This window comes from Lampetra planeri, chromosome 35, assembly GCF_965212315.1.
Source record: "Lampetra planeri chromosome 35, kcLamPlan1.2.h2, whole genome shotgun sequence".
Taxonomy (NCBI): domain Eukaryota; kingdom Metazoa; phylum Chordata; class Hyperoartia; order Petromyzontiformes; family Petromyzontidae; genus Lampetra; species Lampetra planeri.
In genome coordinates, this window is record NC_136141.1 from 4,433,280 (window position 1) to 4,504,761 (window position 71,482).

Consider the following 71,482-nt stretch of genomic DNA (forward strand, 5'->3'; position numbering starts at 1 on the left):
TCGCCACAAAGTTTTGGTTGACGTCACCACGGCACCTGTGCCAGGCCAGGTGCACGGGCACACTCGTCTATGAAGGCCGGAACAGCGCACGAGGGGGTGGTGTGGCCAGCACCACACCCAGCCACCTTTGTCTCCCCATTCCCTGATGTTTACAAACGGACACCAGGTAACCGCATAGGGTATATCATAGTTCAGTCATGTCACGGCACCCTGCTACAAATCCGGTACAAAACCTGGAGACCCACCTGTGGGCCTTGCTGTGTGAGGTTGAGGGCGAGGTTGTGGGAACGAGACCCGGGACTCAGATCCAACTGCACCTCCAGACTCTGCAGGGAGCCAATGGTTGCCTCGCTCAACCCGTTCTCTGTGTCGGAGGAGGGTCAAGGTCAGGAAGTCAAGAGGTCATCGAGGTTGGTGTCTGAATTTCGGCCGCCCGTGATTAAACTGGGTTCTCTATTTTCGAGTCGAGAGTCTCAGCTCGGTCACCAGTGACTCGCACAGAGACCCATAGACTCGCATAGAACCTCATAGACTCGCATAGAGACCCATAGAGTTGGATAAAAGACAGCGATCGGAGTAACAGTCAACCCCTCCATTTATCTGGGGTAATTGGGAGGATGGGGTGGCTCACATAAAGAACACACACACGCATAATGCTAAACATTGTGAATTGGGCTCTGTCAGCGTATTTATTGTTCACCTACGTAGAACGGGGTGAACGCGTCGAATGCGTCTGTGTCTTTATTGGTTCGTAATCGGTACGCTTGCCGATGAGCTAGCGGTCACCTGGGCACTAACTCGCATAGACCGAGTTTGCGGTAAAAACGGGTTCTCAAGTGCGAATCGATGGTCTCAGCCCGGTCACCAATGAGTTTTTAAAGAGACCCATCGACGGCGAAGTTGGGGAAAACTGGACAGGGCCCTCCCAGCTCCCATCTCATCCCCTGACCCGGCGCTCGAGCCAACCGCATGACGCCATCGGTGGCGGCGGAGCGACGCGGGTAAACAGCGGCAGACGGAAAACCAACCTGCGGAAGTTAGCACGAGGAGATGCGTGCGGGCGGCCGTCTCCACGCCACCCTTCGTGCCCAGGAGGTAGAGGCCGGGCCACAGCCTCAACGCCGCCGGCTGGTGGGCATCCATGCGGTCGCCCAACCAGGCCAACCAGATCGCAAAGCCGATGAAGATGGCGGGCGTAACCACCCTGCGCGAAAAGACAGCGAACCGATGGTCAACCGGTGACCCTGATCCTAGTCCCAACATTAGTAAGTAGCCAGCTAGATACTTGTCCTAACCAGAACCAAAACCCTATCCAACCAGACGCTCATCCTAACGTGAACGATAACAATTTGGCCAACCTACCCAGACCCCAACCGTAAGTATCCGACAAGCTCTTAATCGTACCTACTCCTAACGGTAGCCCAAATACTAGCAAATTAGCCAAGCCACTCCCAGCCATACCCTTACCCCATTCTGAACCAGCCAGCCATGTCTAACTTTAACCATGGCACTCACAAACTATCAACACAGCTTACAGCCCCAACCCCCGACGCTACTAAACAGGCCAGCCAGACACTGGCACCATCCCTGACCATGCTCCTAACGGTGACTCCATCTCAGCGGTCGGCAACCAAAATAATAAGAGCAACGTTTTGTTTGAATTCTGTAATAACTCTATATTTTTGCACGTTAATAACGTCACGAAGCAGCCCTCAGAGAGCCGCGTGCGGCTTCGGAGCCGCAGGCTGACGACCCCTGATCCTATCCCCACACGTCACGCTGAGCTCCGCGTCCCTCTACCAGAGCCCCGCGTCGCGTTCCTCTCTCTCGGCTCCCCCGAGGGTAGCGGACGGCGCTCACAGGTAGACGAGCGAGGAGTACTCGCGCAGGTAGCTGATGACGCGCAGCCACGCCACGGCACGCAGCTGCTGGCACCACAGCGGCCAGCCGGTCAGAGGGCCGGGTCGCGGTGCCTCGCCGTTGCCGGGATCGTAGGTCAGGAGGTGCAGGCTGCCCAGGTCGGACGTCGAATCGTCTTCCGAGGTCGACGCGATGCCGTCGCCGTTGGCGATGTCCCCCCTCGCCCCCTGGCCGTCGCCGGCGGTCTCCGCGTCCGCAAACACGCTGTAATCTGAGAGGGATGCGCGGAGTGAACAAAACTTCCCGCACAACGACAAAGATCCCACCCCCCCCCCCCCCCCCGTATACCCTGAACAGAATGTTGGGGCAAGTGCTGTTAGCGAGCACCTATGAAGCCCGGCACGGCACAAGCTGGGGTGGGTGGGCCAGCACCAGTTCTTATCGAGGTAAAATAAAAAAAAATATGTAACATAAACTGAAAAACACAAAAAAAACAGCTGCCATTTCCCACCAAGTGATGGCGATGTCACCGCAGCGCTTCAGCCACGTGAAGTGCCAAAGGCTCGCTGGCTGGAGGTCACGGGACAGACCCAGGTGCTACGGGTTAACTGAGATGCACCACCTGCACGCCCCACTCAGACCCCTTGCTGCGTCTCCAAAGGCAAATACTGTACCCCAAAACCCATTGCACTGTCTCACTTGCGAAGGTCGGCGAGACAGTGCAAGTGAGACCGTGTATTTACCTTTGGATTGTGTGCCTCTGTGCATCGGCCCTTGTAGCTGTCGACATTGTTGGGGCATGTTTAGTGGCTGCACGTGGTGCCGTCCACACCGCACGCTCGCGCGCCGTGCCAGCCGCCTGAATAGGCGCTCGCTAACAGCACTTTCCCCAACAGCCTGCGTAGGCCATAGGGGCCCACACGGCATCTCCCCCACACCCCCCCCCCCCCCCCCCCGTCCTTGCAGGCACCTGCCAGTACTGGCTGCTCCATCTCGGACTCCTCCCAGAGTCGGAGGAACACCTCCTCCAGGGTCGTCATGGAGACGCCGTAGCTGTGCACGCACAGATCGGTACGCGTGTCCAGCACGGAGAATAGACCTTCACGTGCACACACACACACACGTCTACAAATGAACACGTTCGTGTACACGTGCAAAGATCCGTAGTATAGCTATTAACAGACCGTTGGGGCATGTGCTGTTTACGAGTAGCACCTAGGAAAGCTGGTCGAGCACCATGCCTGTCCATGCCTGTCCGCCTTTGTCTCACCAGGGCTGATATTTACACACTGAGCACCATGCAGCAGGCATTTATTTGAGTCGACTTAGGGGAGGCACAGGATCAGTTTAAATAATCATCACTGGTGTTGGCCGTGAGCGGGAATCGAACTCTTGAAGTCGGGTTCGTAGCGCAGCGTGCAAACTGCGACACGACCGTTCCCCACTTATAAACATGCACATACACCGTATGCGCGAGTACAAAGTTGTCTAAATGAAGTGGTACATGACAAATTATTCGGTGATGTTGTTGCTGCTGCGATGGCAGTGGTGGTGCACAAGCACAATTGACAACAAACTCACATTCCGTCAATAACACTGCCTTACACCGGAGAACATTTTTAATCGGGCAAAGTGTCTAGGAATGGCCCATCTGCTTCACAGCACATGAATCAACGAATAATTTACGTGGCCATGGAGGGCCACTTTCACAAACGTCACCTTCTCTACGCATTTTTTTGGCCTTGTAAGGCGCGGTTTGATGTTCTCCATGGGACGGACTTCCTCTTGCCTGTTATGATGTTGGACACTCACGTAGGGACAATCGTCCGCGTAAAAAAACAAAAACGTTACCAGGTAAGGGCCCACACTGAGCTGTATAATCCGTGCTAAGTTCGGCAATAATGATCGGTGTGAAGCCGAGTTTGTTTAGTGTTAAAACTACAAATGGTCAGTCATAAAACTAAGAGTGGCACTCTCATATGCAGAGCGTGGGTAGGAAATCGCTGCCCCCCACTGTGTGGACCGGCAGTCACTTGACAGGATTTCAGTGGTAGCTCTGCGGAATCCGCTTCTGCGGGCCGTTCTCTTACATGAAGGGTCGCACTGCAACTGGGAGAAATCCAAGTGCATCTTGAGACAACGTGGGAAAATATAACTGTTGCTCTGTGCCGTGTAATGCTGTGCCGTTTGCCCTACGTGTGGTATAAATGCACATTTTTGAAAGCGAGTTTGGTAAGATACCAAAAAATATTTCGATTTCAAGGCCCATTGAGCTATATAGTACTTTTTCAGAAGCGACCTGGCCACAAATGATAGCTCAACGAAGTGGCTTATCATCACGTGGAAATTTTAAAATAATCTAAACGTTTGAGGGAAAAACCAGAGGACCCGGTGAAAATCCACGCTACCTGGGGTAGCGGGCATGTAACAAAAACGCTGGTCACCCCACCCTTGACCGAGTGGCTCATGCCTGAGCACGATCATTTCTGAGTCTTCGGATGCTTTCAGATGAGGTAATGTATCACATATACGTCCACCACACTGCTCAAGTGTGCCTGGGGTCAAGGGCCAGCAACCTTTGACCCCTACTCTCAATTGATACATGAAACAAAGCCAAGCACCACTGCAGTGAACCAATGATACGGCTATTGTTCACAATTGCACCCAATAAAAAACATGCAAACTCCAAGTATATAGGCATCAGGGTTTGGATCAAAACCCACGACTTATCACCTACCAGGTGAGCTAGCTAACATCTCGAGTCAACTAAGGAATGGAACGCATCCAAGAGTGCATCTACGGACGGAGATAGAGCGATCATAGCTTCTTTACGTGGAGAAAAAACACACAGAGATCGACGCCACCGCCCCCCCCCCCTACAATTAAAACTTAGCAGCACCCTCCTGCAAATAGTCGGTGGAGGGGGTGGGGGGGTGGGGGTGAGGAGTACCAGTGAAGCTGCGCACGTCGTTGAAGGGCAGCGTGTAGGCGAGTTCTGCGCCGAATCTCCGTGCGAGGCGCGCGGACGGCACGTGGGACAACACCAGCGCCGTGACCTCCTCGGGGTTGCACTCCTCGCCCACGCATATCCTACATGCAGCAGCAGTAACAACAAAAGTAAAAAAGCCCCCCCCGCAACACCCACCCCGCCCCCAATGTATAGCCTTTAATAGGATGTTGGGGCAAGTGGTGTTCGCGAGTAGCAGTGCCTGTGAAGGACGGCACAGTGCCACAGGCAACTGGGTGGTCAGCAGCTTTATTGCATCCCAATGCGGCCTTGAGGAGGCCCAGGACCGGTTCAACTATTTGTCGCTGATATTAGCCGCGAGCGGGAATCGAACTCGGATCATCGGGTTTGTGCTGCAGTGCCCCAACCGTTGCGCTACCACTCCCCAATTACCGGGGCTCCTTGAAATATGCATACGAACACAAGAGCACATACTCATACGTGCGTACACAATAACAACAACCGCCATTCGCCAATAAGCGATGCCGTTAGCGAGCACATTTTAAGGCCGGCACGCCACTTGAGGGGAAAATGGTTCGGCAAGTGTCACGCCTTACGAAAAAAAAATAAACAAAATTACAATTACACATTCTGCTTCTCACTCATCGAGGGTCAGCGACTCGGTGCCCAGGTGACCGCTCAAGTCGTTGGCAAGCGAATCGATTACTCTACGAACCAATCTTCACACACAATAAACACGCTGCCAGGGGCCACAATTCACTACGTCTGGTGTGTGTGTGTGTTTTGTGTGGGCTACCCCATCCTCCCAATTACCCCAGATAAATCTCCGATAGCAGTCCTGACCCAGCGGCGAAAATTCCACCGCAACTTTAAGGGGCGGGAAGCTTAGCGCCCCATTTAGTCAACAGCTGGCTGACGATGGCGATGACGTCACCGAGCACCCAGCCCATCCAGCGGCACCAAAGTGAACAGAGGTTTGTTTTGATTTAAAGCTTTCGTGACTGCAGGGATTCATATTCTTGGTTCTTTCGGTAAAGTCACGTAGAAGGGAAATAATAAAATAATACAAATATAAAAAATAAAAATTCTCACGACGTTTCGACTGCAACACAAGCAATCGTCATCAGGTGTGAAATCCACACCTACGTGACTTAACCGAAAGAACCAAGAATATAGAGGTTTGTTTGTTTCCAACTTTGCTTTCGTTTCGTCTGATCGGTTGAGTGACCGAATCGATAATTATCGGTAATCAATTACTGTAGTGGTCGTCCAATAGATGGACAGACTCGCGTCATAGGAACGTGGAGTACCCACGAACCACCTGAATCGGGGTGCTGTAAAGCAGGAGACGAGCACGGACTCAAGCGTTCGTTTGAACGGGAAATCGATTCGAAAACCATTACTAAAACCGCGGGAGAGCCTGGCCCGGGTGACTCGCAATCTGGCTGTGATCGGAGGAGCTTGGCACCAGCTTGGGAGCGAGGGAACCGCCACCAACGGGTCTCATCTCCGAGTCTGTGGGATGCGTCCGCAGTGCGTACGTGAGACGGTAACCGACTCCGAACTTGGTTTTGAGGAAGAGCGAGGAGCCCGCGCACTTGAGACGGCCTTGAGACAGAACGGCTTTCCAGTCTGCGGTGCGACACGGAACACGCGGAGGGGCGAGGGGGGTGCACACGCATGGAGAACGTGCGCACACGCACACGCACGCACGGACGCACACGAAGCTGCTTATAGACTTTTAAAATAAAAAAAGGGAACTAAAGTCGGAATGGGGAACGTCTCAAATTATTTTAAAGTGTTATCGGCGCTTTTGCGATGAATTTCACTTTTACAGAGCCCGACTTGGCAGCAAGCCCGGCCACCAGCATTGCGCACACGCACAAAGACCCACCGTAAAGCTTTAGCAGACTGTAGGAGCACGTGCTGTTAGCGAGTAACACCTAAGAAGGCCGGCACAGCACAAGAACCATCACGACTATACCCCCCCCTGCCCTGGCCGCCTTTGTCTCCCCAGTGGCGATGTTTACACATCGCACCAGGTACATATTTGAAGCTGAGTCAACCAACGGCAGGCCAAGGACCGGTTAAGATTTTTGCCATCAATGTTGGCCGCGTGCCGGAATTGAACTTGCGTCGCTGAGTTCGTAGCGCCGAGCGCTCCGACCACTGTGCCACCAAAGACAAAGATCCCCCGTGTAGCCTAAACAGACCGTTGGGGCAAGCGCTTTTAGCAGGTGGCACCTATAAAGGCTGGAACAGTACACGAGGGGGTGGATGGCCAGCACCACGCCCGACCGCCTGTCTCCCCAATGGCGTTGTGCGCTAACCGCTACACTACTGCTCCGCCACCGCACATACACAAACACACAAACAGTCTAATGCATGCACACACACGCGCGCACGCACCGGCAAGTGCGTCGGCCTCTTCCATGGAGTGCGTGCTGAGCAGCGTGACGCATTCTCGCTTCCCTCCCAGCAGCAGACTCCACACGCGGCGACGCGACACGGGGTCCATGCCGGACGTCGGCTCGTCCAGGATCAACAACTGAAGCATAAGAGCAAGCACAGGTGAACGCGCTCGCACAGGTGAATACGCACGCAACAGGTCAACGCGCACGCAAAGATGAACACGCACGCGGCGCGTGCACACGTACACACGCACATGACCACAGCAATTCGCTATTCGTCACTAAGTGACGGTGATGTCACCATAGCGCTTGAGGCCCAATAAGTGTTGAATGCTCGCTGGCAGGTCACGGGCCAGACCCAGGTGTTGACTAAGATGACCTGTGCTCCCCGCTGTGCCAACATGCTGTATATTAGCCTTCAGATGCTCCGCTCGTTGTTGTGAGCGCCGCTCCTCCGTCCTCTGCTGCTGATTGGGCGACTGCCTCCAACTGCCCGGTAGCGTCCTTCACGAGCCTCCAAAGATCATCCCGTAAGCGCACAGAGCGCACGGGAACACGCAGAGCACGCGGGGCACGCATGATGCGTGGGACACACATGACGCGTGGGTCACACACCCTGGGGTTGCCCAGCAGGGCGGCCGCCAGGGAGAGCTTCCTCTTTTGGCCCCCGCTCAGATCCTGCACCTGTTTGTCAGCCGCTTTCTCCAGGCCGGTGGACGAGAGAACGCGAGACACCTGCGTGGGGCCAAGACAACCAAATAAAACACACGCATGCACAATTAGACACACACGCATGCACAATTAGACACACACGTATGCACAATTAGACACACGCGCACGCACAATTAGACTTTTACAGACTGTTGGGGCAAGTGCTGTTTAGCGAGCACCTATTAAAGCCAGCATGGAGCAAGAGGGAGTGGCGAGGCCAGCACCTGGCCCAGAGACCGGTTCACACATTGCTTGACACGGATATTTGTCGTGGTCGGGAATCGAACTCCGGTCGCTGTGTTTGTTGTGGAATATGCCAGCATTCCTCCCACTACCATATCGACTCACACAGAGTGATGGAGAGGGGAGATGATGTCATGATGATAGTGCTGGTCATTACAATAGTGATGGAAATCATAATTAGGATGGCAGTGGTGGTGATGATGATTGGTAGAAAGGATAGTAAGATAACGATAATGATGATACAAATTGTAGGTGAGCGAGTGGGTTGGTGAGTGAGCGAGTGAGTGATTGGCTGGGTAGCTGAGTATGAGATTCGGTGAGGAAGTGAGCCGAGTGGGTGGATGGATGAGTGGGTGGGTGTGTGGCTGAGTGAGCGAATCAGTCAGTGACTAGGTGGATGGGTGTGCAAGCGGGTGTAGGTATGTATGTTGAACCTCTTTCGCACCGTACTTAGCCAACCGTGCTAATCGGAGGGGCGGGGTGAATGAGCGCGAGTGAGCGAGAGATCGGCTGGGTGGCTGAGTACGTGAGTCAGTGAGCGAGTGAGCCGAGTGCGTGGGTGGATGAGTGGGTGGGTGATGTGGCCGAGTGGGCAAATGAGTCGGTGACTAGGCGGACGGGTAAATGAGCGCGAGCGAGCGAACGTGCGCGCGGTCATCACGAGCCTCCGCCTCTGTCTCCGCGGCCGCCACGGACGGCTTGAGGAGCGCGAACACGCGCAGCTGCTCCCGCGCCGTCAGCCCCGAGAAGAGGATGTCGCTCTGCGGGCAGAACCCGCAGCTGGTGCGCAACGCGGACAGCTCGTCCCGATCGTCCACCCGCAGCCCGAAGATGGTCACAGAGCCTGCGAGAGGGTGGGGGGGGGGGGTAGGGGGGGTAGACGACGGCACCATCGCCAGCACGACGTCACCGTCACCGCCATGGCAGCCCGAGTCCCCGTCTGCGAGATGCGGTGGGGTTGTCGTTTATAGCTCGGAAAGCGCTTCCGAGACAACCCCACCCCCCCTGTCCACCCCGCTCCCGGCCTGGCATAAAGGGATCTCCGTCAAAACACAAATATTTGATTTATTATGATAACGGGGGAGCATGATAGTGCTCGTAAATATTATACAGTCATGGCGTGCGACGCCATCGCTTCGGCCGGTGAGGTGTAGTGGTTCGCACACTGCGCTACGAACCCGGTGACCTGAGTTAAATTCCCTCTCCCGGCCAAAATCGATTATGTTTATCTTAAAATTTCCCCTCAAACGAGTACCCTGTGCGGTGTGTAACCATCTGCATTCAGGAGACAAAGGTGGCCGGGCGTGGTGCTGGCCACCCACCCCTTCGTGTGCCGTGTCGGCCTTCATAGGTGTATGTATGTTGAACTTATTTGCACCGTACGTAGCCAACCGTGCTCATCAGAGGTGCTGGTTCGCCAACAGTCTGTTAAGGGCTATTCGGGGGCTCTCCGTATCTGGTGTTGTGTGTGTGCGCGCGCGTGTGCGTGGCACCGGCGGAGGGGGTGATGAGCCCGGTGAGGATGTTGATGAGCGTTGTTTTGCCGGCTCCATTGTGGCCCAGCAGGGCCGTGATCTGGCCCTCGTAAATGTTCAGGGAGAGGCCTGCGGGAGGAACCGACGTCCCAACATCAACGTTACCCCTCCGGGTTTCCGGATCGACTGACGCTGCTGCGGCAGACCCGTTATCACACTGCACTGGCAATTCACCGGCGATCCATTATTAGAAAAATCACTGAGGATGTGTCTTCGCGCAGCCATTCTTGGAACACACGCGCCGGTGCCGCTCTGCGAAATTTCGGAGTGGATTCATCGTCAAATCTCCTTCTTCTATCGTATGGCCGATGTAGATTCAAATCCACAACTACAATTTAAAATTTAGGTGGTCAAGCATCAAAAGCAGCGGAGTTTATCGCCGTGATGTCTCATTCGTGTTTGTGGATTGGGCATTGCGTCGTTATACGTTGTACGGCATGTTCTGGATGATCACAGTCGCACACTACTGGGTGAGTTATACATTTTCCATTTGTGCATCAGGTTTCAGCATCTATCATGGTTTGTACGGATCCGATTTAAGAATTATAAATTGTGTTCTTGGTTCTTTCGGTAAAGTCACGTAGATTTACACCAACTCATCCGTACCACCGCTAAACATCGCCCACAGTGAATGTGCTCCCGCGAACGATCCAACAGCGCAGCGGTCGCCCAGCGCACACCGGTGAGGTGGGAAAAACGCACCTCTCAAGGCCATGACGTCCGTTCCTTTCAGCCGGTACGTCTTCCTGACATTACGAATCCTAAAAATGGCACAGAAAAAGGCAAGCTTTATTCAAGCGCACCGAAACGTACATTTATTGAGGAAATTCTATGAAAAACTGATTTTAATATTCAACTGAAAAGTAAAAAAATTGGGCTTGGACAAAAAAATTACATTTTGGACAATCCGAAAAAACGTCACAGGAAACGATGTCACCTTTTGTGAAGTCACATTCGCAATCCCCGCCCCCCCCCCCCAAAAAATGGCGTCACACACTTGACATTAACACGAAGTTCGCAGTTACCATGGGAGTCCGGTTTACAATTGGAGTTCAGTTTACCATGGGAGTCCAGTTCATATTGTTCATGAACCAAATGAGACTTGGATAAGTCTCATTTGCACGAGTGCCTGTAGTCATCGCAATGAGAAAAGTCCTTGCAGAACGCGTGGCGGTGTTCACACAATAACGCGTTTTCGCTGTAAACGCTGTTCCTCCATTTGGGAACACTGTTCACACAATGCAGAACACGCACCGTTACAACGTGGATCGCGCGCCGTTATCACGCGGAATGCACTCGTTACAATGTGGTTTCCGAGTGGCCGATTCCGATCTACTTTCTTGAGCTGCGCAAATTAGTGGTGCGATATATACTCTGAAGTTTTTCGGTAAAGTTACGTAGGTAAAAATAATAATAAAATAATAAATAACTAAATTAAATCACGACGTTTCGGAGGCAACACAAGTCTCCGTCTTCAGGTGGGACCGTCACAGCCAAATTTACTGTATCAAGTGAAGGGAAATCCAAGAGACAAGATTTATCTTGTGTTGCCTCCGAAACGTCGTGATTTAATTTAGTTATTTTTTATTTTATTATTATTATTTTTACCTACGTGACTTGACCGAAAAAACCTAAGAGTATGAATCCTTGCAGTCACGAAAGCTTCAAATCTAGAATTGGTGCGATATAGTTCGTGTAATGCTACAGTCGCTTCAGTTATCTGTCCCGTCATCTCACTGCATGTGCGGAGTACATCGTATCCCGTTCAACTCTATCGTTACATTATTTACGGCGAAACCGCCTCCGCTCGGCGTGTTTTCCGCTGGACGCGGAACTTTTCACGAACGCATCGACTCGTGCGTTCAACGAGGAGGGACCTCCTGTACACCTGTTAAGAATCACTGGACGTCAGTGATCGGAAAAATCCAAAGGAAGACGTGAAATTGTCTTTTTAAAAACTTGCGTGCCCCCGCTGCGCCATGGCACCGGCACCCCCCCCCCCACCCCGTGGTCACCTAATGGCTTCGCTCCCCAGCATCTCGCTGGGCACCGCCTCGCAGATCCCGTCTCCCTCGAGGCCTTCACCGCCGCCGTGCCCCGGGCCCCCCAACGCCACGTCGTCCAAAACGTCCAGAGGCGGGTGCCCCCCCCCGCCGTTTGCCGCGCTACGACGCCAGCGCGGCAGCCGGAAGAAGGACGGGCGGCACGATGCGGGTGCCTCTGTCGGGCGGGGTGGGGGGGGCGGGGGTGGGGGGTGATGAGAGATTCTGATTCAACATACATACATCAGGAAGACTTCTTCACAATTCTGGCAAATCGCCTGATGAAGCGAAACGTCGTATTGAAAATTGTAAATGCTGTGGGTTTACTCTCCAACAAACTTGTGTGCTGAAGTAGTGACTAATGGGCACGTTTTGTGTCGGGTGGTGGCAGGTTTAACGACGCATTTATATTTACGCGAATCGCCCAACTTTATCATTGAGATTCTGATGGCTGAGATGGGGATTGGTTTATTACGTGGCATGTTGACGGAAGAGTTTACCAGCTCATCGGTAATCTGATTGATATTCATATTTATAGTTCATATATTTGTCAAATTGTAACTTTTTATACCGATACAGATTATAGATTCCACAAAGTGACACCAGTGTAGACTCACTCTGGTGAAAATTCCACGCATTCTGCACACAACTGCAGCGACGTAAAAAAATAAAAACAATTCCTGAATCAAATCATGACCTCCCCCCCCCCCCCAATTGTGACGATCCAAGTAATCGCGTAAGAACACGAATCGCCCGACTCGTAACCCCAAGGTCACGAGTTCAAATCCCCGTGCAGGGTCTCAGCGGGCCCCTCCCGGCCTCGCTCACCTGGCAGCAGGCGATGCAGCGCGGCAGCGAGGCCTACGTAGAGGGCGATGTCGAGCAGCAGCATCGTGAGGGGTACGGCGAGCGGGTTGGGGCCCTCCAGCAGGTTGGAGAAGTGGGCGCCACTCCCTCCAGCCTCTAGCGCCACCACCTGGTGACAGGAAGCCCCGTGCCTTGGATCAAACCGCCTGGCATCTCCATACTCTTATTCTTAGTACTTTCGGTAAAGTCACGTAGGTAAAAAATGAAATTAATAAAAATAAAACAATAAAAATCACGACGTTTCGGAGGCAACACAAGTCTCCGTCATCAGGTGGGACCGTCACAGCCAGATTTGCTGCATCAAGTGAGGCAAGGATTCAAGATGTAATCTCTTAAATGCAAGTTGAGGGGGGAGGAGAGGGGGGGGGAGCTCATCAGATTGTGGTAGCCAATGAATGGAACGTATCGGGAGGGAGGGGGGCGGGGCTAAAAGAAGGCACGAAGTGCTACGTAGAACGTATCGGGAGGGGGGCGGGGCCAAAAGAATGCACGAAGTGGTACACTGGCATCTCCAGTTCAATCGAATCGTAATAATAATTCGTGCTAAGTTCGGCAATAATGATCGGTGTGAAGCCGAGTTTGTTTAGTGTTAAAGCTACAGAAGGTCAGTCATAAAACTAAGAGTGGCACTCTCATATGCAGAGCATGAGTAGGAAATCGTTGCCCCCCACTGTGTGGACCGGCAGTCACTTGACAGGATTTCAGTGGTAGCTCTGCGGTATCCGCTTCTGCGGGCCGTTGTCTAACATGAAGGGTCGCACTGCAACTGGGAGAAATCCGAGTGCATCTTGAGACAACGTGGGAAAATGTTACGGAAGTAAAAAAAATTAACCCGTAAAAACAAAGTTTTTCACTATAAATCCTTTATATGCGTGGCATCGGTGCGGCTAGAGTCCTCTCGTCCTCTGGCTTGAGATGGCTGCCACCTATGGGTCAGATGATTGTCTGCCACCATTAAGCAATTGGTAATTATATATTTTAATTTTTTTCCATAAACAGTGTAAAATTTGGGAAATTTTTTTTCACGAAAATTAATTGTCACGCACAACGAGTCTGTGTGCAAAATGTCAGCTCGATTGGATCACGGGAAGTGGGTTAAAAAACGACCGAAAAATGTGCACGGTCGTAAGCAAGCAAGCAAGCATGCAAGCATGCAAAAGCAAGCAAGCAAGTTAACTTAATATAAAGGGTTTAAAAATTAATGGTAACTAGCTCTGCCTCCAACTGTATAACTGTTGCTCTGTGCCGTGTAATGCTGTGCCGTTTGCCCTAAGTGCGGTGTAATTGCACATTTTTGAAAGTGAGTTTGGTTAAATGAAAAAAATATATATTTAGATTTCAAGGCCCATTGAGCTATACAGCTCTTTTTCAGAAGCGACCTAGCCACAAATGATCGCTCAACGAAGTGGCTTATCGTGTGGAAATGTATAGCAGCAGCCAAATACTCTAAACGCATGTGTATAAATGTGGAGAGAAAAACCAGAGGACCCGGAGAAAAATCAACGTGACCACGGGGAGAGCGAGACAGACACGCAAACTCCAAATATACAACAGGCGTCAGGATCAAACCCACGACCTCCTGTATACCAGGCAAGGTAGTTAACATCTTGCCACCGTGGCGCCCCTTATTAGCAACGCCCCCCTGAAACTTGCCCCCACATGACCCCGCGACCCCCGGACCTGTGCAACGGCGAGGGCAAAGGCCGCGGGAGAGAAGAGGCTGAGGAGCCAGTGCAGCACGGCGTTCGAGTTCCACAGCAGCAGGACGGGAATGTTGAGCAGGCAGAAGATCAGCGCAAGCAGAGAGCCCACGGAGCTCGCCGTCTTGGCCTTGCGGAAGAACGCCATGAGTACCAGCGCCATCGCCACCTGCACAGCAGCAACGACAGCAACAACAACAAGGCACACGACACAGGACATGAACGACGGCTACGATGTCGATGACAAAAATGATGACAAGAATGACAATAACAATCACTGCAACAATTACAACATTGACAATAACAATCACTACAACAACATTGACAATAATAATCACTATAACAGGGACCCAATGTTGAGGGCTGCAGAGAAATATAAAAATGTTAACCCCCAGAGAACTATAACCCCATTATTTTCCTAAACCTGTAGTTATGTCGTGAGTTGGTCCTAACCATAACCCCATTGTGATCCAAGAGGTGGTGGGGATATTGTTCTAGGGGGTAGTCATATCGCTATAACAGTGTTTGTACCCGGGGGTTCAACTAACACGCAGTATTCTGACCCCATGATCAAAATTCTACGAGGGGGGGGGGGGGGGGGAACGGTTGGGGTGGTCAAAGCGCGACACCACGCTGGGACTCACCAGCGAGAGGCCGTAGAGCAGGAACAGGAGGAACATGAGGACCGTGTTGCTCGTGTCGAAGATGTGCGTGACGCGCGTCACCACGGCGAGCACCATTGACACGAGGCAAATCATGGCGCCGTACACCAACGCCCACGACAGCCTGCGCCGACAAGAAGGGGCGGCTTGGCAAGATCCCAAACACGAGATTTGTTGAACACGCATGCATCAGTAACGCCGTGGCATTAAAAGGAAATATATATAAAGTCATGTTTTGGCCAATTTCCCTTTATCATGCACGTCAGTGAGCACATAATATTATGTGCAATGAAAAAGGGCCATCATCCAAAAGTCACCTATTGTAATTCAGTCCTTAAAATCTGATGGGGCAAGTGCTGTTAGTGAGAACGTATTACGGCCAGAATGCTTCACATAATAGGCGGTGTGGCCAGCACCAATTCTGGATGCTTTTGTCACCCCAGTGCCGATAGCCACAAAGCACTGGGTACTTAGTTATTGATGAGTCAACCGAGGGAGGCCCAGGACCAGTTCAGATAATTGCCACTGATGTTAACGAGGAATTGAACTCAGGCGGCCGAGTTCATGGCATAATGTACTAACCACTATGCCACTACTCCCCATAGCACATACTTTACATTAACAATAACATGTACACACGCCGACAAAATAATAGATAACAGGCTGTTGGCGCAAATGCTATTCGCGAGCACCGATGAATGCTGGCACAGCACACGAGGGGTGGGTGGCCAGCAACACGCCCAGCCGCCTTTGTCTCCCCAGTGGCGGTGTTTATACATCGCACCAGGTACTCATTTGAGGCTGAGTCGACCTACAAGAGGCCCAAAACCGATTCAGATAATCGTCACTGGTGTGGGCCGTGAGCAGGAATCGAAATTGTGTTGCCGGGTTTGTAGCGCAGTGCGCTACCCACTACACTACCGCTCCCGACATACATAACACACACATGCTTACACACAAAGACAGCGACCTCTCGTATAACCTATACAGGATGTTAGCGAGCACCTATTTAGGCCGGCACACACATACATTCACATATATGTAACCACACAACGTTCCGAACTCAATTGCCGGCGTCTCCGGTTACCCCGCTCCTCCACTCGTCAATAGCGATCGGTGCATGTGAGCTGGCAGGTGCTGCCACTGACAGAGTGATCGCATCTCTACTGGACATCCTCCGGCTTTGTTCATCGTTCGTCAATTTACTTATTTATAATGAGGCCTCTGACCGCCGCTCAAATGTCAGCAGGGACTTGCGGCCAATTCTCGATTGCCTGTGGTAACAGGGGCGACCCTGATAGAACAAAACACACAATTATAACACATAGGTAAAGGTGCAGCCCTGAAATTGACTGGCTCACACCACTGCTAACAGAAGGGCCTGTGATGCAGCGAGCTCTAGAGAGCCACTTAATCGGGGGTGATTGGTCTACTCTTCCACGCTGGCGAGATGTCTAAGACATGCCAGTGCCCACACTTTATCCTACCAGCCAGCACATTTTTTTAAATACAGTAAATTTAACACGTAGGCTTTCTCAACCAATATCATCCATAACACACGTTTGTTGGATTAGATCAGGTATATATATAAATGTGTCGTTAAACCCGCCACCACCCGACACAGCTAATTAGTAAGGTTTTTCACGTAAACAGAACATGCCAAATCGTTACTAGTACGGCACTACTGGCCAAGACTAAATAGAGAATCTATCTAAATTGAGAATCTATTGAAATTGAGAGAAAATACAAATAATTTTAACTGTTCGGATAGCTAGACTTAGTGCTGCTGGAAGCAAATAACCAAATAACACATTGTTTAAATGCATGCCTATACAGGTCACCATACTTCAATGGGATTTACCTGTGAACAGACAATAACAGGTACTGATATTTTAGTGCACACAATCGACAGGAGGCACAAGAATAATGGGCGTACATAATGTACATGCATAATGTGCCTTCATTACCATATAATTAACCCAACCGGCAATTTATACCAATTGTCATTTATATGCAAGGCCGTAGCCATGGAGTCAACATTGGGGGGGGGGGGGAATCTTCCAGGGGGTCTGAATTTACTTTACGAGGACATTTTGAGGAACGCAACTCCTGCGTTAAAAGCCGGCGCTCGCTGCGCACTACAATGAATAACAACGCACGCGCGGTGGGCGTACCAGAGCGGGTTTACCAATGGCGGGTGTACCAACGCACACACGGCGGACATACCAGAGCGCCGGCGTGCGGAGGCCCATGGTGCGCATGAGGTCGCGGGAGCCCTGCTCCTTCTCCAGCACCAGGTTGAGCAGCAGGAAGGAGAGGAAGGGGGCGAAGGCGCCGGCCAGGTAGATGGAGGCCAGCAACTGCGGCCAGGTGCGCACGACCGTGTGACGGCTGCGGCCCATGCGTTGTACCATGGCGCTGGTCAGGGCGTGAGCGGAGACGTTTGTTTGCAACTACACGAGCGGGGAGAGGGAACACGGTAAAGGGACAATTAAACTAAACCATTTTAAAAATTTTACCAGGTAAGGCCCATTGAGCTACACAGCTCTTTTTCAGAAGCGACCTGGCAACAAATGATAACTCAAATAAGTGGCTTATCGCGTGGAAATTTATAGTAGCTGCAAAATACTCTGGAGTCTAAATGAGGACCTCAGAGAAAAACCCACGCGCATGGGGAGAACATGAAAACTCCAAATATACAACAGGCATTAGTGTCGGGATCGAACCCATGACCTCCTGTATACTAAGCGAGGTAGTTAACATCCAATTATTTACTTGACGGCCCCTCCGTGAAGCCTAACCTCATTCCGGCCAGGTGGCTCAGCGGTAGAGAGAGCTGCCCGAAACTGAAAGGTTGCGAGGGTTCAAATCTTGATTGGGCGTTGACTCAACCCATCATCCCTCCAGGGTTGATAAAATAAATACCACTTTGTAGGGAAGCAAACAGTGGTTATCATGTGGATAGACTCACAACCCCCCTCCACCCCACTGTTCACAAAAGATATCTGAAAGTCTTATTCGGCCCGCATCACATCGAACTTGCCTTGTGATGCATCCATTCTGAGCGCAGGAATCTCTTCAGAATCGCTGAATCAATAAACTGCTACATACGGACTCAAGACAGCAAATACATGATCCAGATAGGATTCATAACGCTGGTTATAGTTTGTGGAACAGTGGGAGGCTGGAGCGGGTGATGGGGGCTCACCTGTATGAGCGCAGAGTCGATGGCCAACTGCAGCGACACGAAACCAGACTCCAGGTAGTCGTTGACGGGACACCTGGTCGAGTGCACCTCGTCCATGGACCGGCAGTGCACTACCGAAAACCACCACAGCGACCACAAAGAACCACAATGACCAACAACTCCGATGATCACGGTTGGCTACGAACGGCGCAAAAGAAGTTCAACATACAGACAACTACAAATCACACACGAATCACTGCCGCCAAATAACTGCAACCACAAATCGCATGAATCGTAACCGCAAAGCCACGTGAGTCACTACCAACATCTGCAGCTGCCACGGGAACAAATCACATCAATCACAACCACAGATCTCCTTACTCCACCCTCCAGACCCCCCCACTCACTAGCCGTTCTATCAGCATAATAATTGGAGGTGGATTAAGGGCTACCATCAAGACCATTAGCCCATTACGCGTTTGCGACCCTGGTGTGGCCGGGTACGGGTAGGCCGTGAGTCACTGGTGAGTAACCGTTTGTCACTCATTTCCCAACGTCAAGTTCCTAGAATCAACCCACCCGCGCCTGCAACATGGCTTCATCCCAGAGGTCGCAATCGGGTACCCGATACCCGTTCCCTACCCGATACCCGGCTACCCGTACCCGGCCAGGTACGGGTAAGGAATCAAAACCTGTTTGCGACCTCTGTGGCGAGGACAGGACCCTTTAGCGCTGGTTTGTGACTCCAAGTTTCGTGCCACCTTTTCGATCAACACAACCTTTTACACTCGTACACTCAAGTCTCGTTTCCGAGATATTGTTGCGTTGCGCGAGGCTCACTCTCCATCTGGTCGAACGCCACGTCGGTGCTCGGCACGGTGTTGTACGGGAAGAGCAGGCGGTACTCCATGCTGCCGTTGAACACCACGCCGCACGAGTGTAAGGTGGCGACATCTTCCCTCAACGCGCTCTCGGTGGGGAACTCTTGCACCGACTTGGCTTCAGGGATTGGGAAGAAATCACGCGCAGAATGGATTATGCAAACACCCCTCCAACATGAGTTTATCTCCAGAAGAGTTATTGTTGTTGCTGTTGTTGTTGGAACGAATGCATGCTAGGCGCTGCGACAAACGGTTCAGAAACGTCAACGTTAACACGGATGTGGAATCGGCAGCTCAGAGTTTGCGCATCAAGAAGCGCGGAGAGGTGTGCGCTCGAATTGCATTGGCTCACAGAAAGAGGAGCGCAGGGATGAGAGAAAAAGCTCGGCTAGCCGGTGTTAATAGCCTGGGGGGGGGGGGGTGGGGTCCCTGGCACGCGGTTATTTGGAGAACACGCCGTACCGAGCTGAGCGGCCACCAGGTACATGACCCGGCGCGCGTGGTCCGAGTCCGCCACGTATCCGACGTCGTGGTCGAACTCGAGGGGCAAGGGTACGGCGGGTGGCGGGGGCGACTCGGAGAGCTCCACGTGCCTGTTCATCTCGCTGATGAGCACGAGCAGCAGCACGAAGCAGAGGGGGATCAGCAGCTCCTGCACCGCCGACTCAAAACACACACGCGGGAGACGTCGGGTTATGGCGCGGGGCTTTTCCCGAAAAGTGGAATGAGGGTATTTGTTAGCACTGGACGAATCCGATGAGCTATGAAGCTCTATTACGCAGATGTCCAGTAGGGGCGGGGAATAACGTTACAGCACAAGGTAAACAAATCACCCAAACACATACAAATGAAACTAAACCATCGGCATCCTACCACCAGGCAAAGCCCACTGAGGTATTAACTCATTTGTCTGAAGCGACCTGGCCACATCATGGCTCTCAATCTTTTGCACAAATGAACTAACAGCACGGTTAATGTGTTTCTTCTTCCTCTGTTCAGTACGAAGAATGTTTTGACAAACATGACGCCGATATACAGCGGGGGTCAGGGTCGGGATCAAACCCGACGACCTCCTCCTGTAGACCTGGCGAGGTAGTCAACATCTCGGGCACCGTGGCGTCTAACAACTATGGGGGGGGGAGGGGGGTGTTTGCACCACAAGCTTTGATGACAGTCGTTCATGAGGTGTTTGTTAATATATATTTAAAACAAAAACTCAATCGCCTAGTAGTAGGTTTTTAGCCTTTAAACTGGTACAAAACTGACACCTTTATACAAGGCATCGTGTTTGCAATAACCACAACACAAGTAGTCAAAATGCAAACAAAAAGAAACAACTCTGATGATGATAATAATGATATGCACTGTCCTTGAAGTTGATTGGTCCACACCCGAGACAGCTTTCCTTAGAGCCTAGTCTCCATTGGTGTTGGACCAGATGACACCAAAAGGCGTACAACTCAAAAGGCGTACAACTTATCAGAGTTGTTTCTTTTTGTTTGCATTTTGACTACTTGTGTTGTGGTTATTGCAAACATGATGCCTTGTATAAAGGAGTCAGTTTTGTACCAGTTTAAAGGGTAAAAACCTACTACTATATTTTGCCACTGGTAAATGAGGCCTCAGTGTAAATACTCAATCGCCTGTGAACTAATCTGCGCTCAGATAGTACAGCGCCTCGACAGATGGTGTGTGACAGGCTGCGGCCGGGCAGCAGAGGACTTAGTGCAAGCAACATCCAACACTCACAGTAACTCTTCTATCCTAGAACAACAACAACGTCCATGCCTGCCCCCCCTCCTCCTCCTACCGCCGCGGTGAAGTATGGTCACGACAAACCCCCACGAGGCCACATCATCTGCAGGGGTATGTGTGTGTGACAGGCAAAACTAACGCCATACATTCGTGTCGTTTGTCTATTTACGTCCAAATAGCGCTGTCGCTTTCTCGATTCGTGTCGCAATGCGAGCGGGGCACCACTGCGCACTGTACGCGGATGTCCGTCGCGATAATGAAGAGAGAGAGGCAGAGAGAGGCGATGGGGCCATGCTCGGACTCGCCTGCAGGGTCTGCTGCTTGTTGCGCACTTTGATGAGGCCGTTCCTGTAGACGAGGGCCTTCGTCTGGCCCCAAATGCCCACGGCCGGTCGCGCTTCGGGTCCCATGGCCGCCTCCTCTCTTCCTCGTTCGTTCGTTCGACCGCCACCGCCGCGGCCGCCTTCCCGCCAAACCTCCCCTCAACACGCGCGCGCGTCTCTCAACAACAACAACAAAGTAAAAAAAAATCGTCGGAAACACAAACGGATGCAATTTCTGAGGGGAAATGAAACTAAATAATGGCAATGAACGCCTCGTCTGCCTCTTTCGTGACGCGAAAAAGTGGACCGATTTGTCGAGTCTGTGAGGAGAACTCAACGCAGCATTCACTTCGGAGTTAAAGCCGGCACACTTAATGGTTGTGTCGGCCGTACCACCACGAGTTACGCACTGAGACGACCACAACTATTATCAGAAATTCATGAGGTAACAAACCCCAGGGTAGGAACAGTGCTAAGTGATGGGGGGGGGTATGCGTGAGAGGCAAGGAAGAAGTCTGGTATTGTACTGCCCCCATGTGGTAGATAGGCGCTTAGTGTGCATTGTACTGGGAGGAATCACCCTGGTTACACCAGCCCACAGGGGATTATTGTGTCCGTCCGTCCGTCGTGCATCCAGAAATGGGAGGGGTTGGGCTGGGTGGTGAGGGTGGGGAGGGGCTGGGTGGAGAGGGGCTTGGTGGGGAGGGTGGGGCTGGGTGGGGGGTGGGAGGGGTGGGGCTGGGTGGGGAGGGGTGGGTGGGGCTGGGTGGGGAGGGGAGGGTGGGGGGGTGGGAGGGGTGGGGCTGGGTGGGGTTTGTCGTCCCTTCGACGTGACTTTACCGAAAAGAACCAAGAAGATGAATCCCTGCAGTCACGAAAGCTTTAAATCGAAATATAAAGCAGGCGTCAAGGTCGGGATCGAACACCACGACCTCCTGTACACCAGGCGAGGTAGTTACCATCTCCTAGCCACCGTGATGATGATGAGAGAGACACGAAAACTCAAAATACACAGCAGCAGGCGTCAGGGTCGGGATCAAACCCACGACCTCCTGTATGCCAGGCGAGGTAGTTAACATCTCCTAGCCACCGTGATGATGAGAGAGAGACGCAAACTCCAAATGCACAGCAGGCGTCAGGGTCGGGATCTAACCCACGACCTCCTGTACACCAGGCGAGGTAGTTACCATCTCCTAGCCACCGTGATGATGATGAGAGAGACACGAAAACTCCAAATATACAGCAGGCGTCAGGGTCGGGATCAAACCCACGACCTCCTGTATACCAGGCGAGGTAGTTAACATCTCCTAGCCACCGTGATGATGAGAGAGAGACGCAAACTCCAAATGTACAGCAGCAGGCGTCAGGGTCGGGATCTAACCCACGACCTCCTGTACACCAGGCGAGGTAGTTAACATCTCCTAGCCACTGTCGCGCTTTCCCTGTGCAGGGTTTCCATTGACGATCCTGGATCTCTGTATCATGCTCAACGCTTGAAAACACGTCACGTTCGTCGAAATCAACGCCGTGTGGCCTTGAACGAAAACAAATGTTTCGGGAAATGACCCTTTTCGTTCCAATTTGTATCCGTCAATTATTTTGGGTGTTTCGTTGTTCTAGGAATCTATGGCATAATTGATTGACAAATTTGACAGTAACCCAACGGAACTGGATGCAACGGAATGGTTTGAACACATTGGAAAAACCACGCACACGGGACACGGGACTTTCGCGCAAGCAAGCGTTTGCTTTAATCAAGGCCAGAATATCGGTTATTAATATGCAACCGGCGGTCGGTACAACTTTATAATACAGATGCTGTTACGAAGGTACAGTATTGGTATCAGACAATGCTCTGTACGCACTAAACAAAAACAACTTAAAACAATCCAAAATCAAAAGCAGTAAATGTGTACGCGCGACTCAAATGTTATAAGGACTTGTTATCACAGCACCAAAGTGGCTGTGGTAATTATTGATGAATGGACCGTTACGCTCCGTCTGGTATCCCGAGTTGGAGCAGTGTTCTTCTTTTTAAATCCTTTATATTAAGTTCGCTTGCTTGCTTAGGACGTTGCAAATCTTTCGGTCGTTTTTTAACCCACTTCCCGTGATCCAATCGAGCTGACATTTTGCACACAGACTCGTTGTGCGTGACAATTAATGTTCGTGAAAATGTTTTTCCAAAATGTTACAGTTTTTAGGACAAAAATATTATATTTAATTACCAACTGCTTAATGGTGCAATGCAATCATCTGACCCATAGGTGGCAGCCATCTCAAGCAAGAGGACGAGAGGACTCTAGCCGCCACGCATATAAAGGATTTATAGTGAAAAACTTTGTTTTTACGGGTTATACTTGTTTGCAATGTCCCCGTAGGCCACTTGGTGGACTTCCTGGGTTGCTTTGAGTGCGGCCCCTGGCGTTCGATCCCACCCCCCCCGAGAAAACACAAACATTGAAAACACCTCGTCCCCCCCCCACTCCTCAATCATCACCATGCTGTCAAACCCCACAAATCTGGCTGTTGCCTGATGAAGCTGGTTGTAATTACTGGCTGAAACGTCGTACTCAGATTGTAAATGTTGTGGCTTGGCTCTCCAACACACCGGTGTGCTGTACTAGTACACTACACTATACACTACACTATACACTACACTATAGGGGCCGTCCATAAATGACGTCACGCGATTTTGGACGATTTTTGACCCCCCCCCCCCCCCATCGTCACACGGCGTCACAAAAAGTCAGACCCCCCCCTCAAATGTGACGTCACAAAGCTCTGCCCCCCCCCCCCCAAAAAAAACATGCTTTAAATCGCTTTAAACTATTGTCATTGTAGTGCGTATTTAATGTGGCGCTGCACTCTGATGTTGTAGGAGAAAACATTTATTAAAAGTCTATTTAATTAAGTAGAACGTGTTGTCTATATTTATTTAAAGTTGCGCATTTTGATGTGACGTCACATTTCTCAACCCCCCCCCCCCCTCGTCACGCATCGTCACAAATGTCTGACCCCTCCTCCCCCTAGGTGCGTGACGTCATTTATGGACGGCCCCGAAGCTTCTCCCAGAGGGCACACCCCCTAACATGTATATTTTAGATAAAATGCGTTAAGAGTATTTGGTTGCTGTTATACATTCCAACGTGATAAGCCACTTTCGTTGAGCTTATCATTCGTGGTCAGGTCGATTTTGGAGAAAAAAAACTGCTACATGGCTAAGTGGGCCTTACCTGGTGAAATGAAAAAAAAAAAGTTACATTTACGTACCTTCAATTAAAAAAAAAACCTGAAAATCTTCAGATATGCTTTTAAAAAAACGCCACTGTTGCATCATTCTTGCAAAACAGCTTCAACAAATGAAAACAAACGACAGTAAAAATGATACAATACATAATCCTCCGCCCCTACACCGCGGGTTTCTGAGGTCCACCAAAATAGTAACCCATCGGGTAAACAACAATCCTAAATTGTAATCCAAGTGCAGCTATTTTTAAATCCTTTATATTAAGTTCACTTGCTTGCTTGCTTGCGTGCTTGCGTGCTTGCGTGCTTGCTTGCTTGCTTACGACCGTGCAAATCTTTCGGTCGTTTTTTAACCCACTTCCCGTGATCCAATCGAGCTGACATTTTGCACACAGACTCGTTGAGCCTGACAATTAATTTTCGTGAAAATTTTTTTTCAACATTTTACACTGTTTATGGAAAAATAAATTAAATATTTAATTACCAATTGCTTAATGGTGGCAGACAATCATCTGACCCATAGGTGGCAGCCATCTCAAGCCAGAGGACGAGAGGACTCTAGCCGCCCGTTTCATGATGACGCAAATGTTGACTAACCACATGGCATGAAATCCCTGCCCCACGCTGTACAATGGAGACTATTTATAGAGCAGTTAAATTGAAGCCGCCAGGTTCTTGAAAGTGGTAAAACGGGTCAACGCTAGTGCCCTCGGGAATATACGGGGCATGTCAAGAGGTGATCTTACATATAAAGGATTTATAGTGAAAAACTTTGTTTTTACGGGTTAATCTTTTTTAAACTTCTGACAGAGGAATTGTAAATTCCAAGTACATGGTACATCATTCCAAAGTCCGTCAGTTCGCATATGAGCACATTTTTCGTCACCATCCTGTGCGTTAGGTTCACCCGATTTCCAGTTTGTGTAGTTACCCAGTGGAGTCTCATTTACATACCGGAATATTTTTTCATTTGTAATGTTATTCATCCCAATAAACATCGTGTCGTTACAAATGTAGTTGTGTAATCGTTTGTTCAGGATGCTTGACGTCGGCATGGCTAAGTCCCCGCCATACTCTTTGCAATGAGCGCGTGCCTTCTCAAAAGTCTTCTTCTCATACACCGGCCAATAGACAATGTGCAGAATATATTCTGTCCAGAGAAGAAGCATGGTTCTGGTGTTAGGTGGAGGAAGATGTTACTTGTTGAATTTCTTCGGGCATGCCCCACGGCATGTGGACCCTGGGTTGGCTCAACATTGACCCCGACGTTCCATGTTTACTGAGGAGTGGCAGCGATGAAGTTAAATCAAATATCGTGTTACTTATGATTGTGTGTGTGCGAGACTTTGTAAAAGCGATGCAGTGGTTACGCACTGCACTCTGAACACGCTGCAAACCCAGAGACCCAAGTTCGATTTGTCTATCATCCTGGTCATCCTCGAGGTCCACTCAGCCTTAAACGAGTATCTGATATGCTGTGTAAACATCGGCACTGTTGAGATAAAGGCGGGCGTGCTGCTTGCCAAACCACTCCCTCGTGTGCCGTGTTGGCTTTCAAAGGTGCTCCCAAATAGCATTCGCCTCAATAGTCTGTTATGGGGGGGATTTGTTTTCTCTCACAAAGGCGGGAAGCTTGCCATTTAGGTGGCACTGAGACACCACTGGTGCAAATCTTCAGATATGCTTGACAAAAAAAACCCGCCACAGCTGTATCATTCTTGTAAAACAGCTTCAACAAATAAAAAAAAACACGACGGTAAACATGATACAATACATACTCCCCCGCTCCTACACCGCAGGTTTCTGAGCTCCACCAACATAGTAACCGAATCTAGATTTGAAGTTTTCGTGACTGCAGGGTATTGCAAATCTTAAACAAACACAAGACCCAGGTCCGATTCAGTACAGTACACAAAATCTGTGATCTCATCCCATCTGTGAAGGATGTCATTCCTGACTTGCAATACCCTGGAGTCCTACAACCTAAGTTGCATCTGTGGTGATTGTTACATTGGGGAAACGAAACGTCATGTCTCTGACCGTATCCACGAGCACAAGTCAGATCTGAAACACAGCAGAACTAATTCCTCCGCCGTTGCTGATCATTGCTATAACGCTGTGGGCTCTCATGATATTGTTTTTTCCCGAGACCAAGGTGCTCTGCAAACCGTCTGGCTAATATCAAAGATTTGTTTATGAAGCCATCCAGATATATAAAAAAATAACCCGTAAAAACAAAGTTTTTCACTATAAATCCTTTATATGCGTGGCATCGGGGCGGCTAGAGTCCTCTCGTCCTCTGGCTTGAGATGGCTGCCACCTATGGGTCAGATGATTGTCTGCCACCATTAAGCAATTGGTAATTAAATATTTAAAAATGTTTCCCTAAACAGTGTCAAATTTGGGAAAAAAATTTTCACCAAAATTAATTGTCACGCACAACGAGTCTGTGTGCAAAATGTCAGCTCGATTGAATCACGGGAAGTGGGTTAAAAAACGACCGAAAGATTTGCACGGTCGTAAGCAAGCAAGCAAGCACGCAAGCAAGTGAACTTAATATAAAGGATTTAATAAGTATAACCCGTAAAACCAAAGTTTTTCACTATAAATCCTTTATATGCGTGGCGGCTAGAGTCCTCTCGTCCTCTGGCTTGAGATGGCTACCACCTATGGGTCAGATGATTGTCTGCCACCATTAAGCAATTGGTAATTAAATATTTAATTTGTTTTCCCTAAACAGTGTAAAATTTTGGAATTTTTTTTCACGAAAATTGTCACACACAACGAGTCTGTGTGGAAAATGTCAGCTCGATTGGATCACGGGAAGTGGGTTAAAAAACGAGCGAAAGATTTGCACGGTCCTAAGCAAACAAACTTAATATAAAGGATTTCAAAATATATTCGCCTGTGGAGGATGCGGGGATCGATCCCGCGACCTTTGGCATGGGAAGCGAGGGCGCTACCAACTGCGCTACTCCACCACGGCCTGTGAAGGGGTTACACTCTGGGCTCTTACATTGTGACGTTCAGCCAAAGCCATAAATGAGTTCTATTTGAATATATGTAAAATATATTTTTTTTGCCTAAAAAGTGTAAATTTTGGGAATTTTTTTTCACGAACATTAATTGTCACGCACAACGAGTCTGTGTGGAAAATGTCAACTCGATTGGATCACGGGAAGTGGGTTAAAAAACGACCAAAAGATTTACACGGTCGTAAGCAAGCAAGCAAGCACGCAAGCAAGCAAGCAAGCACGCAAGCAAGCAAGCACGCAAGCAAGCAAGCAAGCACGCAAGCAAGCACGCAAGCAAGCAAGCACGCAAGCAAGCAAGCACGCAAGCAAGCACGCAAGCAAGCACGCAAGCAAGCAAGCACGCAAGCAAGCGAACTTAATATAAAGGATTTAAAAATAGACGTAACTCCAACCGACAAGATGGATACAAATTGAGAAATCATTGGAAAGATGTTATTAACCAGGTCAAAATGTAACTGTTCATAGTTGTTCCATCTTATGTATCGGGTACTAGTCTATTTAACCGAGTTAATTGCATCCCCAGCGTTTAGCAGTGCTGCTATTTTGCTTTGGGCGCCCTCATCGTCTTTGGCTGCAGTCGTTGTCGCTGATTCGCTCTCTCTTACCCCCCGCGCATCTCCAGCTCCCTGAGCCTCTCACTTCTAGCCCCCCCCGCCCAGTCTCACGTCCCAGTCACGAACGTCCACGCAACGCCCCCCCCTCCACCCCGCTCTGACTTACATAACCTCAAATTTCGATTTAAAGCTTTTGTGACTGCAGAGATTCATCTTCTTGGTTCTTTCGGTAAAGTCACGTAGAAGGGAAATAATAAAATAATAAAAAGAAAACAATAAAATACAATTCTCACGACGTTTCGGCCACAATGCAAGCAGCCGTCCTCAGGTGAAGAACAGGTCTGTCGGAAAGACAGCGTCTGAATGAACACCACCAAGCTTGGGTTACATAACCTCCTTAACCCCGACATCTCTCCCACTTCAGTAAAAAAAAAATATTGCTGTGGTTTCCCACCTGATGATAATTGCTTGTGTTGCAATCGAAACGTCGTGATTTATTTTATCTTATACCTACGTGACTTTACCGAAAGAACCAAAGAGTATGTAATATAGTAACCCATCGGGTAAACAAAAATCCTAAATTGTAATCCAAGTGCAGCTATTTTTAAATCCTTTTTATTAAGTTAACTTGCTTGCTTGCGCGCTTACGACCGTGCAAATCTTTCGGTCGTTTTTTAACCCACTTCCCGTGATCCAATCGAGCTGACATTTTGCACACAGACTCGTTGTGCGTGACAATTTATTTTCGTGAATGTTATTTTCCAAATTTTTCACTTTTTAGGAAAAAAAAAAATTATATTTAATTTAAAATACCAATGTGATAAAAATGAAACTCTTACTCAAGAAAAACAGAAATGAATAATAAAATAAAACCGATGCCACGCATATAAAGGATTTATAGTGAAAAACGGTGTTTTTACGGGTTAATTTTTTTTAACTTCTGACAGAGGAATTCTAACAACGTTTTACATGGTTTATCATTCCATCCACCATGATCTTGCATTTCAACACAATCTTCCCCTTTACTGGCTCCGTTAGGTTCACCATGATTCCACTTTGTGTAGTTACCCAGGGGAGCCTCATTTACATACCGGTATATTTTTTTCTCTTTAATGTATATAATCCCAATAAACATCGGGTCCTTCCTAATGAAGTTGTGCAATTGTTTGTTCAGGATGCTGGACGTCGGCATGGCTAAGTCCCCGCCATACTCTTTGCAATGAGCGCGTGCCTTCTCAAAAGTCTTCTTCTCATACACCGGCCAATAGACAATGTGCAGAATATATTCTGTCCAGAGAAGAAGCATGGTTCTGGTGTTAGGTGGAGGAAGATGTTACTTGTGGCATTTCTTAGGGCATGCCCCACGGCATGTGGACCCTGGGTTGGCTCAACATTGACCCCGACGTTCCATGTTTACTGAGGAGTGGCAGCGATGAAGTTAAATCAAATATCGTGTTACTTATGATTGTGTGTGTGCGAGACTTTGTAAAAGTGATGCAGTGGTTACGCACTGCACTCTGAACACGCTGCAAACCCAGAGACCCAAGTTCGATTTGTCTATCATCCTGGTCATCCTCGAGGTCCACTCAGCCTTAAACGAGTACCTGATGTGCTGTGTAAACATCGGCACTGTTGAGATAAAGGCGGGCGTGCTGCTTGCCAAACCACTCCCTCGTGTGCCGTGTTGGCTTTCAAAGGTGCTCCCAAATAGCATTCGCCTCAATAGTCTGTTATGGGGGGGGATTTGTTTTCTCTCACAAAGGCGGGAAGCTTGCCAGTTAAGTGACACTGAGACACCACCGGTGTCCAGTATGAACAGCACTGGGGCAATGTTCGTGGCCTGTTGGCAACTCCACCAACGTGGACGGTGAAGCATCAGCCGCTCAGCATGTCCGTGACAAGTCCAAGGGTGGCACAGTCGGGTTTTTTACAGTCGGGTTTAATTGTCTTTTTATATTAAACCCGATCGTCTGAGATTGGGAGAAATCCGGTTTCATTGGTTCTAATTGCAGAACCGCACTTGGTCAACTTCTCAACGATGGGCTTCATCCATTCCAAGCTAAGGAACTCACTGGAGCCCACGATTGTGGAGGAGAAGCTCGTGTTCATCAAGACCAACCTGCCCGCCGCATTCTCCGACTACCCCGTGCCCGACGGCCCCCCCGAGTACGATAACAGCACCGACGAGGAAGCAGCCTAAGCCTTGGATCAGAGTTTCGTATTCATTAAACCAGGTTTTAATTCCCCGAAATCGGGTTTAATTGTATTAAAGAAAAAACCCGATGCCCTGCCGCTGGAAAAATCGGGTTTTTTCCACCCATGGACAAGTCTGATCTTCGGGCGGCATGGCAGACCTGTCGCAAAGCCTCAGGAGGAGGACCTTCTGCCGTACGGTATCATGACTCGTGCATATCTCATTGCTGATGAATGTGGTTGTGAAGAGTTGCTGTGCAACCCCACCGGATGAGTGAGCTGAAACAATAACTGGCGGATCAGCAAAGGCTTGTGCACCTCGTGACACATTTTTGTTAACCATTGTTTTTGGTTGCGTCGGGTGGTGGACACGTGATTTGGTCAGCTCATTCGGTGGCCTGACCCAAACATCTGTTTCGAATCGTACTAATAATGGCTATGTTCATTGAAAGAGGTGTATGGTCAGTTTATTAGCAATGGCGTGTTGAGTGCAAGCATTTATTATGTGAATGTATATTTTTTTTATTAGTGACGTATAAGAATTACGCTTTCTCACCAATCTTTTCAGACAATTTGAGCAGATCTTTTTTCATCTCCTGCTTCATGACAGACATGTTCGAATCGATCTTGTCCAGGCGATTATCTGGGATTTGTAATAAAAGAGAGAGAGAGATTGAGATTTCGACAGAGCGATATAAAACACAGGCGCATCTCAACCAGTGGCGGAATGCATGTACCGCATGCACTGCATGTTGAACTTCTTTCGCACCGTACGTAGCCAACCCCGCTAATCGGATGTGCGGAAGGCAAGGGTAAATAACCCGTAAAAACAAAGTTTTTCACTATAAATCCTTTATATGCGTGACATCGGTTTTATTTTATTATTCATTTCTGTTTTTCTTGAGTAAGCATTTTAAATTAAATATGAATTATTTTTTCCTAAAAAGTGGAAAATTTAGGAATTTTTTTCCACGAAAATAAATTGTCACGCACAACGAGTCTGTGTGCAAAATGTCAGCTCGATTGGATCACGGGAAGTGGGTTAAAAAAACGACCGAAAGATTTGCACGGTCGTAAGCGCGCAAGCAAGCAAGCAAGTGAACTTAATATAAAGGATTTAAAAACTTCGCCAGAGAATCATCTTCCTGAAACACGTGGTTCTCAACGACCCCAACTAACCTACGTGTGCTCTGGGCTCGCTTATAGCGCTCGCCGCTCGGCACGACGTCCTTGGTTTGGCTCCGACACGCACCGGGAGCATCTCCACTTTCGCTCTTCCGGGAAGGATCCCAGCGCGTGCGGCGAAACGTCGAACGCCGTCGTGACAAACAGCACGCACTCCAGCACCGAACCCACGTCGGAGAATTACTGGCGAAACGTCGTACTCAGATTGTAAATGTCGTGGCTTGGCACTCCAACACACCGACCGGTTAGTGCTGTACTAGTGACGAATTGGCCACGTTCTGTTTACGTGACAACCCTTGCTAGCAGTGGCGGCTCCTGCAAAATCTCTCAGGGGGGGCAAATGTCTGGATGATTGATAAGGATAAGGTCCACCCATGCAATGGATAAATTAACAGCTTAAGCATGTAAAGGCAACTTCACTTCTTTAATATCAATGAAAAATAAAGTGACTCTTACAATACATCTTGTTTGTTTATATACTCACTATTAAAACAAACCACTCAAGTTTATTTTATTAAAGATTCCACTAGGTGGCGATAAATTATATTGTTGGATGAAACGTGCTTACGTATGATGACGTTAGCACGTATGATGACGTAAGCACGTTAGTGCATGCCCTCCCGGAAGCCATAGAGAATGCATTGCAGCGCCCCCGTTCGAAAAAAAACATCTTTGAATGTAAGTCTATGGGGCCACTCGGGGCGATTCTCAACCAGAGTGAAATCGCCCAAAAAGAGGCGGTACTCCACAGAACGTGACATGACGCTGATTGGACTATATCCAGAGGCTGACAGTGACGGCTAGCGTGACTCTGTGGTTGAATGACATTGGTGGTGCGTCGCCCAATCGCCCTAATGAAGAAACCGCCCCTGCTTGCTAGTTGGTTTAATCAGCAATGACGTGTTGAGTGCAAGCATTTATTATGTAAATGTATCTTTTTTATTAGTGACGTATAACAATTACGCTTTCTCACCAATCTTTACAGACAATTTGCGCACATCTTCTGTCATCTCCTGCTTCGCGACAGATATGTTCGATTCGATCTTGTTGTCCAGGCGATCACCTGGGATTTGTAATACAAGAGAGAGAAAGAGAGAAATCGAGATTTCGACAGAGCGATGTAAAACACAGGCGCATCTCAACCAGTGGCGGAATGTATGTACCGCATGCACTGCATGTTTAACTTCTTTCGCACCGTACGTAGCCAACCTCGCTAATCGGAGGTGCGGAGGGCAAGGGTAACAAACTTCGCCAGTGAATCATCTTCCTGAAACACGTGGTTCTCAACGACCCAAACTAACGAACGTGTGTTCTGGGCTCGCTTATAGCGCTCGCCGCTCGGCATGACGTCCGACGTTTCGATCACAAGACAAGCGCTGTTGCGATAGAAACGTCGTGATTTGTTTTATTTTATTTCTACCCACGTGACTTTACGAGCCAAAGAGTATGGATTCCTGCAGTCACGAAAGCTTCAAATCAAGATCGAACCACGCCTGTTTTCCGGAAAACAAAGGGGATGATTTCGATTTAAAGCTTTCGTGACTGCAGGGATTTATCTTCTTGGTTCTTTCGGTAAAGTCACATAGAAGGGAGATAATAAAATAATAAAAATAAAACATAATAAAATAATACAATTCTCACGACGTTTCGGTCACAACGCAAGCAGCCGTCCTCAGGTGAAGAACAGGTCTGTCGGAAAGACAGCGTCTGAATGAACACCACCAAGCTGGGTTAGGGGGGGAAGAGCGCCTTGACAAAGGAATTTGCATCTCGCCGTCCACTCATCCACGACGTGAGTCACACGGGGGCCGAGATGGCGAATCATAAACCTAAAAGTGACAGTGTCAGTGGTGAGCGTGGGGCTGGGAGTTCAGTGTCAGTGGTGAGCGTGGGGCTGGGAGTTCAGTGTCAGGCGTGAGCAAAGGTCGCAAACGGGTTTTGATTCCTTACCCGTACCCGTGCCCGGCCGCACCAGGGTCGCAAATGGGTACCCGTACCCGGCCGGGTACGGGTACCCGTTCCCTACCCGTACCCTACCCGAAATGAGTGACAAACGGTTACTCACCAGTGACTCACGGCCTACCCGTACCTGGCCGCACCAGGGTCGCAAACGAGTACCCGTACCCGGCCGGGTACGGGTAGCCGGGTATCGGGTAGGGTACGGGTATCGAGTACCCGGTTGCGACCTCTGGGCGTGAGTGCCGCTGTGCGCAGGACAATTATTCTAATGTAGACGGGAGTTTAGTGTTGAGGTGAAATAAAAAATAAATAAAGAGCGTACACAGAGAGTAAACGGGGAGCGACTCAACATCTTTTAGTACAATGAAAGGGTCATTTTCCCCATAAGGTCTATTCAAAATCATAATATTTACTTACGCTTATATTTATTTATAATAACAAACTGATGGGTATTATCGATTCATTTAATAATAAATACAATGTCTCTATAAATAGAAATTATTTATTACATCATTTGTTTCTAATAAATTATATTTATTCATATTATTGCTTATCAGAGAGAGAGAGAGAGAGACACGGCAATCAAAGTGATAGTTTGAATACTCAGAGGTGGAATTGAGCCCAATGAATTGCAGAACCAAACTTCAAGTGTGAGCTTTTTGTTCACGTGCAAGAACTGCCTTGCAAACCACATCTCTTTCTCCGATGCATGAGGATGAAATCATGCACACTTGGGTAGTAATACGTGGACTCACCCATTTTCACCAAATCTTCATTTAAAACATCCAGATGATCCACGATCAACATTCCTTCTTCTGTGGAAGTGGTGGCGCTGTATTGAATTGCGTGGAAATCTGAAAGAAAAATTAAATTCTTACTGTATTATAATATCCGTACTGTGCCACGATTTTAGCACTAGGTTTTGAATAAGAATAATAAGGGAAAAAAAGTTAACCCGTAAAAACAAAGTTTTTCATTATAAATCCTTTATATGCGTGGCGGCTAGAGTCCTCTCGTCCTCTGGCTTGAGATGGCTGCCACCTATGGGTCAGATGATTGCCTGCCATCATTAAGCAATTGGTAATTAAATATAATTTATTTTTTCCTAATAAGTGTAACATTTTGGAAAAAAATTTTCACGAAAATAAATTGCCACGCACAACGAGTCTGTGTGCAAAATGTCAGCTCGATTGGATCACGGGAAGTGGGTTAAAAAACGACCGAAAGATTTGCACGGTCGTAAGCGCGCAAGCAAGCAAGTGAACTTAATATAAAGGATTTAATGATATTTGGCCAGAGCGGCTCACAGCACGTCTGAATTTAAAACTAATTTCTTTAGAACTGCTTTTTTGTGTTCCTTCCGCCGCACCTCCGATTAGCACGGTTGGCTATGTGCGGTGCGAAAGAGGTTCAACATAGAAAGGCAAAGATCCCCCGTATAGCCTTTACAGACTGGTGGGGCAAGTGTTGTTAGCCAGCACCTATGAAGGCCAGCACGGCACACGAGGGGTTATGTGGCCAGCACCACGCCCGACTGCCCTTGTCTCCCCATTGGTGATGTTTACACACCGCACCAGGTACTCATTTGAGGCTGAGGCGACCTAGGGGAGGCCCAGGACCGGTTCAGATAATCGTCACTGGTGTTCGCCGCGAGCAGGAATTGTACTCGGGCTGCCGGGTTTGTAGCATAGCGAGCCAACTGCTACACTACCGCTCCCCAACATACACAAACATGTCAATTCTGTGTAGCTATGATTGATGCAATTGTTTACCCAGGAAAGCATTGCTGAGTCTCAAGCCTTAATTTCAGGAGGGTGTTGCCAGGTATTCACAATGGGGGGGTGCGATTTTGCTGCTATGCGTCATCCCAATTGAGTAAATTTGCAGGTAATTTTTTTGTAGCATTTGAATGGTGTTGGTCAATGCCAATTACATGTTATTGGTTGTGTGTGTTTCGTCATGGGGGTTAAACCGTAGGACCTGGAGGGAACCCAACGCAGGGGTAGAACCTACAAACTCCGCGCAGAAATTGTGCCCCGGTCGGGAATCGAACCCAGGCCCTTCTTGCTGCGAGGCGTGAGTGCGACACCACTGTGCCACCACCAATAGAAGATCCTTCAGAATCTTATCATCAATATGTTGAAATGTGGTGCGTCATTAATATGGTGGCTCATTTTATTTTCATGGATATTTTTAGATATTTACGCGATCTAACCCAAAGAAACCTCTATTACGAATACATTCGTTCATATTCTTGGTTCTTTCGGTAAAGTCACGTAGAAGGGAAATAATAAAATAAAATATCTTGATTTATATTTTTTATTATTTTATTATTTCCCTTCTACGTGACTTTACCGAAAGAACCAAGAATATGAATCCCTGCAGTCACGAAAGCTTTAAATCAAAATGTATATTCAGTTTGTTTGTTGATAATGTGTGCTTGTGCAATGAACGCAGCAGCAGCAGCATCACCAACACAATTTGCCCACTGCAGGTAATTTAATCCTGCACCTACCCGTCTGATGGACACTTACTGTAGAGGACGCTGATCATCAAGGTCACGGCGATGGTGATGTTCATGGCAAATAGAGACACGGTGGTCAGATTGGAGCAGAGACCATTTTGCGATGAATGCCCCGCGCCTGCAAGCTGCTGCTGCTGCTCATTGCCTGTGGAAAACACACACACACATACCACATCCTGTAGAATTGCTCAGATATGTACTTACGCAATTTGTACTTATATAGTTTATGATTTCGATTGTAGTAACTTACCTTTTCTCTATGTTGCACTCCTAGGGCTGTCCTTAGGGGGGTGTGGGGCCCGGGGAAAACCCCACCGTGCCCCCCCCCCACCCCAGATACCTTCAAACTAAATTGGAAGTATTTCATCTGACACTGTGATGTAGAAGCGTACCACGCCCCCCCCCCCCCAAAGCACGGGGCTCGGGGCAGTCCCCACAGATTCGCCATACCCTAGGGACGGCTCTGTGGCACTCCTATCGTTTTTGTATTTGTTGTTGTAGCTTGCTGACCCTCCCCCTACTGGACATCTGTGAAAAAGAGCTTTATAGATCATCGGATTCCTCCAGTCTAAACAAATATCGTGATATAATACTTTCGTGATACGATGCAATGATGAAAACGACACATGACAGGCTGATGTGATCGGCAGTTCCTGTTCATATTCGTCGCATAGAAGAGCACAAAGTAAAATGCAAATGAACATGCCAAGTATAATTTGTACTTATTTCGACTTTGTGGCTCTTGCTCTGAAGATGTTTGACGCGGTTACAAGCCATACGTCGCGACGTATGTGATTGCTGCTAAGTTTAGTTGTGAGACTTTGTTCACTAACTTTACGGGTGAGTTGAGCTGAAACGATGATGACTGGTGCATAGTTTAAACGCTTGCACGAGTGACAATTGCATTTATTTGGCTGTGTCGGGTTTGTGGAGGGTTACACAACAACAACATTTTGCCGGATAATTTCGCGGCCTATTTCAATAAATCTATTGTGAAACACATAATTAAGTTAATCGTGCCACAAACCATAACAACATTTAATCGTAACCGATACAATATTATAATGTGAACTCCATCACAGTCCATTGAGTTTACATTGGCGAAGTGTATCATATCGCGACAAAGCTGTCAAAAATTATTCTGAACATGACTTATTTTGGTTTGTATGTTGTTGAACTTATTTTGCACCGTACGTAGCCAACCGTGCCAATCGGGGGGAAGGACAACAAACCAACACACAAACAAGCAGTTCTCAAGAAATGAGTTTTCAATCTTGATTATTTCAAAGTGCAAAGCTCCGGTGGCTTGCTAACGTCGGAAGGACGAGTGTTCCAGACGACCGAAAACGCGCATCTGAAAGCGCCACGCGATGTGGTGACCACCGGCTTTGTGCCACAGTGATGCTGCTGCTACATTGGCAGTGCTACATGATCACAATTAACGGCAACAACTAAATCAACACGTTCGTCAATACCCTTTGGTTCTTTCGGTAAAGTCACGTAGGTATAAAATAAATTAAATCACGACGTGATTTAATCACGACGTGATTTAATTTATTGGGTCAATAACACGCGTGGCCTTAAATATATATCGTAGGTAACGTTTCTGGCAATGACCCTTTTTCATAATAGCACACGTGCCATAAATAATGGCCATAATTCATAGCGCATTTGCTCTTAAGTAGACGTGCTTTGAATAGTGGCCTTTGCTGGAAACGTCACCTATTGTATATATCTCTGTTTTCTTTTTAGGGCAAAATTGGAAATGAGTAAAGACACACGTTGGTTTTGACTTCAAACTTTCGTGACTGCAGGAATTCATATTCTTGGTTCTTTCGGTAAAGTCACGTAGACAGAAAAAATGTAAGTACATTTTTTTTTTAACTATGACGTTTCAATCACAACACAAGCGATCATCGTCAGGAGGAAAATCGATCGCTTGTGTTGTGATCGAAAAGTCGTTTTAATTTTAATTTTATTTACTCTTATTTTTTCTATCTACGTGACTTTACCGAAAGAACCAAGAATACACACGTTGGTGTGTGTATGACCATGAACGTACCCGGCATCGTGTTGACAGGGAAATCCGAGAATATCGACGTCGATTGGGTCGCGTGGTGAGGTGGGAGTCGCGCAAATGATATTCTAGTGCTGCTCACGATGCATATATCTGAAACTCGGAACACTTACAATTATATATATACATATTACTCGGCAACTTGTTGGCAAGCTTTTCTTGGTAATGAAGAAAGGCAGAGAGTGAAGGGGAAGTGTTTTGAGATACGGGAAGTTCACATATTTCTGCACTGTGCTGACAGACGGAGGCAAAAATGTGTACGATTGTGGTCATAAACACGCTTCCTTCTGTTATCTGAAACAGTTTGAGCCTCCCGTACATCACGTGGCGTATGTGTGTGTGGTCAACACACACAGACGCTGCTCCACTCGGCAGCATCGAGACCCTGATGCGGCTTGTTTCTTCCCATTCTCATCTCTCCTCACCGTTTGCTTTTCGTTTCTCTGTCTCGTTTCCATTATTTTCCGCTCAATTGCCATTATTTCTCTTTTTTTAAATCCTTTATATTAAGTTCACTTGCTTGCTTGCGCGCTTATGACCGTGCAAATCTTTCGGTCGTTTTTCAACCCACTTCCCGTGATCCAATCGAGCTGACATTTTGCACACAGATTCGTGAAATTTTTTTTCCAAAATTTTACACTTTTTAGGAAAAAATAAATTATATTTAATTACCAATTGCTTAATGGTGGCAGGCAATCATCTGACCCATAGGTGGCAGCCATCTCAAGCCAGAGGACGAGAGGACTCTAGCCGCCACGCATATAAAGGATTTATAGTGAGAAACTTTGTTTTTACGGGTTAATTTTCCGTTCCCTTCCTGTGGTGCGTGACGGATACAAATTTGTTAACGATATACAGCACTCTACTGTATTTCTAACAAATAAACAAAAGTTAAATTCATCATGAATAACTTCATCCTACAGTCAAGTGGCTTAGCAGAATTACCACGACCGGATGGATAAAAGTACCACATTTTGCCTGTGGGTCTCTCAGGTTCTTATTTTCGAATTTAGGCGAGGAGTCCTGAATTCAGAATATGTACTATACTGGAGAAATTAGATGAGCTACAAAGCTATTTTTTCACGGAGAATTGTGCCGAGTATCCCAGAAGGACACTGAAATAAACAATTGGCCAACATCAATGGCAAAAAAACACATTCCTGCGGAGGGAGCTGGTAGGAACGTTGGGTTGCTCTGTCAATGGCCAGGGTCAACGGCGGCGTGGTGTATTCCGCAAATATGCCCGACTGTGAGGGCGGACACAAGCCGGCGTGAGTAGGTTAAACGTTGAGTTTTATAAGGGCAATGTAAATAATAATAGAAATGATTTATTATTTTATTTATATTTTTATTTATATTATTTTTATTATTTATTTAGATTTTTACTGACAGTACGTGACTTTACCGAAAAAACCTAAGAGTATGAATCCTTGCAGTCACGAAAGCTTCAAATCTAGAATTTTATAAGGACACCACGGGGTGACCAGCCCCTCCCCACCCAGCCCCACCCCTCCCACCCCCCACCCAGCCCCACCCTCTCCACCCAGCCGCTCCCCACCCTCCCCACCCATTGTTAAACATTAACTCCCTTTCACACACGCGGGGGTACGATACGAAGGGAGAGTTTCAGGCCTAGGTCTCGGTTTTTGTAGGGTCATGCCAAGTGTTTGCAGTAGGGGGCGATGTTGCTACACGGACGGACGGACGATATAATCTATTGGTGGCTGGTCCACTTCGTTCCTACCAGTAAAACAATTAAATTCTCACGACGTTTCGACTGCAACACAAGCAATCATCATCAGGTGTGAAAAACACAGCTGTCCGTGGTGCTAACGTTAAAAAACCCGCCACTCTTTCAAATTTTCTTGCTGTGTTTTTCACACCTGATGATGATTGCTTGTGTTGCAGTAGAAACGTCGTGAGAATTTTATTGTTTTATATTTTTGTTATTTTATTGTTTCCCTTCTACGTGACTTTACCGAAAGAACCAAGAATATGAATCCCTGCAGTCACGGAACCTTTAAATCAAAAGCATATATTTTCTTGAGGTAAACTCAGTGAATTCTAGATGAACAGTACTTAATTTGATGACAATTCTATTTCCTATATTTAAGCGGTTGTGATTTTATGCATATGTTTTAGCGGTTAGACCACAACGTTTGTTGCGGTGTGTATGCTTGTTGAGCAGCACTAAAATATCAGTTTCGCGATGGACACGTGACGTATTTTGTGTGTTTGTTTCTCTATTTGTTTGCTCCACTTGCCAACGCAGCAGCGGGCAGCATCACCACAAAATTCCACCATCGTTGGAAATAATAATATAATCGGCGTCGTTATACAGAAAACAAATAAAATAGACGCGAAGACAACCCCAGATAAACTGACCATTCAACGGTTGCAACCGCATGCCAACGTCGGCATGAGCTTGGAACCGCTGAACCAACGTTGGCATGCTTACTCGCTGTCCTCTCCACGTGGACAATTTTATTTTATTAACGGAACCCATTGTTTTGTCTAGGATGGGCTGTTGAAGAAAAATTGTTTGGTGCGGCTGATGGCATGCGTAAAATGGCACCACCTTATATGTTGTGGATTTTAAAACGTGTTTACACATTCTTTTTGTTTGTTTAAATTGTGTGCAGATCAGAGTACAAAAAAACCCATTATCCATAATACATTATCCTAGGTGTTAAAACTGAAGAAGATATAATCTTGCGTGCCATTCGGTGTTTGTTATTAATGTGTCACGACCCCTCTCTGGACGAGTACCCTTTGCTCCATGTCACTCATTGGATCATCTCGAGAAAATGTGTTTATGCTAAATACATATCTAGGGCGGGGCTGTGGGGTGAGTAGGGGCGGAGTGCTGTGGGGTGAGTAGGGGCGGGGCTGTGGGGTGAGTAGGGGCGGGGCTGTAGGGGTGAGACTGGGTGTGGCTGTGGGGTGAGACTGGGTGGGGCTGGAGGGGTCAGACTGTGTGGGGGCTGTGGGGTGAGTAGGGGCGGGGCTGTGGGGTGAGCAGGGGCGGGGCTGTGGGTGAGTAGGGGCGGGGCTGTAGGGGTCAGACTGGGTGGGGGCTGTGGGGTGAGACTGGGTGGGGGCTGTGGGGGTGAGACTGGGTGGGGGCTGTGGGGTGAGACTGGGTGGGGGCTGTGGGCTGGGAATGGGCGGGGACTGTGAGATGAAACTGGGCGGAGGCTGGGAAGGGGTGGGGGCTGGGGGTGAGACTGGGCGGGGCCTGGGAAAGGGTGGAGGCTGTGGGGGTGAGACTGGGTGGGGCTGGAGGGGTGAGACAGGGTGGGGGCTGTGGGCTGGAATGGGCGGGGACTGTGAGATGAAACTGGGCGGAGGCTGGGAAGGGGTGGGGGCTGGGGGTGAGACTGGGCGGGGCCTGGGAAAGGGTGGGGGCTGTGGGGGTGAGACTGGGTGGGGCTGGAGGGGTGAGACAGGGTGGGGGCTGTGGGCTGGAATGGGCGGGGACTGTGAGATGAAACTGGGCGGAGGCTGGGAAGGGGTGGGGGCTGGGGGTGAGACTGGGCGGGGCCTGGGAAAGGATGGGGGCTGTGGGGGTGAGACTGGGTGGGGCTGTAGGGGTGAGACTGGGCGGGGGCTGGAAAGGGGCGGGGGCTGGGAAGGGGCGGGGGGCTGTTGGGGGTGAAACTGGGCGGGGGCTGGGAATGAGTGGGGGGGGGTGTGAAACTGGGCGGGGACTGTGGACTGCTTCGGGGCGGGGGCTGCGGGGTGAGAAAGTGGAGGGTGGGCGGAGTGGGAGGGGTCGTGACGTCACGGTTTCTCGCGCCGCCCCCGCCTCGCGCCACCGTAAACAACCGCGCGCTTTTCTCTCCCTCCCCCACCTCCCCTCCCTCCCCTCATCCCCCACCTCCCCCACCTCTCCTCCCCTACCCGCCCCCACCTCCCCTCACCCGCCCCCCCCATCCCCTGACCCGCCCCCCACCTCCCCTCCCTCCCTCCCCCACCTCCCCTCACCCGCCCCCCCCATCCCCTGACCCGCCCCCACCTCCCCTCCCTCTCTCCCCCACCTCCCCTCACCCGCCCCCTCACCCGCCCCCCCCATCCCCCCGCCCCATCCCCCCCCGCCCCATCCCCGCACCCGCCCCCCTCCCCTCACCCTCCCCCCTCCCCCGCCCCGCCCGTCGCCTTCGCCGTCCCAGACTCGCGTTCGTCTTCCTTCTCGCTCCCCTCACGAACCCAGTCGAGATCGGCACTCGGTTGCAGAATTGTGTCGGGGTAAAACTTGGTCGTAAAGAGGGAAACGGTGGTTGTTGTTGTTGGTGGTGGTGGTTGTTGGTGGTGGTTGTTGTTGTTGGTTGGTGGTTGTTGTTGGTTGTTGTTGGTGGTGTGAGGAGGGGTGGGAAGCGGTTTCGAGTGCGCGGGAAACCACAATGGAGGCCGCGACCGACAACCCCGGAGTCTTCGCCGCAGAGTTCATCCTCAAGCGACGACATCGCAAGGTTCTCGCCTCAAATCGCCGCGCGAACACCTTAACACAACTACAACCGAGTAGCTAGTGGCTAAAGCGAAACAACTTCTTCGTATTTTGTGAGACGCAACACGCTAACTTGTATCCGGTGTCAATAAAGTTATACAAAGCTGCTCGCGCGCGTTGTGCCGGATTATAAGACGCACCCCTCGCTAATAAACTATTTTTTGTAAATTTAAATGCTTTTTATAATAATACAGAACAATTGGGGGGGGGGGGGGGTGCTAACGAAGTAAAAACAACGGAGTCGTGAGGTTTGAAGTTGTATTCGAGTGACGATGTTGTTTGAGTTTGTTGAGGCAAGCGCGCGTGTAAAGTTTACAGAGTGGGTTGTGTTTAAATGTTTGTTTTAAATGTTGTTTGTGTTTAAATGTTGTTTGCTTTAAATGTTGTTTGTGTTTACATTTTGTGTTTAAATGTTTTTGTGTTTAAATGTTGTGTTTGTGTTTAAATGGTGTGTTTGTGTTTAAATGCTGTTTGTGTCTAAATGTTGTGTTTAAATGGTGTTTGTGTTTGAATGTTGTTTGTGTTTAAATGTTGTGTTTAAATGTTGTCTGTGTTTAAATGTTGTGTTTGTGTTTAAATGTTGTGTTTAAATGGTGTTTGTGTTTAAATGTTGTTTGTGTTTAAATGGTGTTTGTGTTTAAATGTTGTGTTTAAATGTTGTTTGTGTTTAAATGTTGTTTGTGTTTACATGGTGTTTGTGTTTACATGGTGTTTGTGTTTAAATGTTGTTTGTGTTTAAATGTTGTTTGCTTTAAATGTTGTTTGTGTTTACATTTTGTGTTTAAATGTTTTTGTGTTTAAATGTTGTGTTTGTGTTTAAATGGTGTGTTTGTGTTTAAATGCTGTTTGTGTCTAAATGTTGTGTTTAAATGGTGTTTGTGTTTGAATGTTGTTTGTGTTTAAATGTTGTGTTTAAATGTTGTCTGTGTTTAAATGTTGTGTTTGTGTTTAAATGTTGTGTTTAAATGGTGTTTGTGTTTAAATGTTGTTTGTGTTTAAATGGTGTTTGTGTTTAAATGTTGTGTTTAAATGTTGTTTGTGTTTAAATGTTGTTTGTGTTTACATGGTGTTTGTGTTTACATGGTGTTTGTGTTTACATGGTGTTTGTGTTTAAATGTTGGTTGTGTTTAAATGTTGGTTGTGTTGATAGTGTACAGTGGCGTGTATCGTTTTACTATTGTGTAAGTGTGTATATTCTACTTGATACGTTTAATGCTGTGTGTTTACATTAAAGTCGACTGTACAGTATGTTGTAATGTTTATCACCTATATTGGTATGTTTAAAGTCTAATGTATAGTGGCTTGCGTTTATACGATGTTTTTGTAGTATTCAGCATGTATAGTGTTTGTAGAATGTATGTTTATATACGTTATTGAGTTAGTGTAAATATAGTTACTGTCGTGTATATACTGTTATGTGTGTTTAATGTGTAGTGATTCCTGTATTGTTTATAGTATTTAAGTGTTTCGTATGTATTTTTGTTTTATGTATAATGTTTGTATTTATAGAATATCGTGTTTGTGTAGTGTTCAGTGTGTGTTTATATACAGCGTTTGCATTGTGTACAGTATTTACCTTGTGATTTTTTGTTTACATATTTTTTTCTGTTGACGTTTAGTGTGTATATTATTTGTAAAGTGTGCATTGTGTCCATAATAAAGTTTTTGGGTTATATCGCGTTATTTCTAAATGTGTCGTAACCCTCCACCACCCGACACGGCCAATCAGCAAAAATGTGTCACGTTGACAAAAGACAAAATAGTTAACTACTTTAGCCCACCGGTGTGTTGGAGAGTGAATCAACTTCATTTACAATGTTTTGAGTACGACGAATTGCCCGATGATGCTGGATGTAATTACCAGCGAAACGTCGTACTAAAATAGTTGTAAATGAAGTTGATTCACTCTTCAACACACCGGTGGGCTAACGTAGTGAACTATTTTGTCTTTTGTCAACGTGACACTTTTTTGCTGATTGGCCGTGTCGGGTGGTGGAGGGTTACGACACATTTATAAATAACGCGATCTAACCCAAAAACTTTATTATAAATAATATCGGTCGCCAAAGCCTACGTGTTAAACTGTGCATTGTGTGTTATGTTTACAGATACACCACCATAAAGTTTGTATGTAGTGTGTACACTGCGCAGTAATTAGGTGTGAAATGTTTGTGGTTATAGTTATGTATTTGTGCAATTATATAAAACGTCCCACGGTTTTGTTGCAAGAGAGTGTTTTATGTGTGTGGGTGGTTTCACAAGCCATTGTTGTACTGTACTTACAATCTTCCACGTCTATGCTCCCGGCCTCCACCAACACGCACTGATCCGCGTGTTGTCAGTTATAGTGTCAGTATCTATTGTGTAATGTTAATGTGCGTGGTGTTATTTTCCCTCTTAAGTCCAGTCTTGTGTGCACCGTATAAATAGTATCGCATTGTTCTGGGCGTGTGGAGTGGTACATTATTTACATTCTGTATGGTACAAAACATCGCAGTATTCACTGTCGATGTGAATGCACCAGTGTTGTGATCGTGGCGATGTCTGAGTGGTGATGTTGATGAGTGTTGACCACAACGACCATCATGATGGTTGATATAATAATGAGTTTGTACCCGTGTCTCACTGGGGGGGGGGGGGGGTTCCGCTAGATCTATGCGAGTATATGACAAGGGCGGATTTGTGAACATCAAACATGCTCACTGCCCCTTAATAGGCGCTCGCAAAAAAAAACCCAGTGCCTGCCACAAGTCACTTGTCGATTCAAGACAATCGATGGGGCTGCCTTATTCTATTCTACCCGACGTTCGTGTGATGTTAGGAACAGGGCTTCTTCTCAAAACGCACTGTTGGCGACAGCTCTCCGGCGTGCTTTCGGGTTTGTGTCGTCGTTTTTGTTCGGCACGATGACGGCCCCCCGACGTCCTTCGCTCCTCCATGTGCTAATGAGCTGCTTTTTGGTTCAGTTCCTCAATAAGTTCTCGCAGAAGCCACCAGCACGTGGAGTAAAACGTCGGACTTCATGTCGATGTGTTTTCAGGTTGCGTTACCAGGTGTTGTTCAGAGTGATATCCGACGTTTCGCTCCACCTGCGGGGGGAGCTTCTGCAGGCCCTTATTGAAGAACTGAACCGAAAAGAGGCTCCTATTACGTAGAGCGAAACGTCGAACTCGCCGTGCAACCCAAAACACATTGGAGAGCTGTGATATTCTATAACGTGGGTTTAATTTTACCCTAAGTAATTCCCAAACTAGGTTCCCTCTCACACCCCCTGCTCACCGTTGGTTTCACCGCAACGCCGTCCCCAATCTACGCACACCACATCCTGATGTTTTGCCCCACACTCCCCCCCCCGCCCTCTCTTGCCTGTGTGTGTCTGTGCAACATCAACCTTCTTTCCCATGACACGCAGGGTAAACCTGAGTACCTGGTCAAGTGGAGAGGCTGGTCCACTCGGTGAGTCCACTCCAAACGCGCCGATTTCTGTCATCCAAACAGGGACCCAATTTTTCATACAATCAGATCTTTAGCTGGGCTTGCCTGTGAGGAGTCCTTTTACTTTCATTACTTTTATTTTCATTAATTTTAATGTTTTACCTACGTGACTTTACCGAAAAAACCTAAGAATATGAATCCTTGCAGTCACGAAAGCTTCAAATCTAGAATTCTCGCTTCCTTTTTTAAGCTTTCAGTTAACGAATTATGTTAGGGACACCACTCGCATAGTTTTCATATGAGGTTAGGATTTAGGGTTGGCTTAGAGTTCAGGGTTTGTGGTTAGGGATTAGAGTTTGGTATTACAGAGTTATGGTTTAGGTTAGGGGTTAGTGCTGAGGGGGTACATTTTTGGTTAGCGATTGATGGTAAGGGTTTTTAGGAGTTAGGGTTTAATGTCATGGTTTGAGACTAGGAATTGGCGTATGAGAATGGTTAGGTTTTAGGGGGTGAGGTTAGCATTTGGGGCTATAGTCTGGGGTTAGGGATGGTAGTACCTAAGACTTGCTCTACATCTGTGGGACAGCATTCTTGGCCTATGCTGAAGGATTATCTATCGCTATCAGTCACAGAAGCCAGTGTGGCTCTGTGGTTAACTCTCAGAAGGTTGTCCAAGTTAAAATCCAATTGAGCCCAACATCAGCCCTGCGGGGTCGAGATAATAAGTACTGCCTTTTTGGAAGTCGGCAGTGAATTATGGAATTTGCAGGGCTGCCAAGGGATGATTGTTGAATCTAAACTCATTTGTGCATGGAGAGACACGTGGTCTTTTGATTGTAGAATACATGAATTCATGCAAGTGCCTGCTGTGTCATGTTTAAAAATAAAGATACTCATTGCGGTTGCACATGCCTTAAATACTGTATCACGCATTCAAAACGTTTGGCTTCTGTGTGCACATAGCACCCACATGCTCTAAAGACACATTCTATACTTGCTGCCCACTGACCAGTTGCAAAAACACTCCCGAAGTTATTTTAATGCCGGGGTTGAACAGTAGTAATACAAATATTTTACAGTCCTTTGTCAATCCCCAACTGAATTATTACTTTCCCGTGTTAGTCAGTCATACTTCACCCTGCTGGTCAGTGCAAGTTGGTGAAGAAGGCGTGGGGTACGGGGGGGGGGGGGGTCCAGAACCGATTAGGAAATTACTTGCCTCTGATATTAGCCATGGTCAGGCCTCAAACTCGGATTTTTGAGTTCATAGTGCGGTGCACAAACCACTGAACCACCCCTGCTTCAGATGACAACCTATGGGAATATGTCACTTAAAGTGTTTTGTGCAAGCGGTCACTGATCCGCTAACGCTTATATCGCTCACCCCCAGCTGCCTTCTAAACCCCTCACCCAGCCCCCACGCCATCACCGCGCTGCCTTTCTTTGCTGACACTTGACTTTGAATTTGAACGTTTAACTGTAGCCTAATCAGCAGCGTGAATAGAAATGTGCACCTGCTGCGCAGAAGTGATCTCAATTGAAATGCAGTGCCGTTGTTTCTCCGCGCTAATGGAAAAAGAGACCGTAATTGGCCATCTGGCACCCCAACCCTTAAGAAACATCCCTCCTCCCCACCACCGCCACTACCCATTAAGCACTCTCCTAGTTTCTCAACCACTTGGATTTAGCAGCAGGCATCATGAAAGTGGATGTCTGTGCAGCAATAAATAGGATTTAGCAATGATATTTTTAAAGTGAATTGGCAATTTTATGTACCTTGTACAAATATATATTGCTTTTCCCTACTTGTTTTAACTCTGTGCCTTTTTACTGATGGAAAAATACCTCCCCATTTATTTCCCTTCATTAGTTGCTTCTGTGCAATAATGGCCTCCGAACTCTGATTTCGACTCACCATCTCTTTCACCGTCTTCAGATTATTTTCCTTTCTCTTGGCATCTCTACTCGAGGGTTAATTTTGTCTCTCACCTCTCAGTTGCCTTCATTGCCTTTGACCTGACTATTTTGTCTTCGCCTTGAACCGCATTTTAAAGCAGAAATCAATTCCCCCGACTTGGACCCAGAAACAATATTTTCAGACCACTTGCCGATTATTCTTTACCCAGCAATGCCAGGGCATATGCCGTCCTTGCAGCTGCCGCAGCAGTGTTTTCTTTACGGTACATGATATTCATCGCCAGGGGGGCTAATTCGCTTGACGTCTTGATGTAATCGCACAAGTCGCGACAGCAGCATGTGCTCACGCGGTGGTGGTGGCGGCGGTTATGATGGTGGTGGCGGTAAATGCGGGGGGTGCGTGGCAACTGTTGACTTCAATGCGTCTCCGTCCGTCGCAGACACAGCAGCTGGGAGCCCGAGGAGAACATCCTGGATCCTCGCCTTCTGGCCGCTTTCGAAAAGAGGTAGCGCCATCCACACCACGCCGCTTGCCATCTGCCAGGCGCGGTACCCTGCTGAATGAGGTTCAGCTGCTTAGAGCGGGAGGAGGGAGAAGTGGAGGGGCATGGAGGGTGGGGGAAGGTGGGAGGGAGTGAGGGAGGGAGGATGGGCGTATGTATGTAGTTGAGTTGTTCCAAGGGCATTGTTGCCGAGCGATGTCTTGGTTGTAAAAGGTCATTGTTGAGGTCACTTCCCTTCATTGATGTTGTCGTCAAGTGGTGATTTTAAAAGTTTGTGCAACGTCGTTATTGCCGAAGCCGTAGTTTTTCAGTCTGAGCTTTGTAGCCGGCCGACAAGTATCCTAGATTTCTGTGCCAGCGAAAGTATCCCCTCCCCCCCATTCATTTGTAAATTGTCTAACAAGCTTTGCTAGCGTCTGTTGATTGCTGCGCTTGGAAAGCTGTGCCTCAGAATCTGGGCTTTCTGAAGACCACATCTGTTAACAGGCTGTTGTATTGGCAGGATATTGAACATTTACCCCCCAACCCACCTTACCCTAGAGGATGTTTAATTATTTTTGGCCACTTAACAATGTTAGTCAAGTCATTCGGTGTAAAGTTTTTTTTACCATTTAACCGACATTTTTAATACATTGTTATTTTTGCTATTTAAAAAAAAATGTTATTCCAAATTATTTATACTAAAACAGGACTTTGAAATGCCGTGTCAGTAATGGGGGTTATTTCTGCCCAGACTTGAACACGTTGGTTAGTGCAGGTTGGAATATTGTGGCCACTAACAGTTCAGGTACCACTCCATTGATGTTAGCCGTGACTGGGAATCCAACTTAGGTCACCAGATTCATAGTGCACTGTTCTATCCGTTGCAATTGCAATTGCACAGGTGGAGATACTAAAAATAACAATGGTTATTCATTGTAGCTTAAATTGACCCAGAATATTTTTTTATAAATGTATCTCACTGGAAACCTTTACAGGTTGGGGTTTGCCACATGAGATGGAGATATACAGATGAAAAAAGTCTACTTATACATCATGTGTGCTTACTCTTTGGTTTTTTAGGTAAAGTCACGTAGGTATAAAATAAATTAAGTCATGACGTTTCGGGCGCAACACAAGTGCCCATCATCAGGTGGAAACAACCCCAGCAATAAACAAATTGCTGAAATGGGCAAAAAAAGTCGTGACTTAATTTATTTTCTACCTACCTGACTTTACCGAAAGAACCAAAGAGTATGGATTCCTGCAGTCACAAACTTTAAATCTAGATTGATCATGTGTGCTGTGTTTGTCTCCTGTGCATATTGTTTCGTGTGTGTGCATATCATATATGTGTCTTGTCTGTGTTCTGTTTATATCCGTTCTCTGTATGTCCTATGTGTGAATTCTGCGTATAACCTGTTTATATACGTCCTGAGTGTGTCTGTGTATAATGTATATGTCTATCAAGTGGTGTGTCCTGTGTATGTTTGGCCTGTGTTCTATTTCCTGTGTTATGCAACCACGCCCTTTGTTGTCCCCCCACCGCGACTGTGCCCTCCCAACAGACAACAGAGGGAAGTCGGGTCTCGGCGGCGAGGGAAGAAGCCAGTTGGGAGGCCGCGTAGTCAGGTGAGCCGTTGAGGCCCTATGAGCCGTGGTCTGTTGATAGCCTCATTGCAATGATGGTCCAACCTCAGTTTCTCAGCCACCGCTTAATAATAGTTATTTATTTACGCAGGAAAAGCCACACTGATGTTTGGCCGACACCCATTTACATTTTTTGTTTTTAGCTTTGTGAGGATACCGGAGAACCCGGAGAAAACCCATGCAGAATAGGGGGAGAACATGCAAACTTACATACAGGCGCCCAAGTCGGGAATCGAACTCAAGTCCTTGTTGTTGTGGGGCTCAAATGTTCTTACTGCATGATTTTGCCACCCCAAGTGATAAAACCAAATTATATAACGAAACCGAATTTTAAAAAATAACTTTGATTTAAAACTCAGTATCGATAATAAGGCCTATGATCAAATCATCAGGAATGCACCACGTTTGTTAGGCCTCAGAAACTAACCAGGGTAGTGTTTGGATTTCCGACCACCATACACTTCCATGGTGTCATTCTGTGGGGCAGTGCGACAGTATGGGCAGCAGAGGGTAGCACCACGAAATACGTTGTTGTACTTTGGCTCTACGCTATGTTCCCCACCTGCACAAACCCTCACTGATCAGCGTGGCAAAATATGGCCAAACAACCTTGGTGGCGAACATGGCATGGGGAGGCCTTCATCCAGCAGTGGATTAACAACAACTTTTAATTATTGTTACCCTTGTAACAATAATTGAATCGGGGAGTTGGGGAAGGGGAGCTCATTGTTATTTCTACCAGTTGTAGCACATTAGAAAGTTGATTTCCCATTTGCACAAATGTTGAGCATTGATTGTTTACAACCCTTAGCCACCATTGGAAATTCCACATTTGTGTGGCAGGGGCAAGTTTATCCATAAGACAACCACTTGTTTTCCCACAAAGTGGTTCTTATGTAATCAGTCTTTAATGGGACAGAGGGCTGATTAGACTCCTGACCAGGATTTGTGGTAGCAGTTGTCCATTTGTCAGCAATGTGTTCCAACCACTGCTCCCTGGCCATGTATAGCTATATAATACACTAGCTTTACTACCCGGCTTCGCCCGTGACTTGGATTCACGACGCCCGGCCGCCTTTGTCTCCCCAGTGGCGATGTTCACACACCACACCACTTACTCGTTTGAGGCTGAGTCGACTTAGGGGAGGCCCAGGACCAGTTAAAATAATCGTCACCGGTGGTGGTCGTGAACGGGAATCGAACTCGGGTCGCCGGGTTCGTAGCGTAGCGCGCTAACCACTATACTACAATGCGTTACGCTTCCACATGCGCGGGTCACGTGACAGATATGACGTTACAGCTCACTTGCCGTGCAAAAAATATATGCATTATTGAGCTCCCCCCCCACCCCCCCAAAAAAAAACAAGTGTATTTTTAAAAAAAAATTCCATGGTGTACAGTCTGGAAAGTACCCACATGGCAAATTTCCAGTTTGTTGCATGTCGGGAAGTACACTAAACATTTTGAACAGACACACATATTCACAACTTTGCCTTTTATATATATGGAGGTTAAGTGCTTGATTCTATTGAGCATTACTGTGTTTTGCGAGGCATGTAAGACTTCAACGTTGCTTTTTATACATTTTATAAAGGTGCAGTCCCACAGTTTGTGGCTCGTGCTGCTTGTTGCGGAACCTCCACTCGGAGGTTATGTGACTAATTCTTTGACTTATTTTTCCACGCTGGCCAGACGTCTTATAAAGAGTTGGGAGTATCCACATTTAACCTACCAGACATGACCCGATGAACTCACTGTGGTTGTACTCGTTTATACTGCTGGGTGGACAGCTGTGGTAAGGGGGGGGGATTTGAGAATCTTGGCCTTTTTTTCAACTGCCATGTGGATTAAAACGTTTCTATGAAGAGGTGTCTTGTACTGGCGAAACTGTCAATAATTTCATCATTTTCCGAAGATGGCTTACTCGGAGATCTCTGCAGTGCGCGTTTAACAGAGGAATCGTGGGATGCTTTTTACTGCAGGCGAGAACGCCGGCGGAGAAAGCATCCGGTGGGGGCTGCTCCAAGACCGCTCGCAAGGATGAGGGCAACCCTGCTCAGGGCGGCGCGGCGGCATCGGGGTGCGTCTCGCGACGCGACCACGTCAAGACGGCCGCCAATAACTCTGCCAAGAGGCGCAGGCCAAAGCCGGCGCTCGGAAGAAGCCAGGGCAGACTCGCGGACAACGGCGGCAACAGGCGGCACAAGAAAAAGGCCAAGAAAAAGAGGAGAAAGTTGGAGCCCGAGGCCTGTGGTGACGCTGAAAAGAGCAACAGGAAAAATAGTGATGCGGGGATGGCGGAGGAGGAGGAGGAAGGGAAGAAGGCACCAGCCCAGAGTATGTTGTCTCTCATGCTCGCGAAGAATCGTGACAGAGTCGCCGCTGAGAACCAGAAGGCGAAGCAGGAGAAAATCAATGCAGCCAAAGAGGACATGAAGAACGGAAATATAACGGCAACAACCAGGGCCACCGTTGCAACCTTGCTGGATCGGCCAAGGGGGGTGGCTATGTCGCCCGGCTTGGCTCAGGCTCGCGCTGGCGTGGCCGCGCGCGAGATGGCGGCCATCATCGCTCGCGTTTCCGAAGCGCTGCAGTCGGATCTGGACTCGGACTCGGACGAAGAGGAGCGGAGCCGAGGAAAACCGCGCCGGCTGGTAGCGGCGAATGGGAGCACGGCCGCCGCCTTTCCTCCGCCAGGGGCCCTGAAGAATGCTCACCCAGTCTCGGCGGGCAGCTGTGGCAAATTTGAGAGCGGCACAGCCGATGCCGCCGTACGGGCAAACCCCAGCACCCCGGTTAATCCCGCCGTGGGGCCCGCCACACCTTTCGTCCCTGTCACGGCCCTGGACCGTCTAGCGGCGGCGGCCTCGGACTGCCTGCCGATAGTGCGCGTGATGGACGGCTCCACCGAGCCGCCCGGCGGCGCGGCCGGTGAACGTGAGCGCGACCGGAGGGACGTGCCCGTCGGCACCAAGGACGTCGTGCCCTCGCAGGAGGCCGGCCTACGGTGGGCGCCTGTGCAGGCGCTGCTGCAGCACGTGTTCGTGACGGACGTGACGGCGCATCTGGTCACCGTCACCGTCAAAGAGAGCCCCACCAGCGTCGGCTTCTTCTCCATCGGCCGGGAGACTTGAGCGAGACCGGGGACGGGGGGGCGGTTTGGATGGGGGCGGAGGTCAAGGGGGAGGCCCTATTTCCGTGAGGAGACGGCAGGCAGCCAGCCGCGTTTTGTTGCGTCTTGTCTGTCCGCCTCCCGCACGTGTCTTAAAGTTTAATGAGATTTCCCCTCTATCAGATCTCAATCAAGATGTATTCACTTCCAAAGCTGTTGATGCCATGATACCATGCCAACACTTTCTACCCTCTGCCAGTTCCTGCAGCTACTGCACAGTATGATGCAAATATTTTTGCAGCACATTCCTTTGCTGACGCTTTGCTTTGCTGACCCTTGTACTGTAATTTGTCCTGATTCGAACCCCAGGATTCACTCGTATACAACAACTTAAGCACAAAATTATCTTCGCTTATTTATATCAGTGTCATTTTAGAAACATTTTCACTATGCTTCTGGTCATAGACCTTTACCGATAGTTTTCATTTATAATCGTTAACAGGGCAAAGACTTTGAAAGAACAGGGGTAAAGGGAGCATCGTTGTGATGCCGATCCTGTGCACCCTTATGGTTTATTTTTAATTCCCCTGCTTGAATTTTCTACGTTTTTAGCATTCACGATACGATCATGGATAATGCGCTGTAGTATCGGGTTCTTGTCATCGCTCTTGACTGAGCAGAGTGTTTCCCGATGGCCGATTGGACAAACGTAACGATCCAAAGCACTACGGGCTGCTCGCTGCGACGCACAGTAATGGCAGCGTCTCCCGCCCCAAGTTTCCATTGGTTGAGAAACGCTTGTGCGGCGTAAACAGTAATTACGATTGCCGTCAATTTCCAGGGTCTTGATAGTGTGACGACGTTTTAATGCTGAGGCCGTACCTAACCTTGCCTCCATTCCTGTTCGTGCCTTTACCGCACCGATGCCTTCTTTGCTCACACGGGTGAAACGAACAATGCTTGGATAACTGGGCTCTGGATAATGCGCCATTGCAAATAATTGTGTCCAGAAGTGTTTGATGGCTGATTTTTATTCATATTATTACAAAAGAAGAGCTTCCCTACATATTTTCATTCGGCTCTTTTACAAACCGATCCTTTCCGGGTTGAATGGCCCGTCCATATCGTCAATAGTGGTAATGCGCTTGATGTTTTTAATCATCACGAGATTCCCATGCGGTCGCCGGTTTGTCGTCACTCTAATATCTGGCACCAAAGATAACAGAGAATTAAGGTCATTATTACCAGGACCCCCAAACTGGTGTACGCCAATGTCCTAGGTACCTCAAGCTGTCGTCACCTTGTTACCTGGCACGGTGGGCAACAGAGAATGGGAATCAATAGTACCAGAATCCCCAGACTGGTGTGAGCCAATGTCCTGGGTGCCCCATGGTGTCGTCCCTCTGTTTCCAGGCACCATTGGCGGTATAGAGATAAGTATGTAAACACGAACATTATCACACGACAAAAATAATTTTTTTTTTTAATGTATATTATTATATATATTTTTTTTACGACTCTTCGTAAACAGCATAATTCCCGCCGAACATTCGCAGAATATCAAGGGAATACAGTAATGTTTTACGAGAAATCGACTTGGCAAGAGTTGTTACACGCAGGCTTGTCAATCCCATGGCTGTCAGCACCTCGTTGTTTTGCGGAGGCCACTTTCCCCTAGCCCCCACAGGAAATCCGTAGATCTTGGTGTTGCTTGTTCTTGTTAGGTCTTTAATTTGGTCACGGAGTGGGGTGTAATATTCAACCTTTTGCGAAGCCGCCTCAGTGAGTGTGCTGCGCGTTCGCTCGAACCTGATGGTAACATCGATGACAAGGGCAACCTCTCCTCTTGCAAAAATCAGGTCGGGTTTCCTCAGCTCCCCAACTTCAGTTTTGAAGCGTGGTTCCTTATGTACAGTCCATCCCAATTTTGTGGCTTCGGTTGCTAGGATGTCACAGATCTTATTGTGACGTGCTATCCTAGCTTTCTGGACTGCGGGACATTGGCCCAAAATGTGCGATATGGATTCTAATCTTGCGGAGCATTTTCTGCAACAGCGCAGTGCACCTACTCTACCCCTATTTATGCTCTCCCTTGTTGGGTATATATTGCTTCGTAGTTGTAGAGCAGCGATATAGTAGCATTGTTTCATGCCCCTGCACCGACGTAACCAAGCATTACTGACTTTGTCTCCTTCAAAATTTGCTATACCGGCACCCTGGACCGGTTTTTCGCACCATCTTTTGAACTCGTTCTGTCTCCAGTCGCATGGTCTTGGCTCTACAGCATGTTTAGATTCCAATTCAGTTTGAATAAAAGCTGGTACAGCGTCAATTTCACCGCCGGCGCTTACCCACAGACTCCGGAAATCTTCTTCGGCACCTAGTTGGGACACTAAATTGCGAGTGATTGCATCTGTCGAGTTCACGATGCGATGTAGTCTCCTCACCTGAATCGATGGGATCATACTCTCTAATTTCATAATGCCGAGGCCTCCATCTTGAGTTCGGGAGTACAGCAGTCCGTCGCAGGTAGAAGCTGGTAAATGGAGCCATTTCTTTATTGCGTTCCTTATTGCTTGGTCCAACAATCGTAGTGTTGACTTTTTGCAGTCTGAATGGTCTGCTGGATACAATAGCCTGGGGAGAGTGTAAACGTTGAGGAGCTCTACCTTCTGAGTTGGTTTAAGTGGTGCCTCATCAATCTTGGAGATCCAGCTGTTTAATTGTACTATCAGTTCTGGCTGCAGAATGCCGGTCCAAGGGCTGATTTTTAGTCCGAGATATTTTGCTGATTCATCCGGTTGAACCATGTTGACGTGCGCACTTGATATCTTCCATGGGTCACAGTTATTCACCGTATAAGAATCTTTGGTTGGGTGTAGCATGAAGCCCTGGCACTTTTTTGGTTGAAGCTCAAGTCCTGACAGTTTGCAGAATGATTCAAGAATAGCTATGTTACTAGCCATTCCTTCCCACGATTCGCTGACCAGTACCAGATCATCTGCAAATGCAAGCGAGGTAACAATGTCGGTGTCGATGCAGTATCCCGATCCTTGTGTTTCCAGGGCGCATATTAGTGGGTCCATCGCCAGATTGAACAGCAGAGGTGACATTGGGTCTCCCTGCTTCACACCGACTTGGATATTGATGTCTGGTGTCGAAATTTCGTTGATTTTAAATGAGGTTGTGCAGTTCTTGTAGGCGTTCTGAATTATGTTTACTATGTGCTCGTCCACTTTCCGTTGTCGCAGCACCCACAAGATATGCGCATGAGATACAGAATCGAATGCTTTTGCTACATCAATAAACACCACTGCTAATGGTTTGTGCGATCTTTTTGCATGCTTGATGAGATCCTGTAGTACCCTAAGGTTTTCTGAGCAGCCGGATGCGGTAATGAATCCACGTTGTCGTGGGTTGAGTGGGCATGCACGTCCCAGTCGTACGGTCAGAATTCTTGAGAACAACCTCACGATCATGGAGCCAATAGTAATCGGTCTCCAGTTTCCCAGATCTTTCAGCAGTTTCTCGTTCGCGACCTTTGGGATGAGAATCGTTCTATTCTTCATATCTGCTGGAATCATTCCTGTAACCAGCCATACGTTAAAAAGTGACGCTAGTACCCACCCTTCCCGGTCTGCTGTGCAGATTGAAGCTTTCGTTACGCCGTCTGGTCCTGGTGCAGACGCTTGTTTAATTGCATTGATGCCGGCCTTTACCTCTTCCACGGATATCATTGTTTCAAAATGTTCATTATTCGCTGAACCGGAACACTTGAACTGCCCCAAGCCTTTGAATGCAAAGACAGTTTCCCATTTTTGTCGATAAAAACCGTAGATTTCTGATGATGGAATCCTGCATATATGGCGGTCTGTATCGTCGAGAATCAAAGACGTTAAATGAGAGCGATTCTTATAAAAGAGTTTCTGATGTTTCATGTATATACCTTTTTTATCAGCTCTCCTCTTCATCCATGGTCTTGCTGGCGTCGTTTTGGGTTTATAAATTTCCTTTTGTTGTTTTTTACATGGAATTTTGATTTTCCGTGTTCTCATCTGTTGTAGCGTTGACACGGTCGCCGTATCTATGAGGGCCTCCAGCTTTTCATCGCCCCGTAGACAGGCCCTTATCGCGTCCACCGCTGTCTTCTCTAGGCGGCAGCCCGCCCCGCTCAAAAGCAGTTCCGCGACTTGTACAAGCTTTGCCCTTGCCCCGGTTGTGATACTCGGTGGTGTTGACGATGTCTCGAGGAAGCCCCTTTCTTTTTGCTAAGGCATCGTCTCTTGTCGGCAACTTGTTTGTTGGTTTTTGATCCGAGCCCGGCCGCAATCAGTTTATTTTAACCAGATTTAGTATGAAGGGGTCTAAGACTCCATCTGACCATCTAGGCCAGAAGCTCCATTATTGCATTGGGCCAGATGTTTGGATTGTCTTTCTTCATCTGATCCTTACGACGGTACCCCGGGGTACCAAATAATACAAAATTGCCGAGGCAATTAAATACTTTATTTCTGGGACACTATTTTTTCCAGGGGTGTAATTCACTCTGCGACTGGGGGACCAATCAATCCGAAAACAGTGCTACTTCGGGATGTCGAAACGGCAAACAGCATAAAAAATTCGTTATCGAAAAATTCAACTTTGAATAGTGCATCGTGTACAGCTCGTAGAGATGAGTCGATTGCCGCATCGCCGACCATCAACAGACTAAAAATGACTACATCACGAACATTATGCCGTATCTCTTCTATAGTCACATCTATATCTCATTCCACCACATCATTACATCTAATTGCTGATCTCTCTATGCTTCTGCCCTGCAATGATGGCATTTTCATTGTCCTAATTTCATATTATTTGTCCCTTCTCAATACTTAGCTAAGCAATCTCAAGTGTAGAATCTGTTTTATTCTCTTGGTCTGACTGCACCTTAATTATAATAATGGGCAGAATCAGCACCATGCTTTCTCGTTATATCTCTAAGTATCCGAACATGCGTGTACACATTTTTAATCCAGCCCATTGGTTGGGACTCAAGGCTTGGTCAAGCATAGATTTGTGGAAACTCCCAATCCCACTTGGCTTTGAGATGGCTTGGGCAATGGCAGTACATAAAATGGGTCCGACCATTAGCCTCTGTGCAGACTTTTGAGTGTTTTGCACTGCATTAACTCCCAACCGTTGCCGGTGATAGGTGTTTTTGACCATACTTCACCATGCTGGTCTGTGTGGGTTGGTGAAGTGGGAGGGTAGGACCGCTTCTGATGTCATTTGCGACTGATGTTAGCTGTTGCTGGGAATTGAATTGGAGTTGGCAGATACATCGCGCAGTCTGCTAGCCACTCTCCCACCGCTCCAACCCATTCTCTTGTAAGCCCGGTGGGCTGCAGGTGCTCTGGTTTCCTGCCACAAGCAAAACGCTCCTTAAATTGAAATTAGCCAAACATCCCAATGCAGTTTGCTCCTGAGAAGTTCTTAAGAATCGGGAATAATTTTCTGGATAAATGTGTGGCTTGTCTATTTTCATCGCGTAGAATGTGGAGTGCGAGTGCATCTTTGGACATGGCCAAGTCCATGTCCGTTTTTAGCAGTGGCGGTATTTTATAGCGAATATAGCCGGTAAGGATCCGTTTAGTTTCTGAGAAAACTATTTATAAAATGTGTTAAATCCATAGGCACGGCTGTAGAAGTTGTCTTCACCTATTTACACATGCACGATCTCGGTGTGGAATTCTATTATTCATAGTTATTTTACTTAAGGATGTAAAGATTGTTCATTTGACGTGATTAGTAAGAGGGAAATGAAGTGGTCAGGAAGGTGGTTTCCATTTCACTACTCGGAGCAGGATGTATCTGAGATTTTCTTCACCCAGGAGTGATTAATTTAATGATTGGAACTGATTTTCTCTGAATAACTTCTCAAACTGTGGAAAAAAACTAAAAGCAGACATTTGACAATGTTACTACTGTGGGTTCAAGCAGTTGGGCAGTGTAGCTGTCCAATTTGGTTTTGGTGTGAGACTGCGTTTATTCGGCACGATGTGTGCGTTTTCTGAAGTGAACCCGGAAATCTGAATAATCTTCAGGCAGTGTGGTGCGAAATGTCTGATATCATGCCGAACCACCCAAAACATTGGCAGATTTGTCCTTCCATCAACTCATCAATTCGGTGCAGTCTTAATCAAATGGGTTTAGTGATATCGACATGAGGCTTCTTTGATATATGTTAAAGCAAGGGCTGCGGTGAAGACACCAATCCCCTGGAGTGGCAGGGAGAAGAGAGGCCCCTTGCCTGCTCCCTGAGGTGTAGAAATGGTACCCTTTGTGAGACCACGTTGTTTAGGCTTTGGCCAGTTGTTGTCCTGCAGTGTTCCTCCTGCTCATATTTGTACTTTACTAAGCTATTAGACCTTTACCTTGCGCCAGTGTTGGTAAAAGTGCAGCCGTGAAACTCTACGCCAATTGCTGGCGAGAAGGGCCTCCGCTAGTGGGAGCTCTAGAGAGGGTGTTTGTGATACTCTTCCACGCCAGCCAGATGTCACGGGAATACCCACACTTTGCCCCCCACTACACACGACTTGCCAATCGATCGACTGGTGTACTCGTATCGCTGGGTGAACGTCGGTGGAGGGTGGGGGAGGGGGATTACTTAAACTTTATCCTGGGACCTCTTTTCGAAATGTCTAGCCAACGTTGAAGATGAGACGAAATACTCATTCGAGGGGGCTCGAGAGCAGACCTGTAAATAATTGCAGGGCTGCACCTTTACCTTTGCGCCAGTATACCGCATATATATAAACAGCACTGTATGTACTTTGTAAAAAAAGAAGGCGGCGAAGTTTGTTTTTCGATTGAGGGCTTTGTTGAAGAAGGCGCCGTTACTTTAGTGAACCCCAGCTTTTGACGGGACGTGTGTGTGTGTAAAGGGTGTACGTGACGTTGACTCGGCCTCAAATGAGTAGCTGGTTGCAGTGCGATAAAATCACCATTGGGGAGACAAAGGCGGCCGCGCCGGCCTTCCTAAGTGCGCGCTAACAGCACTTGCCCCAGCAGTCTGTTAAAGGCCACATGGGTGGGGAGGCGGGAGGGGGTTTTCCTTTCCGTGGGTATTTTTGTTTTGTGTACATGTGTGCCTGGGTTTGCGCGCTCGAGTGTTAGCGCAGGATCCCGTGTTATTTTGCACGCCTGTGACGCCCAGGTGAAGATGGATGCACGCGGGACGAGTCGTGACCCGTAACTTCTGGGTGCTGGGCGTTTGGTGGAAGCTCCCTGCCCCCCTGCCCACACGTGCTGGGAAATAAAACGCCACCGTGCGTCCGTTATTTAAGCCAAACTGTTCCCTCTCTCGTCTTTTGGCTGTCATTTTAGAAGTGAATTGAAGCAGCAAGGAAATGCTGCCACAATTTTTCAACCGTGTACAGCCAGGAGTTTGACTTACTCGGTTTTATAACCTGAGGATTCTTGCTGCAGTTTCAAGAGAAACGTATTTAATTGTGAAATTTGGTTTGTGCGAATTGTTCTCTTAAACTTACCGGTGAACTGCAGAAGCAATAATTGCGCGTTAAACGCTTGTGTACGAGTGACCGATGAATTTGTTTTGCTCTTGTCGGGTTGGCGTGGAGGGTTGTGCAGCACAATTTGGCCAGATCGTTGCGTGACTTCACCCAAAAAAATTCACTTACGCGAATTATAATATTGACTGAAAACCTACATGTTTAATCAGTGACCACGTTATGCTCACCAAGCGTTTTAACATAGGACGCGTAGCTGTCGGTGTCGCGTTAACAGCACGCATTGATGCAGTGTGTGAGGGAATGCTTAATTTCCTGCTATGCACGTTCAATCATGAGCAATATTTCTCAAATTGGGCTTTTAATTTATTGATTTGATGTGCATCGCCAATCGAGCGGCCACTCGCAATTACGCGTTTCTCGTAATAAATTGGCCCGTAATGGGGTTCAGGTGTTGCTAATAGTGGAGTTTGAAGCAGAGGTCGCAACTGGGTACCCGATACCTGTACCCTACCCGAAACCCGGCTACCCGTACCCGGCCGGGTACGGGTAGCCGTTTGCGACCCTGGTGCGGCCGAGTACGGGTACGGGTAGGCCGTGAGTCACTAGTGAGTAACCGTTTGTCACTCATTTCGGGTAGGGTACGGGTAGGAAACGGGTACCCGTACCCAGTCGGGTACGGGTACACATTTGCGACCCTGGTGCGGCCGGGTACGGGTAAGGAATCAAAACCCGTTTGCGACCTCTGGTTTGAAGCTATTAGCATGTAGGCCGCATATAAACATGCCCAATGCGTGCCGTGTGTGTTACTCCTTCATAGATGCTTTGTTTTCTTCTGGGTGTAGTAGCAATAGACTGGCCTCAGCCATTGTAATGTGGAATGTCCTTTGGAAAGACTGGCCACTTGTCAACGGGGGAATCGTTATGGGTCTTCGAATTACTCAATCCTCAGCATTGCCCTCATTAATTTTGCTTCTAAGTGAAAGACTTTTGAGTGTGACACGTTTAGGAGAGACCTGTGAAAAACCAGTGATAAGCTTCACGTGTGAATGTGTGGAAGCAAACATGCGTTGGGTGGCGCTCATTTAATTTTACGGGTTTGAGCCTTGTTGGGCATTCCACGTTCCTGTTAAGGGGACCAGTATATACTTGTGACAGCCACTGACAGCTACTTGTGACAGCCACTGCTAACCTGACTCAAAGTAGCTACGCTGGCACACGACACCAAGATGTCTATACAACAACCATAATATATCATGGGACCTCCTTTGCCAGTACCAAAATATAACAATAGGTTTTTCCCCTTTTTTTCTGGCAATAAAACACTTTTTTGTTTGCATTCTGACCACAAGTATTGTGGTTAATGCAGACATGATTCCTTGTAAAAAGGTTTCAGTTTTGTTGCCAGAAAAAAAGGGGAAAACCCTATTCTTTAAGCATAATATACATCGATAATTGTTTTTTTTACCCTTCTATCTGGCAACAAAACTGACACCTTTTTTTACAAGGAGTCATGTTTGCATAGACCACAATACCTGCAGCCATAATGCAAACAAAAAACATAACTCTGATAATGATATGCACTGTCCTTGAAGTTGATTGGTCCACACCCGAGACAGCTTTCCTTAAGAGCCTAGTCTCACATGGGTTGGACCAGATGACGCCTTTGGCGCACAACTCAAAGACAATGCACCATCAGAGTATGAGAGCTCGGGGTAAGCATTTACACCATTGGAATCTCATTTGCCAGTAAAAAATATGATAATTGGATTTTTACCCTTCTAGTAAAATAGGTGTCAGTTTTGTTGCCAGATAGAAGGGTAAAAAAACAATTATATTTTTTACTGGCAAATGAGATTCCAATGGCATAATATACATCATGAATATAATTTTTATAATTGATATCAATTCACTGTTGGGTGAATGTTTCCCCACATTTTCTGTCACTTGGGGTTGTTTGGCCATACTTCACCATTCCAGTCAACGTAGGTTGGTGAAGGAGACGACAGGGCCGGTTTAGATACCACTTACCACTAATGTTAGCTGTGCCTGGCAAGTGAACTCAGGTCTCACTAGGTTCTAAAGGTGGCACATGATGAACCAATGTTCCACCCCTCCCCCCACATCACCTTGTGTGCATGGTGGCTCTTCATTCATTGCACATGCCAATCGCGAAATGATATGGCCAAACATCCAAAAAGCAGTCTTTTCATCCTGAAAACAGTCTTTTAAACTCGACGAGGCTTTCCTGTATAAATGGCATTTTAATTTTAATTACAAAAAACCAACAACAGGGCACAAGCGTGCTAAAGTGCTCAGGTTTGACGCCCATACATCTATTATAACAGGGGTAGGGAACCCAAGGCCTACTGGCATGACTTTGTTTCACATGGCCCTCGACATTATTTATATGGCCCGTGAGCACCTTGAAAGCCAACCATTTCCGAAACGTGCCGGCAAACGATGTTTCTCGGTCGCGGCACGCATCTTAGCTGCACTAATTGGGTACTGTAGGGCAACATGTTTGATCTGGCAAAGCCTCAAACCGTGTGTTGAGAATTTAGCACGCCCAATCACTTGTGACTGCAAGGGTTTATGTTAGTGGTGGTAGTGGCTGAGTGGAGTGTTTAATTTGTGGTTGCCCGCTAAAGGTCCCTCTGTAACGGAAAGGTTCCCCACCCCTGGTCTATAACCTTCACATTTGCGGCTGCTTTCAGTTAAAATTAAGCTAACCTAATACACAATGACAGTATTAATCTCATAAAATTGCATCAACTTATTCTCGCCATTTTTCGCAATAACTACACGATGTGCTTTTGCAGCGTATGAATTATTTTAAAAAAGTCAATCCTCTGCGTTCTAAATTGACACTTGGTGTCACAAATTAAGCTAAAAACTAGCTCTCTTAATCATATAAATCCACAGGCATTTCTCTCCAGGCAAGACGACAGAGGGTGGGTTACCGAGATAAACATTGGAGTAGCACCCAGAGGTCAGCTGAAGCCAGCTTGCCATTCTGAAAAATGAGCCCCCCCCCCCGATCCTGGCTCGAACTCTAACCCTAGCCGCACCTCTGTCGCTTTGCTCAGGGTGCACCTCGTTTTTGTTTTACTTTGTGTGAACCTTTCACTGTTGGTGTCCCAGTGTCGTCCCAATGAGCCTCGCTTGTCATCTTCACTTCCAACCACGCTCCCTTCCTTCCCATGTTCCTGCTCTCGGAGATCATACAGGTGTCGGAGAGACTCGGAGAGACCACCCATTGCTGGGAGCTGGGGAAATCCTCATTCGCATCGTTAATCCGAATGCAGTTGAATTGATTATCCGTGGGCAGGTGTTAGCCAGGTTGCGGACTAACCGTGCTCAATCGGCACATTTTTCGTTTGAATGTGCACTGGTTCCATTACTCGCTGCTTCTTACTCACCACTGGTCAGTCACTCGGGTCCCCACCGGACCGCAAACGAATTACTTTAAGAAGCAAAAAAAACAACAACCAGACTACTACATTCTACGCCTTCACTCCCGTTCTACATAGTTAAGCAATACATATGTTGTTTTAGTCTTAATTTACAGAGTTTTGCATTTTCCATGTTTTTTTTGTATTGTTAACCGAGACATCCATCATCCCTCCCTCCACCTCGTCACTCTGGGTAATCGAGGATTGACTGTAAAACTTCTTCCCTCGCTGCCCAGCTCTGGATGTCACTCCCTTCTTTCCCCCCCCCCACCCAAATTCGTATAACGCCTTTCAAATGAGGAAACGTATGACCTCTCTCGTCTATTCCAACGTTGTGCTATTTGTTTGCCGCTGGCCCACATGGCATGTTGTGCCGTTGGGTCTGAGCGCAGCAACTGTTATAAATAATGAGTGCATCTAAGGAAGACAAACACCCCAAAATGAACGTGGAGCTGTGGCCAACACACCCAAGCTGTCTCGTACGAGTTGTGTACGGTCCATTAATGTGAAAACAAAGGAAGAAAAAGCATGCATACGCATCGTTAACTTGTAACGCTTTGCAGCATGCGTTTGTCCTCAGAAGTGTTTCATATTTAATTCGGTTTCAAGCTGCACAGAGAGATGACTTTACGGGGCACATGGCGTTTGATGGCACTTAGGCTGCGGATACTAGCGTGTGGAGCGGCCAATGGGTTAGTAGCACGCCTTGTCGTCAGCTTAGCCACACGTGCGTCCTGCGATGTGACTCGACTTTCGTCTCCATCTCCGGTACTCTGCTAACTCAGCAGCCCGCCTGTGCCTCCGCAAGTAGCTGCCTGTGTGTGCGACAGCCCCCTCCCCATGTACACCGCTCAATTGCCCGGCAGAACAAGATGAGGGTAGAAGAGAGGGGACCTCTGCCAGTGACCAGGACTTATATTGTCCTCTTCGCCGCCAGCGCACACAAACTCTGGCGGCCGCCACACGCGAGGCAGACGAGAGATGCTCTTCGCATCCAGCGACAAGCTTCGGCGGCCACAGCACCTCGCAGAAGAGTTCAGCTTTCCGAGGGAGGCGTGCACGGATGATGCTGACGGCCAGTGTCGGGCCCCCAGCGTGAGCCATCTCGATTAGTTTCATGCCACCGTGTCGAACTCGGCTCAGCCAAGTGTGTGGAGTGGGGGTGGGGGACGCACAGGTCTGGGAAATCGTGCACGCCTCGTTCTCAACAGTCGCGTGCCCCCACTATGTCTACCAGTGAGACCCCCATTCCCCCGCCCGCCCGGCTACATGGGTCTGCTCCTGAAAAACCCGCGTTCGCACAGAGACTCGCGCACCGTGACGGTGAGCAGGTTCGTCGTCACGTCCGTGACGGTCACGTCCGTGACGCCCACCGCTGCCGCCGACGCCTCGGCGAAGCCCCACAGCCACGGGAACCGGGGTCCCCGTTCGATCCCGGACCCTTCCTCGTGTTTCGTGTCCGCTCCTGGCTCCGATCCGCAGTCGGAGCTGGACGTCGGCACTCCGTCGTCGACCGAGGCCTCGCGTCCATCCAACTCGTGGTCGTGCTCCTCCCCTTGCACTTGGCCGTGCCCTTGACTCGGAGAGACCCCTCTTGCCGGGAGCTGGTTGGAGCCGTTTCCACTGAGACAGCTCAGGTCGATGGGCTGCTCTTGATTATGGGAGTCGGTGCAAGTGCTGCCCTGTTTTGGCTGCGTCTCTTGATGTTGTTGCTGCTGTTGCTCAAGTTGCTGCTGCTGCTCCTTATTTTGCTGCTGATCCTTATGTTGCTGCTGCTGCTCCTGATGTTTCTGCTGCTGCTTCTGATGCTGCTGCTTCTGCTTCTGATGCTGCTGCTGCTTCTGATTATGCTGCTGCTTCTGATGATGATGCTTTTCCTGATGCTGCTGCTGTGTCTCCTGCCCATGTTTCTGCGTCTCCTGCTGTCCTATCTGCTGCTGCTGCGTCTCCTGCTGCTTTTGCTGTAGCTGGAGCTGCAGCCGGTGCAGCTGCAGCTGTAGCTTGTGTCGGTGTCGCTTCTGTTTGTCCCTGAGTCGCTTTTTTTTCCGCTTCTGCTGCTGCTGCTGCCACTCATCCTGCTGCTGCCACTGCAGCTGATGCCGCTCCTGCTGATGCCGCTCGTGGTGGTGCTGCTGCCGCTCGTGTTGCCGTAGCGCCCCGGCCTCGCGCTCGCATCGCCCCGTCGCCGCTTTCTCGCGCGCCGGCAGCGTCTCCGGTCGGCCGCCCTCCGCGCCGCCGAGCTGCGGCGTCTGGGTTCGATCCCGGCTCGCGTCGCCGCCCTTTGCTACGCCGCGGTTTTGGCCGAATCCGTAACCGTAGCCGGAACCGCGGCCGAATTCGAGTCCAGAGGAAGGGGCAAGCGGCGGCGGCTGCGGCGGCGGCGGCTGTTGCTGCTGTTGCCGATTCGGGGTGGAGGGTCGGACGGTGGTGACGCCGACACCGGGAGCCGAGCCCGGCACCACGCTCTGCTGCTTGAAGCGTGGTGGCACGGCTGGTGGCGATGCAGGGAACCGGCGATATCCGAGCAGCGGGTAGCGTGCGTGGGCAACCAGAGGCGACGGTGCCGGCTGCGGGGCCAGGGGGTGGGGTTGCCGGGGAGGGGAGGAGCGGGCAGTGGTGGGGTGGGGGGCAGTGAAAGGGATGGGGGAGTCGTGGGGGGCGGAGTTCATTAAGAAGACCTACTGCACATCTGTGGGAAAAAAAGCTTTATAGCTCATCGGATTCCTCCGGTGTGAATATTGATTCTGAGATGTGCAGGTAACGGGCTGTGTGAATACGGTTATCGTCTTTATTCGCAGACCAAGGCCAGACGCGTTTAATCCGTAGGCTTTGTCGAGCAATATCACGATTGATTTTGGTATCCACGATTGCGTGTCGTAAAAACCCTCCTCCACCCGGCACGGCCAACGAGTGAAGTCACGTGATGAACAAACGTGCCCGAGTTCATCACTGGCATCAGCAGCGCACCGGTGTGGTGTAGAACGATCTCGCAAAATGTTGTGCATTGGGGACGACGTTTCGGTGATGGTGGCGACCGGCACCGTCAGGTGATGCAGCAGCCGCGCTGTGAGAATGTCGCTGTAGTGATGTAGTCGATGGTGTTTTGGTGGCGCAGTGGTTAGCGCACAGCGCTACCAACCCAACGACCCACAGCCAACATCGGTGACGAATTTCTGAACCCGCCCTGTGCCCCCCCCCTACCCCTTAGGTCGACTCAGCCTTAAATGTGTACGTGGCGCGGTGTGTAAACAGCATCGGGGAGACAAAGACGGCTACCCCCCCACCCCTGCGCCGGCCTTAATAGGTGTTTGCTTTAGCATTTGCCCCAACATTCCTTTAAATGCTATACGGGGAATCTTTGTAGTGGTGGTAGGGATGGTGGTTTTGTTGTTAGTGATGGTTGGTGTAGCGGTAGTTTCGTTACCTGCAGCAGGAGGCGGCGTGGCTTTGGACCCCGCTTGTGTAGGCCAAATACTCGCTCCCTCTGCTCCCTGTGCGTTTGGTATCATCGGCAGCAGAATCAACAACCACCACCATCGGCAGCATCAGCATCCATTCAGAGTGCATTCATCATCATCAACCACGTGACACTGATCACAACCACCACAAGCAACGTCGTCATTCAAAGTCGTCATCAACCACGTGACACTGGTCACAACCACCACCAGAAGCGTCATCAACCACGTGACATCACAACCACCACCAGAAGCATCGTCATCAATCAAAGTCGTCATCAACCACGTGACACTCATCACAACCACCACCAGGAGCGTCATCAACCACGTGACACTCATCACAACCGCAAGCAACGTCATCATTCAAAGTCGTCATCAAGCACGTGACACTCATCACAACCACCACCAGGAGCCTCGTCATTAACCTCGTGACATCACAACCACCACCAGAAGCAACGTCATTCAAAGTCGTCATCATTCAAAGTCGTCATCAACCACGTGACACTCATCACAACCACCACCAGAAGCGTCATCAACCACGTGACACTCATCACAACCACAAGCATCGTCATCATTCAAAGTCGTCATCAACCACGTGACACTCATCACAACCACCACCAGAAGCCTCGTCATGAACCATGTGACACTCATCACAACCGCAAGCAACGTCATGCAAAGTCGTCATTAACCACGTGACACTCATCACAACCACCACCAGACGACTCGTCATCAACCACGTGACAGATCACAACCACCACAGAAGGAACGTCATCATTCAGTCGTCATTAACCACGTGACACTGATCACAACCACCACCAGAAGCATCGTCATCATTCAAAGTCGTCATCAACCACGTGACACTCATCACAACCACCACCAGAAGCCTCGTCATGAACCATGTGACACTCATCACAACCGCAAGCAACGTCATGCAAAGTCGTCATCAACCACGTGACACTCATCACAACCACCACCAGAAGACTCGTCATCAACCACGTGACAGATCACAACCACCACAGAAGGAACGTCATCATTCAGTCGTCATCAACCACGTGACACTGATCACAACCACCACCAGCAGCATCGTCATCATTCAAAGTCTTCGTCGGCATCCGTTCGGAGACATCAACAATCACAATCGTCAACGACTGTTTTCGAGTCATCGTCATACATTCAACATTGTCATCACGACACCATCACCCTTCATTCAAAATAGATTCAAATTTAATCACCTTCCCAGTTCTCACATTTTGCACGATAATTCATTCTTTTTTTCACGTGATATTCAATGTCATCTTCGCCACACCACCACCACCACGGTCGTCATCCATTCAAAGTCAACATCACCATCATCGATTTAAAGCTTTCGTGACTGCAGGGATTCATCTTCTTGGTTCTTTCGGTAAAGTCACGTAGAAGGGAAATAATAAAATAATTAAAATTAAACATTAAAATTCTCACGACGTTTCGATTGGAACACAAGCAATCATCATCAGGTGTGAAAACCACATCAAGAAAATTAGAAAAAAACGCCCAATTTGAAAAAAAAACGTCACTTTCAAATTTGGCGTTTTTTTCAAATTTTCTTGCTGTGGTTTTTACACCTGATGATGATTGTTTGTGTTACAATCGAAACGTCGTGAGAATTTAATTGTTTTATTTTTATTATTTACCTTCTACGTGACTTTACCGAAAGAACCAAGAATTTCACCATCATCCTTCAAACCCCTCATAATCAGCATCATTCACCGTCTTCGTCATCACAGATTCGCCAACATCCCCTTAAAAAGTCATCGTCATCATAGTCCTCGTGAAATTCATCGTTATCATTCTCACCATCATCAAATCGTGTCATCAGCAACAACATCAACCAAAACGCCTTAACATTATCACCGCATTGCCTCGACTATAAGATGCACTTTTCTCCCTGAATTTTAAAGCAAAGGTCCGGGGGGGGGGGGAGTCAGGGATGGTTGGGTTGGCGAGTTTTATAATTCGGACGCTATGTGTGTGTGTGGCCGAATTTGTGGAACTTTATTCTTTATTGACACCGGGCACAGGTTTTGCGGGGTGGGAGGGGGGGTCTAACTTTCCAGAGCGTCTTAATTTCCAGAGCGTCTCACAATGTGGAGCATACGGTATCTTAACAACGAGAGACCTTTCTTCAAAGGCGACCACGAGTCGTGGATCGAGGATGTTCTCTTCGGGTTCCCACGTGTTGTGCCTGCGCAGACAACAGCGAGCGGTGCCAAGCGGCATCGCGCCTCCGATTAGCGCGCTTTGGCTACGTGCGGTGCGAAACAAGTTCAGTGTGGTGAGCGTGTCGGGCGAGTGGGTGGGTGGGTGAGTGGGTGGGTGTGTGAGTGGGTGGGTGTGTGAGTAGGTGGGTGGGTGAGTGGGTGGGTGGGTGAGTGGGTGAGTGAGTGGGTGAGTGAGTGGGTGAGTGGGTGGGTGGGTGAGTGAGTGAGTGAGTGGGTGAGTGAGTGAGTGAGTGGGTGAGTGAGTGGGTGGGTGAGTGAGTGGGTGGGTGAGTGAGTGAGTGGGTGGGTGAGTGAGTCGTTGGGAGTGTGAGAACGTGAGTGAATGAGAGGATGAGTGAGTGTCTTCTTATGGCCCGGCCCGTAGTATCGTGGGATGAGTGAGTGGGTGGGTGAGTGAGAGTGGGTGGGTGGGTGGGTGGGTGAGTGAGTGAGTGAGTGGGTGGGTGGGTGAGTGGGTGGGTGAGTGAGTGGGTGAGTGAGTCGTTGGGAGTGTGAGAACGTGAGTGAATGAGAGGTTGAGTGAGTGTCTTCTTATGGCCCGGTCCGTAGTGTCGTGGGATTAGTGAGTGGGTGGGTGAGTGAGTGGGTGGGTGAGTAAGTCGGTGGGAGTGTGAGAACGTGAGTGAATGAGAGGTTGAGTGAGTGTCTTCTTATGGCCCGGTCCGTAGTGTCGTGTGATGGGTGAGTGGGCGGTTGAGTGAATAGGTGAGTCTTGTTGTCACCCACAGTGCTGGTAGTGGTGCGAGTCCTCGACGCAGGTGAACTGTAAGATTTTGACAAAAATCGATGTGATATGTTGATGCGTGCGATGGTGATGCGCGATTCACCTGGGAGCCCATCCTCGCCACTTCACCAGATACTCCACACGACCCTGCGCATCGTGATCAATAATTGACAATCACCATAATCGTCATCGATAAAGGGGGTCACTACATCCATCATCATCGTCAATTAGTCCAGTAGTGCCACCACTACGATCGTCAACGTGATCCCCTGTTGTACCGTCATCGTCAGGAGTTAAAAAGCAATAATCAACATGCGTGGGTTTGACAATTATCACCACTTAACACCAATAAGCATCAGTTAACACTACGATCATAACCACTGCTGTTTTGTAACGCCATCATCGCTACCACCACCACCATCATCAACGCATCACCACCACTTGCATTTCCATTGCCATTATCATTCATCGAACTTCATCGGACCGTAATGTATCAATATGATCGTTTTCAGAATGGCGAACTTGCATTCCTGTTGATGTTCTACAGAAATAATCGCCATCATCGAAGAGCGACAAGGAAATCATTGACGTCGCCCATTCGGTCATCAGCAATCTGCAGGATCATCAGTAATCCAGTCAACTGCCATCACTCTGGCAATGGCCGTGACCTTGAATTGTAATAATACCATGAATACTGATACTAAAATAAAAAGGGGGGGGGGGGTAATTACATGACGATAATTCGCTTGGTTAACAAAGCCCGACTGCTGATGAGAGCAGTAAGGTCGATGCCGGTCTAGGGGTTTTTGCTTGTTCAAACCAAATGCCGATGAGAATAATCTGCGGGTTTGGCAAGGAAATCGGCCGATTGAGTGTTTTATTAAATGTGGAGGCACGGCATGGATTCCTGCTGCTCTGTCATTTTCTTGTTTAAAATCATTAAATCATCATCATCATAAGACCATTTCATGTATCATCATCATCGTAGGTCATTAGACCAACTCGTTCATCAACTCAGAACTGTGGGCCACCAAAGGTTGGATTCCCGTTCA

The 71,482-nt window shown here is 48.3% G+C and overlaps 3 protein-coding genes across 5 annotated transcripts in view; 1 reads left to right on the forward strand and 2 right to left on the reverse strand.

Annotated features, from left to right (window-relative positions):
- The window catches only part of LOC144730302 (cholesterol transporter ABCA5-like), a 51,862-nt gene extending 30,187 nt beyond the window's left edge, over positions 1-21,675 (reverse strand). The window contains exons 1-20 of one of the 3 annotated variants that reach the window (XM_078611001.1): positions 21,128-21,674; positions 19,530-19,719; positions 19,027-19,185; positions 18,208-18,317; positions 17,226-17,452; positions 14,982-15,123; positions 14,318-14,506; positions 12,599-12,746; positions 11,744-11,948; positions 10,431-10,489; positions 9,687-9,797; positions 8,859-9,037; positions 7,855-7,974; positions 7,238-7,376; positions 6,370-6,460; positions 4,811-4,950; positions 2,831-2,959; positions 1,861-2,131; positions 1,029-1,204; positions 246-364 (exon numbers count right to left, since the gene is read on the reverse strand). In XM_078611001.1, coding sequence (XP_078467127.1) covers positions 246-364; positions 1,029-1,204; positions 1,861-2,131; positions 2,831-2,959; positions 4,811-4,950; positions 6,370-6,460; positions 7,238-7,376; positions 7,855-7,974; positions 8,859-9,037; positions 9,687-9,797; positions 10,431-10,489; positions 11,744-11,948; positions 12,599-12,746; positions 14,318-14,506; positions 14,982-15,123; positions 17,226-17,452; positions 18,208-18,317; positions 19,027-19,185; positions 19,530-19,719; positions 21,128-21,232 — 3,009 coding nt within the window. In that variant the 5' untranslated portion in view covers positions 21,233-21,674. Of the gene's footprint in view, positions 1-245; positions 365-1,028; positions 1,205-1,860; positions 2,132-2,830; positions 2,960-4,810; positions 4,951-6,369; positions 6,461-7,237; positions 7,377-7,854; positions 7,975-8,858; positions 9,038-9,686; positions 9,798-10,430; positions 10,490-11,743; positions 11,949-12,598; positions 12,747-14,317; positions 14,507-14,981; positions 15,124-17,225; positions 17,453-18,207; positions 18,318-19,026; positions 19,186-19,529; positions 19,720-21,127 lie in introns of all 3 variants that reach the window. The other 2 variants (XM_078611003.1, XM_078611002.1) reach the window with 2 other exon arrangements.
- Positions 21,676-42,048: 20,373 nt separating this feature from the next.
- Positions 42,049-53,082, forward strand: LOC144730303 (uncharacterized). Its single transcript, XM_078611004.1, has 5 exons — positions 42,049-42,393; positions 45,841-45,884; positions 48,221-48,286; positions 49,831-49,894; positions 51,895-53,082. The coding sequence occupies exons 1-5, from the start codon at positions 42,325-42,327 to the stop codon at positions 53,044-53,046; spliced, it is 1,395 nt and encodes a 464-aa protein (XP_078467130.1). The 5' UTR covers positions 42,049-42,324; the 3' UTR covers positions 53,047-53,082.
- A 12,106-nt stretch (positions 53,083-65,188) lies between these two features.
- The window catches only part of LOC144730171 (uncharacterized), an 8,926-nt gene continuing 2,632 nt past the window's right edge, over positions 65,189-71,482 (reverse strand). The window contains exons 2-5 of the mRNA XM_078610772.1: positions 70,534-70,577; positions 69,604-69,669; positions 67,358-67,481; positions 65,189-66,557 (exon numbers count right to left, since the gene is read on the reverse strand). Coding sequence (XP_078466898.1) covers positions 65,256-66,557; positions 67,358-67,481; positions 69,604-69,669; positions 70,534-70,577 — 1,536 coding nt within the window. The 3' untranslated portion in view covers positions 65,189-65,255. The remainder of the gene's footprint in view (positions 66,558-67,357; positions 67,482-69,603; positions 69,670-70,533; positions 70,578-71,482) is intronic.

Excerpts from the sequence above, each read along its gene's own strand:
- LOC144730303 (XM_078611004.1), top strand. The coding sequence starts at position 42,325 with ATGGAGGCCGCGACCGACAACCCCGGAGTCTTCGCCGCAGAGTTCATC. Across the intron at positions 42,394-45,840 it reads TCAAGCGACGACATCGCAAG|GGTAAACCTGAGTACCTGGT; the intron begins GTTCTCGCCTCA and ends CATGACACGCAG. Across the intron at positions 45,885-48,220 it reads TGGAGAGGCTGGTCCACTCG|ACACAGCAGCTGGGAGCCCG; the intron begins GTGAGTCCACTC and ends CGTCCGTCGCAG.